The 61,822-nt window shown below is 54.3% G+C and overlaps 2 protein-coding genes across 2 annotated transcripts; both read left to right on the top strand.

Annotated features, from left to right (window-relative positions):
• The first annotated feature begins 2,186 nt into the window (after nucleotides 1-2,186).
• On the top strand, nucleotides 2,187-22,173 carry GGA1 (golgi associated, gamma adaptin ear containing, ARF binding protein 1). The gene is made up of 17 exons (XM_044985784.1): nucleotides 2,187-2,445; nucleotides 7,182-7,266; nucleotides 9,451-9,526; nucleotides 10,214-10,312; nucleotides 10,871-10,994; nucleotides 11,586-11,686; nucleotides 13,345-13,425; nucleotides 13,993-14,130; nucleotides 14,303-14,384; nucleotides 14,868-14,975; nucleotides 15,331-15,486; nucleotides 16,573-16,628; nucleotides 18,100-18,272; nucleotides 18,395-18,684; nucleotides 18,886-19,055; nucleotides 19,699-19,809; nucleotides 20,029-22,173. The coding sequence occupies exons 1-17, from the start codon at nucleotides 2,415-2,417 to the stop codon at nucleotides 20,137-20,139; spliced, it is 1,992 nt and encodes a 663-aa protein (XP_044841719.1). The 5' UTR covers nucleotides 2,187-2,414; the 3' UTR covers nucleotides 20,140-22,173.
• A 4,197-nt stretch (nucleotides 22,174-26,370) lies between these two features.
• Nucleotides 26,371-55,008, top strand: SH3BP1 (SH3 domain binding protein 1). Its single transcript, XM_044979697.1, has 20 exons — nucleotides 26,371-26,840; nucleotides 28,880-28,922; nucleotides 30,662-30,766; nucleotides 31,585-31,661; nucleotides 31,988-32,099; nucleotides 32,327-32,403; nucleotides 33,024-33,159; nucleotides 34,171-34,239; nucleotides 34,530-34,620; nucleotides 35,193-35,335; nucleotides 35,422-35,533; nucleotides 35,943-36,024; nucleotides 42,761-42,841; nucleotides 43,301-43,417; nucleotides 44,421-44,518; nucleotides 46,071-46,200; nucleotides 47,134-47,234; nucleotides 48,430-48,856; nucleotides 52,260-53,020; nucleotides 53,884-55,008. The coding sequence occupies exons 1-20, from the start codon at nucleotides 26,779-26,781 to the stop codon at nucleotides 54,207-54,209; spliced, it is 3,150 nt and encodes a 1,049-aa protein (XP_044835632.1). The 5' UTR covers nucleotides 26,371-26,778; the 3' UTR covers nucleotides 54,210-55,008.
• The last annotated feature ends 6,814 nt before the right edge of the window (nucleotides 55,009-61,822 follow it).

The raw sequence follows: 61,822 nt of genomic DNA, 5'->3' as shown, positions 1-61,822 counted from the left end.
TAATATACAGGCTCGGTGTGGCCAAGCTGGCATTGCTGCTGAAGCGTGTACTTTAAATAAGCCAGAGGAAGCAAATGCTAAAGTTGCACCTGCATCATTTCAGATCTGTGCAATAAGTAACACAGAATGTTACTGAGCCCAAGAGAGAGGAGGGGGTGCATTAGCTATAAGTGGTTCAACTAGCGGCCTGTGGTCCAAATCCAGCCCATGGGATGATTCTGTCCAGCCCCACACGATTTTGCCCTACAAGATGGGATCCTCCATGCAGCATGACCTCACACACACACTGTACTGCATGATCATGCTGTATGGGGGACACCATTTTGTAAATCAAAATGGCATCCTCTGCAATGCATGACCTCACACCCTAAGTGTGAGGTCAAGCCATCTGGAGAATGCCATTTTGCTTCTGTATGTTGCCTGTGGAAGTGCCACACAACTACACCTGCGGCACACACCACTTAAAAGATTAGCTCATCAGCAACCAGAGATATTGAGAACAAATGTTGGAATTACCCTACAGGATCAAACATGATGTCAAACCACACCAATACCTTGTCTCTAAAATTTCTACCAGAATTCTTCTTAATAAGGCAGTGAAAAAAGGAGAACCAGTTGTCATTTTATTTAGATTTCAGCAAGAGGCCATTGAAGAAGCAAAGCAGTCATAGTGTAAGGGGTAAAATATAGTCCTGGTTAAAAAACTGGCTAAAAGCCAGAAAGCAAGGATTAGGATTAAATGATCAGTTTTCATCATGGCAGAAGGTTAACTATGGGGGCTCCTCAAGATTCTGTACTAGGTCCTTTATTGTTTAACATATTTATTGATGGTCTAGAACGGGGGTGAGTAGCGAGGTTGCAACACTGGTAGATGACAGTTATTTCAGTTAGTCAGGATCAGAGAGCCCTAACCAAACTAGATGAATGAGCAAACAAACTCTGGTGTTAAAAGGCGTACGTTGCAGGGGAAATACCTGCACATTGCAGGGAAAATATACCTCACAAGGTTCTAAATTCACTTATCAACCCAAGAAAGGGACTGGGCATTATCACAGACAACTCAATTAAAACTTCTACCCAATGCATAACTGTGGTCAAAAACAGCTAAGAGGGTTAATAAGGAATGGGATGGAAAGTACTACCAAAAATCATTATGATGGCTTTATATAAGTCAACCTCACCTTGAATAGTGCATGCAGTGCTGGTCACCTTATGTCACAAAGGATAGTGCAAAGCTGGAAAGGTTTCAGAGAAGAGCAATGAGAATGATCAAACGCCTGGACAAATTCCATATAAAGAGAATGAAAAGCTTGAGGATGTTCTCCTTAGAAAGGAGATGTGACAGAAGTATATCAAATAATGAATGGTATGGCAAAGGTGGATTGGATTGAAAGCTTCTATCATCCCTGTCTTATAACACAACAAGGGGCCACTCACTGAAATTAAAACGTGGGACATTCAAATGGAAAAGACAAATACTGATTTTCTTTTTAAAATCCAGAGAACCATGGCCTGTGGAACTCGCTGCCACATGGCATCACTGAGCTCCAAGAACATCATAAGAGTCAAGGAGGGGGAGGATATTTATACGGAGACCAGGGCCATCCTGGTGAAGATGTGAGGCCCTTCCCTGCAGGCAGTAATGGGGGCCCTACCCCCCCAACAGCCACACACCAGCTAGACCCCCAAAGCACAAAGATGTGCAGCCCCATCAGCCCCTTGTTTCAGTGTTAGCACCGGCCAACCCCAGCGCTGGACTCGGACCCGCCTTGTGGCGGGTCGTTCCGCAGGCTGGCGCGGGGGGAGTCGCCTTTCACCAGCTCGGAATTCCCCACGAGCCGCCGCCCCCACGCCCGGCCCAGCCAGCGGGGAGGTTCCATTCCCCGACGGGGTTGGGGCGGACGGTACCAAGGACACCCACGGCCCTACAGCGCCACCAAACGCCCTTTCAAAGGACACGCGCCCCGAGGCGGAAGCTCCCCTTCCTCGCCACCGGAAATGCCCTTCCCGTCCCAATCACAGGCAGCCACCCACCCCCCGAGACAGGCTCTATGGCACCGCCCTGTTCCCGACGCTCTAGCGCTGCCACATGGTCTCTATGGCACATACGCAACGGCTTCTAGGCAGTTCTTCCGCTTCGTCTCGTCGGTTGGCCCGTGCGCGGCGGGCTTGTCCCGTCCTGAACTCTATGGTTTCCGGCGCTGACGCGCTAGGGGAGGTGGCGCTCTAGCGGCAGGCTGAGCGGCTTTGTGATTCCCGAGACGCTCTATGCGGACGTGGGGAGCTCTATGGTCTCCGTAGCGGCGCTCTAGACCGTTCTCCCCGATCTCGATGGCTCCGCGCCGCCGGGCCGGGAGGGCGGAAGGGACGTTGCCCTTTTAAGCCAAGGGGCGGCGGGGTCCGCATGAGCCGCCATGGAGCCGGACACGCTGGAGTTGTGGATCAGTGAGTGGGGCTGGGGGGTAACGGGGCCCTACGCGCGGATACCCGCGGCCCTGCCGCCCGGGGATCCGGATCAACCCCCCTCACCATCCCTCTGTCAGCGCCACAGTGTGATCCGGATCAACCCCGCTCACCATCCGTCCGTCAGCGCCACAGTGTGATCCGGATCAACCCCGCTCACCATCCGTCCGTCAGCGCCACAGTGTGATCCGGATCAACCCCCCTCACCATCCGTCCGTCAGCGCCACAGTGTGATCCGGATCAACCCCCCTCACCATCCGTCCGTCAGCGCCACAGTGTGATCCGGATCAACCCCGCTCACCATCCCTCTGTCAGCGCCACAGTGTGATCCGGATCAACCCCCCTCACCATCCCTCTGTCAGCGCCACAGTGTGATCCGGATCAACCCCGCTCACCATCCCCCCGTCAGCGCCACAGTGTGATCCGGATCAACCCCGCTCACCATCCGTCCGTCAGCGCCACAATGTGATCCGGATCAACCCCCCTCACCATCCGTCCGTCAGCGCCACAGTGTGATCCGGATCAACCCCCCTCACCATCCGTCCGTCAGCGCCACAGTGTGATCCGGATCAACCCCCCCTCACCATCCCTCTGTCAGCGCCACAGTGTGATCCGGATCAACCCCCCTCACCATCCCTCTGTCAGCGCCACAGTGTGATCCGGATCAACCCCCCTCACCATCCGTCCGTCAGCGCCACAGTGTGATCCGGATCAACCCCCCTCACCATCCGTCCGTCAGCGCCACAGTGTGATCCGGATCAACCCCGCTCACCATCCCTCTGTCAGCGCCACAGTGTGATCCGGATCAACCCCGCTCACCATCCGTCCGTCAGCGCCACAATGTGATCCGGATCAACCCCCCCCACCATCCGTCCGTCAGCGCCACAGTGTGATCCGGATCAACCCCGCTCACCATTCGTCCGTCAGCGCCACAGTGTGATCCGGATCAACCCCGCTCACCATCCGGCCGTCAGCGCCACAGTGTGATCCGGATCAACCCCCCTCCTCCCCCCGTCAGCGCCACAGTGTGATCCGGATCAACCCCCCTCACCATCCGTCCGTCAGCGCCACAGTGTGATCCGGATCAACCCCCCTCACCATCCCCCCATCAGCGCCACAGGTTGATCCGTATCAACCCCCCTCACCATCCCTCTGTCAGTGCCACAGTGTGATCCGTATCAACCCCCCTCACCATCCCCCCATCAACGCCACAGTGTGATCCGTATCAACCCCCCTCATCATCCCTCTGTCAGCGCCACAATGTGATCCGGATCAACTCCCCTCAGCACTCCCTCGTCAGCGCCAGTGTGATCCGGATCTACCCCCTCCCCCTCCCCGATTGTTCCAGATCAGCTGGGCTGTCCACCCCTGGCAGACCAGAGAGCCCCTGGCAGACCAGAGAGCCCACCTCACTGCCTGGCCCCCAGCCGCCTGGCCCCTACCCCCCCAAATGCACCTACTCCTGCCATGATCAGTTCCACCCCCAACTCTGATCTGTGGGGTGTCAGTGTCCCTCTCTTTTAGGCTTGTTCTCAAGCCACTGCACCCTCATACACAGTTTGTTATCCTGTTGATGTTAACTTGTGCTCCTCCGTCTCTTTGTTGTGTGCACCTGTTGTCTCTCAATCATATGTTTTAGATTATAAACTCTTTGGGCAGGGATTCCCCTTTCATATGTGTGTGCAGTGCCTAGTGCAGTGGAGCCTTGATGTCTGGTTGGGGCCTCGGTACTGCCACAATACAGATCCACCTGCCACCCACACTCTGATCCAGGTCCAGTCCCATCATTCATTTATGCTCTCATTAATGAAGGATAATGGAGTGGACAGTATGCTTATAAAATTTGTGGATTATGCCAAATTGGGAGGGGTTCCAAGCAGGTTGCAGGACAGGATTAGAATTCAAAAGTACCATGGCAAAGTAGAGAATTGGTCTGAAATCAACAAGATGAAATTCCATAAAGACAAAGGCAAAGTACCTCAGGAAGGAAAAAATCAAATGTACAGCTACAAAATAGGGAGAAACTGACTGAAGAGGATCTAGCGGGCTTTAGTGGATCACAAATTGAATATGACTCAACAGTGTGATGCAGTTGTGAAAAGAGCTAATGTCATTTGGGGTGTATGAATAGGAGTGTTGTATATAAGGCCTTGTCTACACTACCGGGGGGAGATAGATCTAAGTTACATGAATAACGTAGCTGAAGTTGACTTATTTGATCTACTTACTGCGGGGTCCATGCTACGCTATGTTGACGGGAGACGACGCCCCTTGCGCTTCTCGTTCACTAGACCTGCTAAATCGACCGCCAATGCATCAATTGCCACACATCAGTTAGTGTAGACGAGCCCTTAGACACAGGAAGTAATTGTACTGCTGTACTCTGCGCAGGGGAGGCCCCAGCTGGAGTACTGGGTCCAATTTTGGGTGCCATACTTTAGGAAGGCTATAGACCAATTGGATAGCCCCCAGAGGACAGCAACAAAAATTATAAAAGGTTTTGAAAACCTGACCTGTGAGGAAAGGTTAAAGAAACTGGGCATGTTTATACTTGAGAAAAGAAGACTGAGGGGGGACCTGGTAACAGTCTTCCAGTATATTAAGGGCTGTTGTAAAGCGGATGGTGGTCAATTGTTCTCCATGTCCACTGAAGGTAGGACAAGAAGTAATGGGCTTAATCTGCAGCAAGGGAGATTTAGGTTAGATATTAGGAAAAACTTTCTAACTGGAAAGGTAGTTAAGCTCTGGAACAGGTTTCCAAGGGAGGTTGTGAAATCCCCACCATTGGAGGTTTAAGAACAGGCTGGACAAACACCTGTCAGGGATGGTCTAGGTCAGGGGTCGGCAACCTTTCAGAAGTGCTGTGCCAAGTCTTTATTTATTCACTCTAATTTAAGGTTTCACATGCCAGTCACACAGTTTAACGTTTTTAGAAGGTCTCTTTCTATAAGTCTATATTATATAACTAAACTATTCTTGTATGTAAAGTAAACAAGGTTTTCAAAATGTTTAAGAAGCTTCATTTAAAATTAAATTAAAATATTGATCTTACGCCGCCAGCCTGCTCAGCTCGCTGCCAGCCTGGTGTTCTGTTCACCTAGGCCGACAGCCGGCTTAGTGGGGCCTGTGGCCGGGACGCCAGCTGGCAAGGGGCTGGCAGCGGGACCCCAGACCAGGGAGGGGGGGTTCAGGGCAGAGGGCTGGGGGTGTGTGGGAGTGCAGGGCAGAAGGCTGGGTGTGGGGCAGGGTTCAGGGCAGTGGGGGTGTGGGGGGGTTCAGAGCAGAGGGCAATAAGGGTGTGGGAGGTGTAGGGCAGAGGGCAGTGGGGGTGGGGGGGGTTCAGGGGTCAGGGCTGGGGGGTGTGGGGTATAGGGCAGAGGGCTGGGGGGTGTGGGGCGTGCAGAACAAAAGGCTGGGTGTGGGGGGCGGTTCAAGGGTCAGGGCAGAGGGCTGGGGGGTGTAGGGGTGTAGGGAAGAAGGCTGGGTGTGGGGGGGTTCAGGGGTCAGGGCTGGGGGGTGTGGGGGGTGCAGGGCAGAAGGCTGGGAGTGGGGGGGTTCAGGGGTCAGGGCAGAGGGCTGGGGGTGTAGGGCAGAGGGCTGGGGGTGGGGGGGTTCAGGGGCCAGGGCAGAGGGCTGGGGGAGGTGTGGGGGTGCAGTGCAAAAGGCTGGGTGTGGGGGGGGGTTCAGGGGTCAGGCAAGAGGGCTGGGGTGCTTGGCTCTTGGGGGTGTTCCCAGCCCCCTGCCCTGAGCAGCTTATGGCAGGGGGATGGAAGGGATATGCCCTGCTCCACCCCGTTCCCCCAGGGCCTGTCCCTACCTCTTCTCTGCCTCCTCTATGGAGCAGCGAGCACGCTGCCACTTTTCCCCCTCCCCCTTGCAAGGGCCATCAGCTGATTGGCACCAGGAAGGAGAGGAGGAGGGGCAGGAAAGCAGCACGCTGGGGGAAGAAGCCGGGGAGGGGGAAGCTTGGCTGCCGCAGGACCAAACTTCTACCTCCCGCCCCCCCACAGGGGAGAGCGGTGGGGGGGCCTGAGTGGGGCTGGGGGCCGGGGCCGGGACCACGGCAGGCAGCAGCGTGCCACTCAAAATCGGCTTGCGTGCCGTGTTTGACACGCGTGCTGTAGGTTGCCGACCCCTGGTCTAGGTTTACTTGGGCCTGCCTCAGTGCAGGGGGCTGAAGTTGATGACTTCTCAAGGTTCTTTCTAGTGCTACATTTCTAGGGCTGATTCTCTGTGCGGTGGCTCTGATCCCCTCCCCAACTTCTCCTGCAAGTAATGTTTGCAAACTTCCTGCCATGGTAGTTCATTAACTTCCATCTCAGTTCCAGTTTTGACTCCTTTCGGGGAGGCATGTGGAAGGTCTGCTCTCCCCTCAGTGTGAACCTCTGTTAATGCAGCTTGTGAAAGGCCAGACTCCTGAGTTAGTGGGTGGCATTGGTATTACACCCCACCCTTACAATACCATTAACTGTGGTCTAAATAAAGACTGGGAATGGTTGGGTCATTACACCAAAGTTTTTTTTTCCTCCTGCTAACGATAGCTCATTTGATTAGACTCTGCCTGTTGGTATGCATACTTCTCTATGCATCCGAAGAAGTGAGCTTTAGCTCACGAAAGCTCATGCTACAATAAATTTGTTAGTCTTTAAGGTGCCACAAGTACTCCTGTTTTTTTTCTTTCTGACAGGATACTCTCTTTTCTTCTCTCTCACATTCAGACAGGGCTACGAATCCTCTCAACAAGGAACTGGACTGGGACAGCATCAATGCTTTCTGTGAGCAGCTGAATAAGGAGCTAGAAGGGTGAGTACACTCCTTCTCCTTCCTCCCGCTAATACAGCGGCTCTCAACCTTTCCAGACCACTGTACCCCTTTCAGGAGTCTGATTTGTCTTGGGTACCCACGAGTTACACCTCACTTACAAACTACTTGCTTACAAAATCAGACATAAAAATACAAAAGTGTCACAGCCACTATTACTGAAAAATTGCTGACTTTCTCATGTTTACCATGTAATTATAAAATAACTCAATTGGAATATAAATGTTGTACTTACATTTCAGTGTATAGCACAGGGGTCGGCAACCTTTCAGAAGTGCTGTGCCGAGTCTTTATTTATTCACTCTAATTTAAGGTTTCGCGTGCCAGTAATACATTGTAACGTTTTTAGAAGGTCTCTTTCTATAAGTCTATAATACATAACTAAACTATTGTTGTATGTATAGTAAATAAGGTTTTAAAATGTTTAAGAAGCTTAATTTAAAAATAAATTAAAATGCAGAGCCCCTCCGGACCGGTGGCCAGGACCTGGGCAGTGTGAGTGCCACTGAAAATCAGCTTGCGTGCCGCCTTCGGCACCCATGCCATAGGTTGCCTACTCCTGGTATAGCATATAGAGCAGTATAAACAAGTCATTGTCTGTATGAAATTTTAGTTTGTACTGACTTTGCTAGTGCTCTCTACAGAGCCGTCCCTTGGGTATGGTGAATCAGGGCGACCACTCTTTGGCGACCTGCGCTTTGGGGGACCCCATGGGCCGGTGTGATTGGCCAGAGCGGTTGGTCCCGGAAGTGACGGATTCATCACTTCCACCCCGGGCCCCGCCCTGCCCTAGGGAAGTACCTAGCTCTCTCTATAGCCTGTTGTAAACTTAGACAAATATCTAGATGAGTTGATGTACCCCTGAAAGATCTCGGCGAACCTCCAGGGGTACACATACCCCTGGTTGAGAACCACTGCTCTAACAGCTCCAGGTTACACACCTGGATTCCAAATGCACAATCTTGTAAGCTAAGCAAGGTCATTCTGAGTCTGTGCTTGGATCGGGGAGAACCTCTCAGGGAAAAGTCCTTCTGCTTCAGGAAATGGCATAAAAGCCCAGTGAGTGGCATTCTTTCTTCTCCTAAGGCAGTACTGTGCCCTGCTCCTCTTCGGCTATCCCTCAGTGCCAAGGGGGTTCATTGGTGGGTTTTAGGTGGCTGTGGAGCCCAAGTGGTGCCCTGCAGATTTTCCCACAGAAGTGACAGGTGTAATTTTGGAGGAGACATAGTTCTTCTTTCCTCCTTTTGTCCCTTCTCTGTCTCATGAGAACGTCTGTTCTCCTCAAAGTGAGCCGTGGCTTGGAGTATGGCATGGCGCCGCTGTGTTCTTTTCTGTGCCGAGTCCTCCCAGTTTGTTGGGTTGATGCCTCCCTTTTTAAGGTGTACTTTCAGTATGTCTTTCAGGCGCTTCCGCTGCCCTCACGTGTTGTTTGGGGGAGGAGAGGGAGGATGTTGCTACTCAAGGAGATGTAAAACTGAGGTCCTGGTTGCTTCTGACCTACGGCTCTTTTTGCAAGAACAGGAGTCCTGGCCAAATTCCTACAAGGATAGTAACATTCTGCCAACCTGAAAAGTTTCACACTGGGAGATCACTCTTCTCTTCCGCCCCCTTATGACTTTGCTGTGGAGCTTTGCTTGTGCAGAATCACAGCTACATTCCACCCCAGAGGCAGCTGCATTAGTGGGGCAGTGAAGGATTCCTACAGAGATTTGTACAGGACTTTGAGATCCTTTGGGATTAGAGATGCTCTAAGGCCCCATCAGTTAATTAATGAAGTTGCCGTGTGCTATTGAAACTAGCCCCTTTGCCCCAAGCACATTGAGGGGCCCCGTAAGGACTTTGTGCATACCCAGAGGTATGAGCAAGAGCTGTGTCCCCTGGAGAGATGCAGGTCCATTTCTCGTTAATAATATTACCTAGTCCTTATATAGAGGTTTTTCATCAAAAAAGATCTCAAAGTGCTTTACAATGGAAATCAGTATTATTGTCCCCATTTTATAGATGGGGAAACTGAGGCACTGACTGGGGAAGTGACTTTCCCCAAGGTCACCTAGCAGGCCAGTGGCACAGCCAGGAAATTAACCCAATCTCCTGAGTCCCGGTCCAGTGCTGTATCCTTTAGGTCACACTGTCTCCCTACAACCACTGTGCTTTTTCCCCTTCCAGTCCTCCGCTTGCCACCCGACTTTTAGCTCACAAGATCCAGTCTCCGCAGGAATGGGAAGCCATCCAGGCCTTAACGGTAAGGGAGAGGCTCTCCAGACGGGTTAGACAGATTAAAGGCCAGGGCGGGGACTCTCCCGTATTGCTCAGCTAAAGCCCTGGTGCACCCAGGCTGTCGGGAAGGGCTGATAGAGCACTGCCCACGGGCTGAAGGTTGTTCCATCTCAGTTGAAATGGAGGATCTTACCCCAGAGGGAATCAGTGGGAGTGGCTTGAATGGGCCTTGGATCAGGCCCCTCATAATCTAGTCCGAGCTAGTGCTATGAATGCCTCTGCTGTGAGCTCCCCTGTTTTCTGTGTCTCTGATGGATTTACCCCCAAACCACCACAACACACACTAACGTGAGCACGGGGGTTCACTGCCTGTCTCTGGGGTGGGGGAGGGAGCCCAGAGGACATTCCCACCAGCTGTTTCTCTCCTCCCATGGTCTTCTGTGTGGTTCAGGCAACCTCGTCTGCCTCTGCGCCCACCCTTTGTAGGGACAGATTGTTCCCTAGTCAGAAGGCTGGCACCTGTGATATGAAATGGAAAGGGGGAACCAGCCTGGCTGCAACAGAGGCGCCCGGGGTCCCTCCCCGGTGACCCTGAGCCCACGAGCCAGGATGTGGGGCCTGCTTTCCCCTTCCCTCGTGCTGCGGGATCAGTCCTGCCAAGGGGAGCCGGCTCCTCCGCCTGCTGCCCCTGACTCGGCCTCTGCTCTCTCAGGTGCTGGAGACCTGCATGAAGAACTGCGGCAAGCGCTTCCACGACGAGGTGGGCAAGTTCCGCTTCCTCAACGAGCTCATCAAGGTGGTGTCGCCCAAGGTGGGTGCCAGCGCCCCGTTGGCAGGGCAGGCTGTCAGGTGCCAGTGAGGGATAGAGAGAGAGGTGGAGCTGGGGTAGGGATTTCCCCCTCCCCTCCCTAACCTGTGCAGATCTACATTACCTGCTCTCGGTGTGCTCCCAAAGGAGGCCGTTGCTGGGAGTGAATGTATTGGGGGAGGAGGATTCGGTTTGCCTCCCTCTGTGTTCCACTGGGACATAGCAAGGCAGCTTCTCGTTGGCCACTATAAACTCCTCTACAGAGGAATCTCCCCATATGCACCTTCCCCCTGCTGGGAAAATGGGACATAAACTGGCCCTTCATCTCATGGTGTCTGAGGGCTGCCCCACACTGGCTGGTACTGCCTGGGATCTCATATAAACTCTGGCCCTCAGGGCCTCACCCAGCCCCCCTATGCTGGAGGCCAACCACAGTATGGGGCATGTTGCAAGGGCCGTTACTCACTTCCTCCTTCCCTTCCATTGTCCGTTGGGAGCCATCTCACTTCTCCCTGAGAGGTTGGCCGTGTATGGATCAGCTCTGCCCACCTCTCCCCTCAGTATCTAGGCAGCCGGACTCCTGAGAAGGTGAAGTTGAAAATCCTGGAGCTGATGTACAGCTGGACGCTGGGGCTGCCTCAGGAAGTGAAGATCACAGAGGCCTATCACATGCTGAAGAAACAAGGTGAGAGCCAGGTATCTCCTTTGGGGCAAGGGCCTTCCTCTGCTGTGGCAGAAGCTGGGTCCAGACTGGATTCTGGCCTTCTCCATGCTCAGGTCTGGTCTAGCCTCTGTATGGGCTGCGCAGTTCAGAGGCCGGAGGGAGCAAATGGGAACTTTAGCGATCCAGGCAAGAGGGGGAGAGTCACTGGTGGTCTGACCTGTGTGTGGGGTGAAGGGGTGATATCTGTCTTCCTCACCAGCCCCCTAGCAGATGTGGCTTCATAAGAGGTGGGGCCATAGGAATAATAGGGTTATGGCAGACCAGGACATGTAATTCATGGAATGACTGGGATGATTTCCTGCTAGTGGGGATTTGAAGACGCTGCAGACGATGCACGGCTGGAGCAGGGGGTGGGTGGATCATGCCCCCCACCCCCAACCCTGACGCAGAGCTGAATTGGACTGGCCAGAGGGAAAGAAGATGTCCATTCTGTGAAGCCTAGATCAGGGCTTCCTGGAGCGGGGTTAGCAGAAGAGCCATCTGGTAACCCCAGCACCGCTGCAGTGAGGTGAGGGCTGGGCCCGGTGATGTCTCTGCTCCTCTCCCCTGCAGGAATCGTGAAGAGCGACCCGAAGCTGCCGGATGAGGCTCCCTTGCCCCTGCCTCCCCCCCGGCCCAAGAACATCATCTTTGATGATGAGGAGAAGTCCAAGGTGAGGGCTCTGTGGGAGGAGGAGCAGAAGGCCTGGCCTTCCTGCGTCTGTGCTCACTCATCTCCGTCCGTGGGGCTGGCTGGCGCAGCAACAAAACCAGGAGCTCGTTCGCCTGCTGTGTGCTGTGCTGAGGAAGGGGACGTGCTTAGGGCGTGATCCAAAGCAAACCAGTAGAGAGATTCACACTGATTTCAGTGGGCTCTGAATCGGGCCCTTAGAAAGAAAGAGACTTGATGTTTGACCTGCTGACCTTGATGCTGCTGGGTACTGATTAGGGCGATAGCATGGGGACTAGTATGACCTAGCATTGACACTCGTATGAATGAATAGCAGCTGCCAGAATATTACTGGGGCGATGGCTCCTCTTGCCACGTGGCATAAACTGATTGCAGCTCAGAGCGCAGACGCTGTTCCTCTCCCTCCCCCCAGGACATGTATGGCCCAATTGTTTAACTCTTCCTTGAACCATCCAGCATCAGCCTCCCTCACAGCTGGGATACCAGATGGATAAGCCACCACTCTCTTCCGCTCTGGCAGTGCTGATGCTCTTACAATGGGGAAAGCTGGAATGAGGCTCCTGTGGCAGCAGCTCCATAGTCAAGGCTGTCCAGCCGTTTCCAGCTCTGCACAGGAGACTTGGCGAGAGGGTCCAGTGTTGATTGGACAAAGTGTTTGTAGAGAAGCGTCTGGAAAAGTCACCTCTTGTTGGAACAACTCCTTGGTGATGACTCCAAAGGGTGGGTGTGGCTGTGAGGGTGAGTGGATGAGTGTGAGAGGAGCTTTCAGAGTCCCTGTAGGAAGGGCACTGGGTCTGTAGCTAACAGAGAGAGCTTTACTCCCAGGGGGTTATTCATTGGCATTAACAAAGGCAACGCTTTAACGAGTCTGGGCCATGGCTAAACACATGAGTTGTGGCACTTGGACGATACTGGTAGAATTGAAGCTGAATCCCACCCTCCAGCGTGGACATAGTTATACCAGTGTAACTGTGGTGTGTGCTGACCTGTATAGCTATTCTCGTATGGGATGGGGAATAAGGTAGGCCGGTGTAAGTGCCTCTATCAGGGTATAAATGCAGCCACTCTAGGGGGTTGTGCTGCCATTCCTGGTAGTAGGGAAAAGCCACACCCCCAGCCAACATAGCTGTAGTAGGACCAAAAACTGTGTGTAGACTGGGCCTGAGGGAAAATCCCTTCTGTCAGGTGTCGCTTTTCTCTGTTAATCAGGTTTCACTTCCCCTGTGCTGGGGAAGTCGGTCTCCAGCTCCCCATACCGTCAGACAAGGCTGGAATTTCTAATGTAATAAAACAAGCCGGAAAAAACGTGTCTGTGTGGCGTGTTGGGGGGGCCTTTGAGGTTCTTTAGTATGTATCAGAAAGAAGCACACAAACAAAGGCACAAGCCCAGTTATGTTTCCCTTTGCCGCTCGCCTTTGAGGTCATTTGTGGCCCTTTAACTGGACTCTCAAACGTTCAGGGTCTTCCCTGTGCTGAGGGCGTGGGTGTTCCGTTCATCAGCGATGCCCCAGCCTTAGTTCTGTGTTAACAGAACAGTCTGTCTGGGAACCATCTGCTTTAGAGTGACCCCTGCTGCCAGCCACCCAGGCTTGGAATTGCCTCCTCTGCCCCAGTCCACGTGCCTCCCTGTCTCTCTTGCAGATGCTGGCTCGCCTGCTGAAAAGCTCCCATTCTGAGGACCTCCGGGCTGCCAACAAGCTCATCAAGGAAATGGTTCAGGAGGTGAATTTCCTCATACAGGTTGTCACCAGGGAAGGGGCGCTGAGGATTTATCCGCCGCCACCCCCCGGGGAGGAGAAGCCTGGCACAGGATACAGAGAGGCCCTGGGATGGGGTGGAGCATATGGGCAGTGTGCTTGCATCCCCGTATTGACCTGGCAAGCAAGGGAGCCCACTTCCCGTGACATCACGGGAGAGGCCGATAGTGGGGTGAGGAGAGAGATCCCTGGGATTTGGAAGCAAATTCTGCTTTCCCCAGTCAGGTGGAGGGGGACATGGGATATGGGCACAGAGGGTGTTCTTGGAGCACATACCCTGCTGTGGCACCCTCTGCTGGTGCAATCCCAGCCCCTGTGCCATGCAGTGGGTGCAGGATGGTCACCAGTGTAAACTGAATCTCTCCACCCAAGCTGAAACCATTCCAGGAGGAGCCCCTCCCTGCCCTGCTCTCTCCAGATGTCATTCGAAGGGGGAGGCTGCTCTGTGCCCGCTGTCGTAGCCGTCCCAGTCCCAGCTTGTGGGGAGGGAGGACATCAGACCCCCCTCACCCATCTGCTCCTCCCGCTCCAGGACCAGAAGCGAATGGAGAAGATCTCCAAGCGTACGAACGCCATCGAGGAGGTGAACAACAACGTGAAGCTGCTGACGGAGATGGTAACCAACTACAGCGAGGGGGAGACAACGGAGAGCAGCGAGGACCTCATGAAGGTGAGGGCGGGGACTGCCCCAGAGTCACTTCCCTCTGTCTCCCACACCAGGGTGAGGTAGAGGGGCCCTGGGGTGAAGTGGGTTTTTACGCTGCAGCTCCTGCCATCTCCCTTTCCCCGTCCCCTCCTGAGCGCTTCCCCGCCGCCCACCTCGCCCCCTTTCTCTCCCCCAGGAGCTGTACCAGCGCTGCGAGCGCATGAGGCCCATGCTCTTCCGGCTCGCCAGCGACACAGAGGACAACGACGAGGCGCTAGGTAAGCTGAGCCGCCCGCCACCGCAGCACAGCCCCCTTGCTAACTCCTCCGCCTCCCCTTCAGCTGTGTCCGACATTGCATTGCTATGCACCTCGTCCCCACCCTGCCCGCTGTGCCATCCCCCTGGGATGAGGGGGGCTGATCTGCAAGCGGGTGCTGGGGGAAGCCCAGCTGCGCGTCGGGCGTTGCCAGACAGTGAATCGGGGGAACCTATGGTCACCCCTTAGGAACATGCCATTGAAAGTGCAATGGGGGAGGGGTGTGTGGCAGATTGGAGGATAACCCGGGCAATGAGCGATTGCTCTGGGGCATGGGGCTGCCATAACAAAGATGTCTTTGCCAAAGCAAAGCGTCAGTTCCCTGGCTCTCCTCTGCCCCAATCTGTAGGGGGACAGGGAACGCCAGGGCCTGCACATGGCCGGGCTGCCACTTGACACCCCACCTCCTCTTCTGCCTTCAAATCCCCTGCCCCTTCTATCGCAGCGGAAATCCTGCAGGCCAATGACAACCTGACCCAGGTGATCAACCTGTACAAGCAGCTCGTGAGAGGAGAGGAGATCAATGGAGAGACTGTGGCTGGCCCCCTCCGAGGTGTGGAGCCCTCAAGGGGGGAGGGGAGTCAAGGGGGAGATCCAGCCAGGGGAGGTGGCTGTCAGGCGGCCCCAGGGGAGGTGGAAAGGTGCAGTTGAGGGCCTGGAGCAGGGTAACTGGGAGGCTGAGATGAGGAAGACACTTGATGACCCAGGTGACATGCCAAAGGTGCTTTGGGAGGGGGAGATCAGAGACTGTGGGTGAGGCTGAAGCCAGAAGGGGGAGCAGAGAGGGGCATGGGGGTAAGAAGGCGGATTGGTGACCAAGCCAGCTCCCAGCAGAGTGAGAAGATTAGGGGAGGGACTTCTCTCTTTACAGCTGCTCAGTGATCAAAGCCTCTGTGTCTTCCCTACAGGCAGCACCTCAGCCCTCCTGGACCTGTCGGGACTGGACATGCCAGCGCCGGGCCCCTCCTACCCAGCCTTACCCACCCTGTTGGGTGGCTCCATGCTCCCTGTGCCTGACCCAGCCAGCTCCGTCTCCCTGCTGGATGACGAGCTCATGTCTCTCGGTGAGGAGGGAGAAAACGCTCGGCTGTTACTGCGTGGTTTGCAGGCGAGCGGCGCCTTGAGGGGGGATAGCTGCTGCTGGGAAAGGCTGACGGTGTCTTGAGGGGGGTATGTCTGCACTGCAGCTGGCAGCGAGCTCCCCGCCTGGGCAGGGCAGTCAGACTGGCCCTAGGGGGGCTCAAGCTATCGTGCTGCAAATAGCAGTGGGGACGTTGTGGCTCTGGCGGAGACTCAGGCTGGTGCCCCGAGCTCAGAGCCAGGGGTCACGTGGGCATAAGAGCCTGAGCGGCAACATCCACACTGCTACTGTTAGCTCTCGGCCCCGCTAGCGCCAGTCTGTCTACCCAGGCTGGAGTGTAGACACGTCCTGGCAGGCCGAGAGGTTACTGCTCCGCACTGCCCCGTGGGAAACCCCCGTTCGCTTCTGAGTCTTCGTGCCGTGCGAGCACCTGGGCCCTTCGCAAGCAGCTCTCGTTCCCTAGAGTGCAGTAAACCTCTTGTGCGCAGACACAAGGTAGCACAGGAGCTAATGGTTACGAACACAGAGGGGTGGGGATCTCCGCCCGGGGCCCCCACTCCGTTGCTGGGGCTGCTGATGTCCCGGGGAGCTGCCTTGTACAGATATGTTGCCAACAGACACTGCGGGCTGCCGATGCAGAGTAGATCCCAGGGAATGCAGCTCCCAAGGAGGCTGCTATGGGACATAGGCTCCTAAATCACTTAGAGGCTTTGGAAGATGTTCCCTTTAGTGATTGTCCTCTGTCTGCCTCGGGAGGTAGGATCACTAAGTGACGTTAGCGCTCTCCTTTTGAGGGGCCACCTTGTGCCATTGACTCTCTTGGGTCCCTGCCTGTCCCCTGTGTGCTGAAGGGCAACTGAGTAGCCTGCAACCAGCGAAAGAAGCTGATGGAGAGTGGGGAGTGACCAGACCTGATGGGGTGGAAACTAGGGGCACTTTGCTTTCTTCCCGGCCCTCCATCCCTGCATGTCTTCCCCACCCCACCCAGCTGCCCACCTCGCAGGCTGTCAGTCCCCGCTTCAGTTAACTGCAGGGCTCTTTTCTCATGTCGGCTCTTTTCTTCTCACAGGACTGAATGACCCGGCCCCCCAGGCTGGGGACAGCAGCGGCTGGAACAGTTTCCAGGTAACGGCCTCAGAGCAGAGGGGCAGTAGTTTGTGAGCGGGAGGAAGAGACTGTGAAGATGAGGCATCATGGTTACATGGGGCGGTGGTGTATACGCACTGGGCATGGTGGGGCAGCGCGTGGGATAGAGGGGGTGGTGCTGCATATGTGATGGGGACAGGAGGAGTGTATGTGAGAGGGAGTGCGGTGTGTGGGGCACGGGGGTTGTGGCATGTGACGGATGGCAGTGCGCATGGAGCAGAGGGGGGAGCTGCGTGTGAGATGGGGATGGAAGTATATGGGGCATGGCGGTGTGGCATGTGTGACAGATGGCGGCGCATGTGACATGGATGGCAGTGTGTGGGGCACGGGGAGTGCAGAGTGCGTGACAGGGATGGTGGCGTTGAGAGGGGAGCGGTGCGTGACACAGACGGCGGCGTGTGGCGCAGAGCGGAGCGGCGTGTGCGACGTGGACTGTGGTGTGTGGGGCAGAGGGGTGTGCGGTGTCTGACAGTGACTGCGCTGTGGGGCAGAGGGGGGAGCGGCATGTGTGACATGGATGGCCTTGTGTGGGGCATGGGTGTGGCATGTGTGACGTGGACGGTTGGGTGTGTGGGGGGTAGAAGGGGATACCATGTGTGACTGGAACGGTGGTGTGTGGGGCACAGGGAGTGCGGCGTGTGTGATGGGGATGGCAGCATGTGGGGCAGAGTGGGGAGTGGCATGTGAGACCCGGACAGCGGTGTGTGGGGCATGGGGAGTGTGGCATGTGTGACGGGGACGGCGGTGTGTGGGGCAGAGGGGAGTGCGGCGTGTGTGACGGGGACGGGGGTGTGTGGGGCAGAGGGGAGTGCGGCGTGTGTGACGGAGACGGCGGTGTGTGGAGCAGAGGGGAGTGCGGCGTGTGTGACGGGGACGGCGGTGTGTGGGGCATGGGGAGTGTGGCGTGTGGGACGGTGGTGTGTGGGGCAGAGGGGAGTGCGGCGTGTGTGACGGGGACGGCTGTGTGTGGGGCGAGGGGAGTGCGGCGTGTGTGACGGGGACGGCGGTGTGTGGGGCAGAGGGGAGTGCGGTGTGTGTGACGGGGACGGCGGTGTGTGGGGCATGGGGAGTGTGGCGTGTGGGACGGCGGTGTGTGGGGCAGAGGGGAGTGCGGCGTGTGTGACGGGGACGGCGGTGTGTGGGGCAGAGGGGAGTGCGGCGTGTGTGACGGGGACGGCGGTGTGTGGGGCAGAGGGGAGTGCGGCGTGTGTGACGGGGACGGCGGTGTGTGGGGCGAGGGGAGTGCGGCGTGTGTGACGGGGACGGCGGTGTGTGGGGCGAGGGGAGTGCGGCGTGTGTGACGGGGACGGCGGTGTGTGGGGCAGAGGACTTGTGCAGGTAGCAGCGGCACCCAGAGTGCTGGGGAGCAGTGTTGTACAAACCCCAGGCACAGGCTGGCTGTTGAGCCAGGTCTGTCCCTTGCTGTAGTGCCCTCTGGCTCTCATTGCAGGATAGTAGTGAGCCCAGCCTGCCCTCCGTCCCAGCTGCTCCGGCACTTAAAGCAGAAGCAGGAACACCCGCCCCGGGCCCTTCCCCTGTCACCAGTGGCCTGGATGACCTGGATCTGCTGGGGAAGACTCTGTTACAACAGTCCCTGCCTCCAGAGTCACAGCAAGTCCGATGGTAAGAGCCAGGGCCAGGATCGGGGGTGAGGAACAGACGGGATCAGCCGGCCTTTCCTTTGCCCTCTTCCAAGCACCATGCCTTGTTCCGATGGCCTGCTCCCTTATCTCTTCCACCCCCAGGGAGAAGCAGCCTCCCCCCCGGCTCACATTACGGGACCTCCAGAACAAGACAAGCTCTGGCACCTCAGTGACTGCCACCAGTAGCACCCCCACCCTGCTCCGGAGCATCTCCTCGAGCCCTGCGGCCCCCCTACCACCTCCTTTGGAGCAGCCTGCCCCTGCCACGCTTCCGAGAACCACCCCCACGCCAGCCGGAGCTATGCCGCCCCCGCTGGGGCTCGCCACTCCCACATCCCCCCAGGAGATCTCGCTGGCGAACATCACAGTGCCTCTGGAGTCTATCAAACCGAGTGAGTGAGGGGCACCGCTGGCTGGGGGCAGCAGGGTTATAAGGAATCCTCACCTAACTGGGTCTAGGAGAGGGCCCACGGGGTTGGTTGTCCCGTCTGGGGGTTTCCATCAGTCCCATGTCTGTGTAGCATGATAGGCTCCACCCAGTGCCCATCTCTCTGCTCCTACTGATGCTGTTCCCTGGTCTCCTCTCCCTGCAGGCAGCATCCTCCCAGTGACAGTCTACGACCAGCACGGCTTCCGGGTCCTCTTCCACTTCGCCCGAGACTCTCTGCCCGAGCGGCCTGACATACTGGTGGTGGTGATCTCCATGCTCAGCACAGCCCCGCTGCCCATCCGCAACATCGTTTTTCAGTCTGCCGTCCCCAAGGTAGTGTCCCCAGGACCGGGGGAGGAGAAGGCTGGATCCTCTTGGGGGGTGGGATTGGGGAGGTTTTTACTGCTCCTGACCCAATCTTGGGAGCTTGCAAAGGTTGTATTTCTGTTTCCCCCCCACACAAACCCCAGATCCTCAGTCTATTTATGCACACTGCAGTGAAGGCAGATTTGGGGTGGGGAGGGCTCCAAGCTGGGGGCTGAGTTCATTCCTTCTCTTCTCCCCACCCCACTGCTAATAGCTGTGTTCCTCCGCACCCGCTGGATGGAAATCTCTGGTCCAGGGGCCAAGCATGATCCAGTGGAGAGGGCCAGGAGGTCCGGGCTCTAGTCCCAGCTCTGCCGCTGACCTGCTGGGTGACCTTGGCAAGTCACTTCCCCTCAGCGTCTCTCTCTGTAAAGCAGGGCGACGATGTGTCACTGGCCTCTGGGAAGTGCTGTGAGAGGGCTGCGGGAGAGCTAGGTTAGTAGCGAGGGCTGGGAGTGACTGAGCGCCCTCTGGGGAGTTTCTGACTCGGGTGGCTGGGTGGGGGTGTCTGCCCTCATGGGGCAGAGTCTATGCTCAGATTTAGACAGCTGGGCCCTATCACCCTCCTCTGGGGGTATCGGACGGTGACGCCCCCGGCCTCTCACCACAGGTGATGAAGGTCAAGCTACAGCCACCCTCGGGGACAGAGCTCCCGGCGTTTAACCCCATCGTCCACCCGACTGCCATCACCCAAGTCCTGCTGCTTGCCAACCCGCAGAAGGTAAGGGCACCTTCCCTGCTTGCACAGAGCCCCTGGGGCGAGCGTCTCCCTGCGCTGCTCTGGGATGGGGCTGGCGCCTCTCTCCCTGACCTGCAGCTCCCTCTCTCGTTCCCATGCTCACTCCAGCTCTCCCGAGCCCCTTCCGCCCTCCTGTGTGTGGGTCTCTCAAACCACATCCCCCAGCCCCACCTCCTGACCGCGTTTCCCTTCTCTTGCCAGGAGAAAGTGAGACTACGATACAAGCTGACCTTCACCATGGGGGAGCAAACCTACAATGAAATGGGGGACGTGGACCAGTTCCCCCCTCCAGAGTCCTGGGGCAGCCTCTAGGGCCACGGGAAGGCTGCTTTTCCCGAATCCCAAGGACTCCGCATGCCTGCAGGACTGGAGTCCCCTGGGGCCGGCGCGTGGACTCTGAAACTAGCCACTGGGGCCAGGGGGCAGCAGCCGTGTGTGTGAAGGCCTGCGGATGAGAGCCGAGCCAAGAGAAGGAGGGTGTCGGCTCAGTACAGGGTGGGGGACCGGCATGGAGCAAGAAGCTGCTCTGACCGTCTTCCCTGCTCTTGTAATCCAGCCTCCCCTCCTGCTTCTCTTCTAACCCCGCTTCCCCTTCAGCATTAGGCGTAATGATCAGCTGAGAGCAACACTAACAAACCCTGGCCTGGGGGCAGAATCCGGGGATCCTCCTTCCTCTTCTGATGTAGGGCCTTTGCTGCTCCTGACCCCGATCTGCTTCAGACTCCCCATCCCTACTCCTCGCAAACTCCACTCTGGGACCTCTGGGGGTAACTCTTTGGGGGCTCCCCCTTTGCAGCCGGGCCTCAAGTTGTCTCTCCCCACCCCGTCATGATTCCCTACCCACGGTGGGATCACCTCGAGAAACCGTGTGGAGCAAGGCTGAACGGGCTGGGCGAGGGGCCCTGACCTCCCTTCACTGCAGAGCAGGCATCCGTCCCTGCTGGGGGCAGGTTTCCCAGAGTCCTTGGCTCCCGCCCAGGGACAGAGCAATGCTGGGGAGGCTGGCTGCTCTGTGACACTGAGCCTGTGTAATGCCAGCAGGGAGCTCTTCAGTTCCATGGCACCCAGGCTGCATCCCGGCTCCCAGCCGCTGACTCTAGCCCGGGGAGGGGGTTCTGGAACTGGCCATGCCCCGTCAGACCGTGTCCCATTGCAGCAAGCGGTCAGGGTCATGGTGGGGGCGGGGGGCAACATGCCGTATGCGAGAAGGACTAGCAAGAAAGCAGCCTGGCCTTCTTGGGCAGCAGTGAGGGAGAGGAGCAGGTATGAAGCATGTCTCCACCCCTGGGCTTGGCTGAGGCTGTTCCGACCCGCAGGCTCCTCCCCTCCCCTCCCCACCTGTTGCAAGAGCCTGGGGTGAGAAGCAGCTAAAAGCCCTTCTTCCATCTCGCCGTTTGAACTCCTTGGTTTGGGGGGTTTATGTCCTTCCTCTTGTGAGGATGGGCCAGCAGGGGAGTCCCCCCCCACCCCACCCCACTCGCCACCCGGGAGAGCGCAGGCAGCTGCCTGAGGACTTCAAAGGGGAACCCCACTGGTAGAGCCCCACATGTTGGTACGGGGGAAGGGGGCATTTCTCGGCACTGTTCCCGGAGGAGCTGACATAGTGCAGGTTAGTGATGAGGGAGCCCAGATTCCAGAGGGCTCTTTGGAGGGAGATGGGAAACTCCTGATGCTCCATCTGACTGACATAAGGGCAGGTCTTTCTCCGTGCATCAGATTCCAGCAGTTCAATCACTGTGACGCAAAACTGGTATCTGCTGGACCATGATGCTGGTAGGGAGGGGAACGGATGGATTAATAGTTGAGCTGCAAGCTGCGTCCTTCCCCACTACACCCTCACCTTGCTGATCAGCTTGCAGGCTGCACTAACCCCTCTTCCCCTGCCAACCCCCAGACAGGTTTCAGGCTCTGTGCTGAGAGGGCTCCATCTATTTGCAATTGACCTGCATGTCATAGGCAAAACCTCTCCCTGGAGATGCCTTGGAGAGGGTGCCGGCATAGGGACCTTGTCCATGAGTGAGGGCTCAATCCATGTGTCAGAGGCCAACCAGTGGGGCTGTGCTCCTGTCTTGGGGGAATCAGAATTGCTCTGGGGATGGGGGGTAGAGCATGGAGTGGGAGGATGGGTTGGAGGGAAGGCCTCTGTGAGGTGGGGCTCTGCTGCATCTATTTTCTTTTCTGGTCTCTTTCAGGGTTTTTGTATGGATTTTCTTTGCAGATCTTGTTGGTTCTCGAACAGACTTGTATATATTTTCGGTGCAAATTCTGTACATGGAAAAGGATTTAAAAAACCGCCCGGCGCGAAATCTGCTGTATTTATGGGAAATAAAGAGTGTTCTTTCCTGATGTCTGTGTTTCCTGAGTCAGACTTGGGCAGAGCGCCCCCTGCTGTCACCAGCGAGCCCCACACCTGTAAGCCATGGAAACTCCGCCCCCTGCATTGTCAGTGTCCCTACACCCTCCCAGCTAAGGTGAGTGCTCCCGGTTGGTGCCAGGGAGACTTCATCCCTGATGTGGGGATTCCTCTCAGTGCAGCCGGACCTGGGGAGAATGCTGTGCTAACGTGCTGGAAGTGTCCCCATTCCCTCTGCCCATGTCAGCACACTGCAGCCTAGACAAATACAGCATGGATCCCCAGTGACGGGGAGGCAGGGGCTGGATGGTGCCCTCCACCCACTTTGAGTTCTGTCTACAGCAGCCAAACCTGGCCTGGATGCTCACCCTAGCTCAGTTAGCCTAGCCATGAAACTCAGGAGCCTCCCTGGTCTTTGTTCACTGCCCTGCCCTGCGGGAACCACGTGCCAGTGCAAACAAGAGCAGCGAATCCACTTGCTGGCTAGCTGGAGCTGCTCTGGATTTCATGGTCTTGGCTCACTGGACTGGGAGCAGCACCTGCTCCTGTTTTGGGCTGGAATGCCCCTCCCCGGTTTCTCAATTCCTTTTTCTGTGCAAGGCTGATGTCAGGAAGAGCTGCCTGTCACCCTTTCTGCTCCCCAGGTTGAAGGAGGATGGAGGGAGGGGACTGCGCTCTGCAGGGCTGAGCATTCCCACCCTGGAGAGGATTGCTAGGAACTCCTGGCACCGGGGTTAACCCTGACTGTCGAGCCCCCTGACTGAACAGTCTTAGTCGAGGTTCAACTGCTGTTTGCAGCCAAGCGGCTTGGCTGGCTGCTAGTAACTGTCCCCACTTCCTCTTCCCCTGGGGTTTTCTGTGGGAGCCTCTGCAGCAGCTGCCGCAGTGCGTCTTGTCACACGCTGTGCTGTGAGGCCCCGCTGGCCTCCCAAGGGGGCTGGGAAGATGGCTGGTTTTGGGAAGTAGCAGTAACGGTCGGCTGCAACTTGAGGGTGGGGTTTTCCCATCCCCATCCCTGCTGTAGCCCTGTGTCTCTGAGATAGTGGGGCTGGTCCGAGGGCTGTGTCCCTACTGCCAACTCCCACCATTAAATGCCAGCTAGGGTGGCTACCAAGGTCCATGGTGCACAGGTGGTTTGGATCCTCATTCCCAGTCCAGGAGTGGCAGGGAGTCCTCGTGAAATGGATCCCATAGCGGGCAGGAGTGCCCCCTGCTGGGGGTTTCCACCCTCTGTGCAACGGCTTCCCCTACTGCCCCTACACCTAGGGTCTCTGAGTGCAGAAGCTCAGCAAGCAGCTTCTTGGGCTTTGGGTTTGATCCCTGTGGAGTCTGGCTAAGGAGTCGGGGAGGGAAGGGGCAGTCACAATGGTCCCCACAGAGTAGCACAGAGACTCCCTCTTGGCTTGCCTTGCCTTGGTGTCTTTGGCCACTGTTGTCCATAAACCTCACTCTTGTTTGCCTAAAGTCTAACCCCTGTGGATCAAGTATGGTGTGGGCTCTAGGGCACTGGATTGCAAGCGAGGAACCCTGGGTTCTGCTCCTAGCTCTGCTCTGGGGTACTGGGTGACCACCCCTCAGTTTTCTCATCTGGGAAATGGGGATGATGACACTACTTCAATGAGATCTCTGGGCGCAGAGTACCATGTAAGGGCTCAGGGGTGCTGTTTATTTTAGTCCTGGGCCATGCATGTGGACGGTGTCAGATGGGCCGCATCTTCCTGCCTCTCTCCCTCCTTGACAGTTACACAGTGTATTTCTTTACACACACACACACTCTCTCTCTCTCTCTGACCACTTCCTGTCCCAGCTTTTGTGCTTTCTTACTGACCATTCAGGCTGGCCACAGCTCCTCCCTAAGTCTCTTTATGGCTGGGCTGCTCCTGGCTTTGGGGGGCTTGGGGATGATCTCGCAGCAGGGAAAGAAATCCCCGGTCTAACAGATTGTCTCCCTCGAGCATGCGAATAAAGTCAGTGGGAGGGTAAGAACTGGGCCCGGTTGCCACATGTCCCAGAGCCCTGCAGCTGCAGGCTGTGGCTAGGGAGGCTGGGCTCTGCAGAGGAAGGCACCAAGGGAGTTTGCAGAGTTGACAGCTTAAGTGCTGAGCTGCCCACTGTGCTTGGAGCAGGGTGTTTGCAACACTGCGGTCCCCTGCCATTGGTTTGCTGCAGACATACGAGTGGGAGGTGCTGCAGTGCACCCTACAGATAAAGCGGTGGTGAGCCCACTGCCACAGCCTCTCTACAGGGTGCACATGCAACACCTAGGAACCCAGCCTAAGCCTGCAGCACCACTATTATCACTCTGGGGGTGCAGAATACAGGCCCCTTGCTGCAATGGCAAGGGGCTTGCAGATCAGGACTGGGGTGGGGATCTCAGGACAGGAATAGCAGCAGGAGCTAGGGTGACCAGATGTCTCAATTTTATAGGAACAGTCCCAATTTTTGGGTCTTTTTCTTATATAGGCTCCTATTACCCCCCACACCCTGTCCTGATTTTTCACACTTGCTGTCTGGTCACCCTCTCAGGAGCTGCAGATCAGGCATGAGGTACACTGACAGCTGTTGGGGGAGATCTCCCAGGACTGCAGTGGGCTATCATGTATTACTACAGCCGCACCTAGCTGGTGCCTCATTGTGCAAGGTGCTGTACATAGAAAATGACCATCCTTGCCTTGTTAGAGGGGCCATACAACAGGAGTGAGGAGGGGAGGAGATCATGGCTGTAACAGAAGGGACTGCTTCTGGCCAGGACGGGGGCGTGTTGGCAGAGCGGGGGTGCTGCAAGGGCAGGACAGGAATAGCAGCTAGTTCAGGGCAGGAGGGTGAAAGACCTGTGGGTGTGGTGTGGGGCTGGACTGGACCGGAATAGCAGGAAGTGCAGCAGGTCAGGAGTGGAGCTGGGTGCATAACTGATGTGATGGTTTGCTGATAGTTTCAGGGGAAATGATGGTTTGGCTTGAATCAAATCTGAAAATTGCAATCACAGGAAAAAGTCAGCAAATTGAAAACAAATCCATTTGGGGTGCATGACACACGGTGTTGGACCCAACACGTTTTGGTTCAGGCCTTTAGAAAGCTTCACAAAACAGGAGAAGAAAGTGCACTCCTTATAAATTTCACCCATTTATAACGTTCAGGGGTGAGGGCATTTACCTGGGAGGTGAGAGTGCCAGGTTCAATTCCCCTCTCTTCCTAATGTGGAGAAGGGATTTGAATTTGGGTCTCCCATATCCCGCGGGAAGACCTTAACCACCAGATTACAAAAGTCATCCTCCCTTGGTATGTCTAGTCATTGTCATTATGCATGACCATGAGTTGCCATAATGAATAACAATGGATAGTCATGTGGGAGGGGGAGGAAACAGCATGGGGGTTAGGGCACTCACCTAGGTAATGGAAGAACCAAGTTCAAGTCCATGCTCCAATGGCTAAGTCCATGCTCCAATGGCTAATTATTTATACAAAGTGGAACAGCTTCAATAGGAGAGCAGGAGCAGAGACTACCCCAGATTATCCCATAGCCCTGCAGTGAGGATGTTCACTTGCAGGGTGGGAGCACTAATTTTGAATCCTTTCTTCACCTCAGGCCAAGGAGGGGTTGAACCTCCCATATCCCAGGGGAGCACCTTGACCACAGGGCTAGAAGAGACTGGGGTTCCCCCATTCTATGAATAGCACCTCAGTTTTAAAAAAAAGAAATGGCCAAACCAATTTGGTGAATTTGTGTCAAATTCACAAATGCTTTGGGGTCAACCAAAACTGCATTTTTTGGCAAATAAACTCTTCATCTGACCAAAAGCCAGGAATGAAGGGCATTGGCAGAGCTGGCCAGGGATTCCAGGGCAGGTACAGCAGGGAGGCTGCGGGTCATGACTGAGGTGCGTTGGCAGAGCTGCTGGGAACCTAACATGCCTCCTGCCCACTCTGTGCCTGTCTCTAGCTAGTGGGATCAATTGCTTGAGTCCCCGAGTGCGTTTGACAAGGCGTAAGGAAGGCAAAATAAGCACCGGTAGAGACAGAGTGTGGGAAACAAGAGGGAGAGTGTGTGGGCCCTGCGCTCTGGTTAGGCGGTGGCGGATGCTTGTTCTGCCTTGTTACGTGTTTGCTGTAAAAATATTTCCCCTTTAAGGCTTGGCTGAAGTTATTTATACTTGCGGGGTGGTGACAGGAACAGAGAGCAGCAACAGGAGCACTGACTGCTCGTACCTGCTCAGCAATGACAGGGGTGTGTGAGGGTGGGAGCCAGACCAGAGAGGAAACCGAGGAGAGAATGAGAAGGAAGGAGAAGTGAGAGAAGGAGCTAGAGGAGAAAAGGGAGGCAGGACACCAATGAGCAAGAAGGAGTGAGAGAACCGGAGGAGGGAGGAGAGAAAAGGGCGGGAGTCTGAAGCGAAGTCAGAACAGAGAGAAAGGGGGAGAGAAAACAGCAAGTGGGGAGGGAGGAGAGGAGAGGAGAGAGGGAAGTAACGAGAAGCGCAGCGGGGAGGAAGAGGCAGCGGGCTTTGGCTCCTCCGATGACAAGTGCAGCTGGCTGGTGCTGAGCAGGGGAAGCCACTCGTGGGGGCGGTCGGTGCTGCGCTCTCTGCTCCGCTCCCAAGATGATGAAGCGGCAGTTTAATCGGATGCGGCAGCAGCTGTCCTATCCCGGCATCACAGGACGGTAAGGACCCAGCCTCGAGCCCTTCAGCTTTCCACTGGCAGGGCTGCCGGGGAGGGCAGGAAGCCGCACCGGAGCGCATTGCACCACCACCACCCAGCCTTCCAGCAGGTCGAAGGCCGGACGCGCTCCTGGCCCGGAGCCGGGGAAGAAGCTGTGATGACCACCGAGGCCCTGCGGTTGAGTGACCATGGAAGGGGGCCAGGGTTGCTCAGAGCAGCCCCAGCTGTGGGGAAGCTTTAGCTAACCCCCAGGGAGACTTGGTTAACTCGGCCCTCTTGGCTGGGAGAGCCGGAGGGACGCAGTGATGTTGCTCAGTAGCGACTCCCTCTGGTCATTTATAAAGCCAGGTTAACAAAGAGCTGCTGCCTGGCTCCACTTGTCCTGCTGGACCAAGCAGCGGGGCCCCTCCATCCAGTCAGACCCCAAATTGCCCTGTAAGCTCAGCTTCAATGGTGTGGTTCAGCCCCATGATTATCAGGCCAGGTGGTGACCCTAAGCCTGACAGGCTAGGCAGGGAGAGCCTGTCGCATTGTGCCCCTCTGTGCAGCAGGATGGCAGCCACGGGGTGGGGCCAGGGAAGTGTAGAAGTCGGCAGCAGAGGGAATCCACCAGTCCCCATTGGGGCAGAGAGGAACAGGGATGCAGGAAAAGGAGTAACAAGAGAAAGGAACATTCCCTACCAAGGCTTCTCTCCCTCCTGGGCTGGAGGCCCCCTTTGGAGCTGAATCCTCCACACGGTGCTATGGGAGCTTCCTCTTGTATCCCCCAGTGTCTCAGAAAAGCCTGGGGAACGGGGAATGTCTCAGTAGGTTGATGAGAAGGGAGGGGGCTCCGGGCATATGCCCTGCTCTCCTTTCCTCTCTGGGTCTCTAACTGTATTTCCATTCCTGCCATTCCCCAGCCCAGTGCCACCTCTGCTTGATTGTTTTTCTCTCTGTCCAATTGTTCCTCTTGCAAAACCTTGAAAAGCCCTGGCAGGGCTGGGCTCTCTCGTCTCGGTTCTCACTCCCACACACACACATTGGTGTTTTTTTTAATGTCAAGAGGCTGAGAATGGCTTAAACTCATTTCACTGTTTGCCTGAGCCCCCAGGCCAGGCGAGTGGGTCTTTCACTGGGAGCAGTAGGTTATGCTGCTGCAAGCTCTTCCCTCCTCCCCCTCCCCTTACCCCAAAGCAGTCCCCTCCCTCAATTCCCCCTCCCCCTGTGTAAGGACATGGGCACTTGCAGTGCCTCTCTTCTCCCCACATCCTCTGCATTAAAGGGGTCCCCAGCTGTGTCCAGCCAGGAGATTTCATTAGGGCCTGACAGAGCATCAGCTTGTTCAACCCAGCTACAAGGCCCCCTCACAGGCTACGGATCTACCTCAGCGCCTCCCTTCCTCAACCTGACGTGGGATCCCACTGCCAGCCCTCTTTAATCACTGCCACCCCACCGTCCCGCTGCTGCTTCTCCTCTTCACCTGCCCTTCACTCTGGGCACAGTCCCTGAAAGAAGAAGACCTTGGATTGGATGGACTCTGGGGGCAGCCCCTGGGAGGAGGAGGAGGAGAAGAACCAGAACTGGGGCCAAGAGTTGCCCAAGTGCCTAGTGCTTTTGGGTATCCAACCCCGACACGTCTTGTAGGGCCCTGATCACTAGGGGCGGGAGCTCAGCACCCCCGGACAATCAAGTGTCTCTGGTGGGGAGCCCCAAATCACCAGACTCTTCTGAAAATCTTGGCCTAGATCCCCTGTTCAGCTGAGAGGGAGCCAGCGTGGACCTCCAGTGCTATCACTCCACCCCGTGCCTGAGTCCCAGCCCCCTCTGCTCTCAGGGTGGGAGCCATTCCCATGCCTCACACTCGCTTCCCGTGGGCCCACCTGAAAGCTCCTCTTAGTCAAGCCCAGCCTTAGATGGGGTGACCCAGGACCCACCATCTCCCATCCCCCTGGACCAACCCAGAGCAGCTGTGGTTCAGTGCCCTCCCTCCTGAGGAGGCTGGCTGGAGGTCACCAAGTGTAATAAACCTCTCTCTCTCTCCCACGCCCTCTTCCCCAGAGCCCAAGAAACAACCGAGTTCCTGACTGAAGACTTGCTGCAGGTAAGGCCTGGGTTCGGTCCGTGGGCATGTGTGGGCCTGTGCCTGCATGTCGGGCGAACATCTGGTGTGTCTGCGTGAGAGTTCCTCTCTCTCTGTGTTTATATCAAAGTCACAGGGCAGCCTCAACCTGGATTTTTCTGCATCCTGGAATGCAGCAGTGGGTGATAGGCCTCTGTCATAACTAGAAAGGGAAGGGTAACACCTCCTGTATACAATACTATAAAATCCCTCCTGGCCAGAGGCACCAAAATCCTTTTACCTCTAAAGGGTTAAGAAGCTCAGGTAACCTGGCTGACGCTTGACCCAAAGGACCAATAAGGGGACAAGATACTTTCAAATCTTGAGGGGGGGTGGGGGGGTGGGAAGGCTTTTGTTTGTGCTCTTTATTTTTGGGGGTGTTCACTTTTGGGACTAAGAGGGACCGGACATCAATCCATGTTCTCCAAATCTTTCTGAACAAGTCTCTCCTATTTCAAACTTGTAAATAACAGCCAGGCAAGGCATATTAGTATATCTTTGTTTTCTCAACTTGTGAATGTTCCCTTTGCTAGAGGGAGGTTTATCCCTGTTTTGTTGTAACTTTGAAACTAAGGCTAGAGAGGGTTCCTCTGGGCTCTTTGAATCTGATTACCCTGTAAAGTTATTTTCCATCCTGATTTTACAGAGATGATTTTTACCTTTTCTTTTTAATAAAATCCTTCTTTTAAGAACCTGACAGATTTTTCCATTATCCAAAGACCCCGGGGTTTGGTTCTTTGATCACTTTGTAACCAATTGGTTAGGATATTATTCTCAAGCCTCCCCAGGAAAGGGGGTATAAGGGCTTGGGAGGATATTTTGGGGGAAGAAGAACTCCAAGTGGTCCTTTCCCTGTTTCTTGATAAGTCACTTGGTGGTGGCAGCGTACCATGTTTTAACCTAAGCTGGTACAAATAAGCTTAGGGGGCTTTCATGCGGGTCCCCACATCTGTAGCCTAGAGTTCAGAGTGGGGAAGGAACCCTGACATGGTGGCAGAGTGGTGGGATCATTTTTGAACTAAAAGCACAGCAGAATTTTAAAAGGACAAATGTTTCTTGTTAGAGTTTTTTCTTTCTTTGCCTGAAGGCAGAGGGGTCAAGTTACAGTAGCAAAGCAATTCACATCTAACAAGCCTCCCTGATTACATCAGTGGGGGACAGAGCTGACCTCAAGCCCGAGCCCTGCCTCCCATGCTAGCTCTGCTTCTGAGGCCTTATCTCTAGCCACGTTAGGGACCCCAGTTACAACACAGCCTGGCCGCGCTGGAACATGGGTTGGTTTTTTCCTGTGTTGATCAGACAAATCCGTGTTATAACCACATTAAGGAAACTATGTGACATCTACCAAGATCAAGCGGTGGTAGAACAGGGTCACCATGCAAACGGGCTGTACCAGTAGTGTAGGCAAGGCTTCAGAGTCCATCCCTCCATCCCTCTCTGGCAGTGGTGTGGGATGGGGACACAACACCTCACCAGATCCCGCACACACAGGGGAGGCACCAGAGTGACATGGATAGATGTCAAGAGGCAGAGGAGGTCACCCTGTGCCCCCCGGAAGAAGGGAAGTTCTCTTCCCTCAATTCACAGCTGCCTTCTCATCTAGGAAACCCCAGCAGAGAGATCCCAAGGCGACCCTGGAACCTGATACATTGAGGGGTGGCTGGGGAAGGGAATCCCCCAGCCCAGCCCCACCCGCTTCCCAGTCTCTTCCCTCTCTCCAGATTGAGCAGAGAATCGAGCCAGCCAAACGGGCAGCGCACAATGTGTCCAAGAGGCTCCAGGCGTGCCTGCAGGGGCAGTGCGGTGCAGACATGGAAAAACGAGTGGTAAGTGCCTCTGCTCCGCTCCTTGGCAAGCTGCCTCTTCAGCCTACGCATGAAGAGGATGTCAGCCCCTCCCCCAGCAACCCTGCCCAGCCGCTCCATGTGAGACTCTGCTGGGTGGAAGATGCTTCAAGGGTGCAAAGTGCCTGAAACCTGAGTGTTACAGCGTCACATTTATTCCCCTCCACCGTGGAAGGTCTGGTCTGTGCTCTGGAGAGATCAGGAGGTGGTGGCAATGGGGAAGTGGATGCTGAACTTTCACAGCTAGATCACTGCTTCTGCTAGAGCCTTGGGGTGAGACTGGCTGTTACCGAGGGCTGGGAAGGGAATGGAGAACGTTTCTCCTCTAAGTCACTGGTCCTGATCTGCTCCCAGATTGGAACTACAGCGCTTAGGGGGCTGGGGAATGGATAAAAGACCTTTTCTCCTCTAAATTGCCATGGGTTCTGAGCTGGTTTGGGAGACTGTATGCACAGAGGAATAAGATGCAGAACCTTTCACCTCAGATGTGACAGTACTTTGACCTCCCATGTATTATGCCTGTCCTAGAGCGAAGGGGTCCTGACCCTGAATAATCACACCCCACTCAGGGTAATCTCCTCCTCCATGGTACAGCTCCCTAGGATTCTGAGGAGGGACTGTGAGGTGGGGACAGATGTGAAATGTGTCCTGTGTGAGGTGGCACTTCCTTGGCTGGCCCTGCCATCAGCAGGTTGTGGTGCTGAAGGTGTCACTCCCACACTGGAAGTGGGAGGGAGGATCTGACCTGTCTGCTCATTGTTTCCTCCCCCCCCACCCCCTCTCTCCTTGGCTCTGTGCAGAAGAAGCTGCCCTTGATGGCTCTTTCCATCACTATGGCTGAGAGCTTCAAAGAACTGGACACCGATTCCAGCCTCGGGTAAGTGCCCACAGGGAAGAGCCCTGAAAAGTATCAGTGCATCTGGTACAATCAGTGCACACTCCCCAGGGCACTGGTTCAGGGGTTCATGCTCCCAGACTGAGCCTCTGAGCACTTGCGTCAAGGTTAACACTGCCAGCCACAGGGCGGCACCCCGCCTCTGAGCACGTGCGCTGGGGGATTTGTGCTCTCGACCTCCGAGTGCAGCAGGATCTGGGAACTAGTGCTGGGATTGGCACTGCCTGCCTCCCTGGTGCACTACCCCTGGGGGGGAGAGGGGTAGGGTGTTTGGGGCCTGCTGTGATTCTCCCCTTCCATTCCTGCAGGAGAGCTCTAGAGATGAGCTGCTTCATACAAAGCATGCTGGCCAAAGTCCTGTCTGAGTTTGAAATCACCTTAGAGAGAGACGTCCTACAGCCTCTGAATAAACTGAGTGAGGTAGCCCTGATCTCTCTCTCTCTCTTACCTTTGCTTTCCCCATCCCTTCTTTGCTCACTCTCCCTCCATCTCTCCTGCCTGCTTGTGCTCTCTGCCCCACCTCTGCTCTCCCCTGCACCTTCTCGCCTCTCTCTCTTTGTGATTGTACAAATGCAGCACAAATGCAGCCATTCCTGGCAGCACAGGAGTAGGATCTGTAACTAACTCCTTCATCCAATCTCGGCTAGGAGGAGCTGCCTGTCATCCTGAAACAGAAGAAGAATCTTCAGAAGCTGATCTCGGACTGGAATTCCATCAAGAGCAGGTACTGAGCGAAGGGGAGAGTGGTGGGTTGCAGCTGTGATCCAGATGATTGCCCCCTCAGAGTGGGGATTGAGGGGGTGGAGCTGACAGCTGCACCCTCAGAGAGGGTCTAAGTCCCTGACACGCAAGGATGAGTCCAGGTGCATGCAGTGTGCACTTGTGAAGTCCCTTCCTGTTAAAGACACTGTGGATTCTGCTATACAATCAGAACAGGCAGTCACCTGGGGCAGCAAAATGTTCAGCCTTTCTTTGTATGGGTGACTCCAGCTGGTGCAGGGGTTATTTGCCTGCATGTCCATGCCCCTAGGAGGACAGGTCCTGGTTCCAGGAGTGGTGGTGGGGGTGTGTGTGTTTCTCTGTGTTCACACGTTCTGAATGAGCAAATTCTGTGCCAGGGGCAGAAATGGAGGGTTTAACCCTCAAGAAAATGCTCTGCCAAGAGGAAAGAGAGGGGCAACCCTGCTGCTTCTAGGCATATTTACATATCGGCCAGAGTTCTGATGTGGATGGAGGAGAGGGCTGGAAGGTCTGTGCCTCTCCATTTGAAGTGTCCGCATCCCTGGTATTAAATGCCATCAGGCTTCCAGGGTGTGGGCCTGATTCTTCTTTTGCAACCCAAAGGCTGAACCAAGCTGTCAAGAACTCCAGTAACAGTGCTGGTGCTGGCCCCGGCCCTGGGGGGTCGTCCGCTGCCATCAAACTGGAGAACCTGAAGGAAGAGGAAGAGGAGGTGAAGCGAAGGGTGGAGCAGTGTAAGGCGAGTGGAAAACGAGTCTGCCCTCTTTGGGGAGGGGAAGCTGATGATACCAAGTGGGGGAAAGGAGGCCAGGTCTGGGTTCATTCTGAGAGCTGGGCAACGACCCACTCACCTCCAGCGGTTGTGTCCCGGGAGGCCCCAGGAGCCAGTCACTAGTTACAGGCTAGAGCTCTGTCTAGAGTGAGAGGGTTGGTCCAGATGCAGCCAGCACCAGTGGTGTGCTGGCCTTGGTAAGATGGCTGTGTCCCAGACTCCAGAGGGGCTAGACAGCCGGCAGACCCTAGTGCCAGCCCCACGCCCCAGTGTAATAGAGTAGTAAAGGCTTTAGAGCAGCAGTGTGGTGATCAGAGAGTAAAGCTGCTGCAGGAGAGCTTGGTGGGGTGCTCACCATAGAACAGAGAAACCTGCAGCAAAGAGGAACATACTGTAGAATGGAAGGTCCGTCTTGTGGCTCAGGGACAGGCCTGGCACTCTGCAGATCAGAATTCAGCACCCAGCTCTGCCACAGACTCCTTGTGGGACTTTGGATAAGTCGCCTCAGTTCTCTGTCCCTCTGGTCCCTGGGGGTGACAACCCTGCCTTCCTCTCTGCCTACGTCTGTCTTGTCAACCCAGATGGTGAGCTCCTCCACGCGAGGACTGTCTCTCATGGAGCACCCAGCACAACGGGACCCTGATAGTCGCTGAGGCCTCAACTGCAATCATAATAACAAAGAGAAGCATAGAGACTTATTTCCTGGGGTGGCTGAAGGGAGAATGTGAACACTGACCCATGTAACCCCAAATCTAACAAGCCAGCTCCTCTGGGGCGCTGTCTTCATATGCTTCTGCTCCAAACACCAGTAAGACCCCCTGCATCTCTTGATGTAGCCTGCCGTGTGTTCATGGCCCAGATCTGGCTATGGGAGCACTGTCTGGGGGACTGGCGGGGTTAATGATGAGGGCTGATGGGGGCCCCTTCATTGTGGTGGTGCTGAGGAGAAGATTAATGTTCGCTCTGTCTCCTCTCCAGGATGAGTACATGGCTGACCTCTATCACTTCTCCACCAAGGAGGACAGCTATGCTAACTACTTCATCAAAGTAAGTCCCGCCCCTCTGTGCTGTTCCTTCACCCCCAGCTCGTTCCCATTGTGTACAAGTCCCCTAGGGTCTCCATGTTGCTCTGGCTTCTTCTCGGTCCCATCCCACCACCCTGCCACTGCTGGCAAAAGAGGCTTCTCCCCTGCTGCTCCCGCTCCGTCTTCGCCACTTTCTTTTGCATCACACGTCCCATCTGAAAGTGCCCATCCCTGTCAAATGCCCTGGGACCCAGTGTCTCTGAGAGATGCTGTGCCGAGTAAAGCTGTGTTTGCCTGTGATCTGTCTGGCAGCTGATGGAAATCCAAGCTCAGTACCACCGGAAGTCTCTTGAATCTCTGGACACAGTCTTGGCGGAGCTGAAGGAGACCCACAGCCAGGCAGGTGGGTAGGACAAGCCGGGCCGGGGCAGGGTTTTGTGGATGGCAGTGCGAGTAGCTACACAAGGCATGTAGGCAGAGGGGGTCGATTCTCTCTACTGCTTCCTCAGGGTCTCTCCAAGCTCCCACTGACCCTGCTTGCTGGGCAGCTCTCTTCCTCGCCCCGTTACACTGGGATTGTACGAACACAGCAGGGCGAGCTTTGCGCACCAAACTGACCCCTGCCGACGTACCTCAGCCCTCACTGAAGAGACCAAAGCTAGGAGTGAGAGGAGAGTTAGTCTCCCACGGCTCATTTGGTCTTCGGCCTCCCTGCTGAGACTGCCAATCAGAGGGCAATTTACAGCCAGGCGTGGTGATGGCGGTTTGGTGATATGGAGCCTCTGTCCTGCTAGGAAATAGGCTGACACCTCTCAGCTCATTTACCACAGAGCTGATTGCTGGACTGTGATGAGCACTGATCCTTCCCCAGCCTGAACCTGGCCTAGAACCAGAGGACTAGGAGAGAGACTCCAAGTGCCCTCTCCACTTGGGGTTTGTCCTCCACCCCCTCCTGATCTCTCTCCTCTTTTCCAGAGTCCCCTTTCCCCGTGGATACCCCGGTGTCAGGGTATTATGGGGTGCCTTTGGAGACACACCTGAGGACTTTGGGTCGGGAGATTGCCCTCCCCATTGAAGCCTGTGTCATGATGCTGCTGGCGTCGGGCATGAGGGAGGAGGTAGGTTCTGATTGCTGCCCAACTCCTTCCCCCCACCACAGCCAGTCCATCCTGCTGTCATTCTGTCTCTCACCTCCCTCCTCTAGGGGCTCTTCAGGTTGGCAGCAGGAGCCTCGGTGCTGAGGAAGCTGAAGTGCAGCTTGGCCAGCGGCTCCAATGCGCTAGAGGAATTCTACTCCGACCCACATGCTGTTGCAGGTACGTGCTGGAGGCCCTAGGTAAGGGACCCGGAGATGCTGACTGGACAAGTAGCAGCCTCAGAAGCATGGTGTTACCTTTAAAGCGGCAGTTCTCAAACTGGGAGTGGGGTCATGAGGTTATTATGGGGAGGTGGCAAGCTTTCAGCCCCCGTGCATGCCGGGGCTCTGGCTGTCAGCCATGGACAGGGCTGACAGCCAGAGCCCTTCAGAGCTGGGCGGCCGGAGAGCAGCGGTTGCTGGCCAGGTGCCCAGCTCTGAAGGCAGCACAGCCCCCAGCAGCAGTGCAGAAGTAAGGGCAGCGTGGTATGGGGGGGTCAGCAAAGCCTGAAATAATTTCAAAGGGGTTCTGAGCAAAAAAAAGTTTGAGAACCCCTTCTCTAAAGCATGACCCTTTGCCTCCATCTCAGGTGCACTGAAATCCTACCTGCGAGAGCTGCCCCAACCCTTGATGACCTTTGAACTCTACGATGACTGGTTTAAAGTAGCCTGGTAAGAAAGAACCAGAGAGAGGGACATTCTTAGGCAGGCTAAATTATCAGAAGGACCCCTCTGATTATGGACTCTTCAGCAGTGGTGTCAAACATAGGGGTCCCCAGGCTAGATCTGGCCCGCATGATGTATTGATAGCGTTCTGCCGAGAGGTACTGGTGACTGCATCAGTCACAAGCCTCTCTGAGACTGGGCAGAACGCACTCTTCTATTAACATGACTGCCAGGAGGAGTTAATCTGAAGCCCCCCACCAACACAAACGGGCATTGTGAATCAGCCCCAGGAGTTTGGACTGAGTGGGCAGAGGGCTTTTGCTGAGTACTATTGTGTTTTGTGCATGTCCGTGAGGAAAGGAGCAACTGAAAGCACAGTGTCTAGACAGTCTGACCCTGGAAGAAGCCTGGGGAGAGGTTTTTTGGGTCAGGCGGCAGGCTGAAAAGGGTGTTCTTAGTACGGTGAGCAAAAGGTGCTGTTTCCTGCTATTTGATTCCTTCTGCTTTCAGAGGCACAGGATTTTGTACATTCTTTGTTGTAACTAAACAAAACTACCTCAGAGAAATACTTGACAACCACCAACTTCTGCTCTCAACTAGACCATGCCCAGGGCCTCACATTTTGGGTTGAAAAGGGGCAACACTCACGTCAGGAGTGGGATCTGGTTTCCAAGGAGAGAGATGGTGAGCTTGGAACCACGATGGAACAAATCCCGGAAGGGCTTGCAGAAATCAAAAATGGCCAGCAGGATGTAAAACAAGCCCTCAAACAGGAGCTGGAGACGTCGCAAAAGGCATTAAAACAAGAGGGAAGGTTTCCCAGAAAGGGCTCAGAGACGACTTGGAGGCCGAGATGCGATCCTTGTTGGAACACCAGTGATGAAGTGCCCGGGCAGGTTAGCAAAACCGGCTGCAACACACCCGGCTGGAATAAAACAGATTGATGAGGTGACCAACAATTGGACTGGCATAAGCCAGAAGTTTTCCCACAAAACAGTGGAGCCAAGCAAGCTTTAGCCAACTGGGAATGGGCTAGCTGAGATGAGCTGCAGCAAGGACTTAAGGAGCTGAAAATTCAGGTCCAGAGGAATTCAAAGGGTTGCTGACCACAGAGGAAGTCCGCCGCCTGAATGAGGAATTGAGCCAGCCAAAGGATGTGGGGAAGGCTGGACATTTACAAGTTTTCTACCCGGTTTGCAATCCACAGCGGCCCAGAGGGGCAGGGCCGGCTCTAGAGTTTTTGCCGCCCCAAGCAGCGCACTGAATTGCCGCCCTGGGCTGCGGGGGGCAGTCCGTGCGCCCTTAGGGCGGCAGGCGTGTCTAAAGGGCTCTGGGCTCCCCCTGCGGGGAGCCCAGAGCCTTTTAACTCCCAGCCGCGGCTGGGAATCAGAGGGCTCCGGGCTGCCCGCCTCGGCGGGGAGCCCAGAGCCTTTTAACTCCCAGCCGCGGCTGGGAATCAGAGGGCTCCGGGCTGCCCGCCTCGGCGGGGAGCCCAGAGCCTTTTAAATCCCAGCCGCGGCCGGGAATCAGAGGGCTCCGGGTTCCCCGCCGCGGCGGGCAGCCCAGAGCCTTTTAACTCCCAGCCGCGGCTGGGAATCGGAGGGCTCCGGGCTGCCCGCCTCGGCAGGGAGCCCAGAGCCTTTTAAATCCCAGCCGCGGCCGGGAATCAGAAGGCTCCGGGCTGCCTGCGGCGGCGGGGAGCCCAGAACCTTTTAACTCCCAGCCGCGGCCGGGAATCAGAGGGCTCCGGGCTGCCCGCCGCGGCGGGGAGCCCAGAGCCTTTTAACTCCCAGCCGCGGCTGGGAATCAGAGGGCTCCGGGCTCCCCGCCGCGGCGGGCAGCCCAGAGCCTTTTAACTCCCAGCCGCGGCTAGGATTTGCTGGGGCGGGGCGGCGCTCTGGCGGTTGCGGGTCAGCGGCTCCGGTGGAGGGCCCTCTGCCGCCCTCCCCAGGATGCCGCCCCAAGCGGGTGCTTGGCCCGCTGGTGCCTAGAGCCGGCCCTGCAGAGGGGAGAGGTTGGTCTGTCTCAGCTCAAATGAGGCAAAAAAAAACCCCTATAGATGAGGGGAAAACTCTCTGGGAAGCTTATGTGGTTCAACTCAACATTATAGCGCCAATGAATGGCTGGGAGGAAGGACAGGAAGGGGCGTTACTCATAACATGGGTGGCCCAGCTCTGATTGTGCTGCAGATCTTACTCCTAGAAAACAGACTGTGTAATCCAGACCTGGTACAAGCCTTTGACATGTGGTTTGGAGCTAGCCATCAATCTGAGCTGGCCAGGGCACAGCTAAGAGCTAGAAAGAGAGGGAAAGAAGAAACCCCATCTGAACTGGCAGAGGGCCTGCAGAGCTTTGTGTTCATGGCATATCCAGATAACACCACGGCTTTTAGGATGGGCCGGCAATGGACCAGTTTATAGATCTTCAGCAGGACTTGGACTTGCAGATCAAGATCAGCGAAAGGAGGCCAAAGACACACCGAGAGTTTGGGGGAATTGGCCGCAGAATTTGAATATTTTCTTGCAGCAGTTCACCAGACAAGGAAGGAAGCATCTGCGACTGCTAGTGAGGAAGAGGCAAACTGCTTGCCATGAGCCCTGTAAGTACAGCTCTGCATCTGCTGTGTATGATGAAAGAGAGGATTTCAGTCTGATTTGTGACCATACTGAATGATGATAAAAAACTGATACATTTGGTTTGTAAATGAAGAGAAATTGACATGTATGCAAAAATTAAAGGAAATGGTTCAGTTAAACGCTGGTAGTGTGACAAAACTGGCCACAAAAAGAATTGCTATAAATGCCAGGCAGACCAACACAGACGGCCACAAATGGCTAGTGAAAGTCTCTCTCTCGCCCAGTTTGGAGAATGGAGGTACCCCAAGCTGGAGGTACCAGGATCAGCCCCACCATTTTTGTTTGGATGTGAGCATTTGAACAACATGGGAGTTTGACTACAGTAGGATCTGCAAAATGCACAGCGGTGATTGACACTGGCTCAGACACAGCCGTTTATTAAACCAGATACATCAAAACGTCTTGGGAATCAGGATTCCAAAACCGAACCAGCTAACTGGTTTCAAGTGGAGACAGTGACTGGGGCAAGAGCACCTTTCCCAAACTGGGTTTGAAGAACAGACCTCTGGAATTCGAGCAAGAAGTCTGGGTGGCTGACATAGTGCATGAGCTCATAATTGGCTTGGATTTCATTATGGCTAATGCCTGTGGAATCCAGTGCCAGGAAAGGTGACTTACAGAGTCAGTCTGTGGAAATTGCCCTTTAAAGATATGGGCCAGGCAGGTGAAACAATCGGTGTGTAGGCAGTTGGTTTGCAGTGAGTGAACTATCCTGCCCCCAGGGGCAGAAACCATTATAACAGGTACATGCTGTAGTAGCTCTCCAGCATGGGAGTGGTTGAAACCTGTTTTGAGAGTCAGGGAATTCTTAGCTGCTCAAGCTCTTGTGAATCTGAAACACCCAGGAACTGATTTCTGTTCATTTGCTGAATGTTTCTGACAAGCAGTAAATAGTGAAGAAGGGAAACTGTTTAACTGGCCCTCAGGGTGTGATTTAGCATGTTCAGAGCTGAGAAAGGCTCTGGTGATGACTGCTCCTGTCCTGGCCTATCCATGTTTCAAAACCCCTTTTATGCTGGACACAGGTGCTAGTGCTTATGGTCTGGGGGACAGAGCTTCAGTTTGGCTCTTCCCGCCTTCCCCTCCTCCCCCACCCCTGGATCTGAGAATGTAGCTGTGGAAGTTGAGGCTGGAAAAGTTTTTACAGAGGTGAATCCCCCATTCAAACAGAATAAGCAGGGGCTGGTTCAGCCAGAAAATTCCACAGAAACAACAGGCATCCCTCCAGGGCTGACTGAAAGGGGTCCTCTCCCTGGTTGTTTAAAGAAAGACCATGGTGGGGGGAGGGAGGGGGAAAAATCTGAGTGGGATACTGGATGGGAATGAAAAGCAATTTGGACTGGTGATGTGAAAACATCTGGACAGAAGTCCACTATACCTATATAAATCATTTAACCTTGTATCATTTTTAATTTGCTAAACTGTTTATTTGCTTTCTGTTTGGGATGGGTCATACAGGGTGTCACCATTTTGGGGCATCATCAGGATGATGGGCAGAGCTAAAATGGGGGGAGTGTTATGCTGAGAGGTACTGGTGGCTTCCCTCACAAACCTCTTTGAGTGTGAAAACACCCTTCAGTTAACATAACTGTCAGGATGAGTTAATCAGAAGCTCCCCCACCTAACACAAAAAGGGGTTTGTGAATCCACCTGGGAGTTGGACTAAGTGGGTGGAGGACTTTGGGGGGGAGGAGGGGCAGTCTGAAAAGAATGTTCTTGGTGCAGTGAGCAAAAGAAGCTGTGTCCTGCTATCTGATTCCTTCTGCGTTCAAAGACACAGAACTTTGTACATTCTTTGTAAATAAGTAAAACTGCACCAAAGAAATCCCTGACTGTCACCGATTTCTACGTGGATGATATTTTCATCCTCTGGACACACAATTTAAACTCTCTCACAGATTTCCACCACAACTACAACTACCATCACCCATGCATTAAACTCTCTCTGTGATGCTCCCACACTAGCATCAACATGCTAGACACCATGATTGGCTTCAACAATGGAACTGTACAGACAGCTATATACAAGAAATGCACAGATCGCCACACCTACCTTCATAGATCCAGTAACCACCCCAAACATACCAAGAATGTTATCTACAGCCAGGCACTCACATACCGCAGAATATGCTCCGGGATATGCACTTTAATACACTCAAAACCGCCTTCACCAAACAAGGACACTGCACCGGAGAAGTAAATCACATCATGGAACAAGCCACCTAAATACCTTGAGAGAACCTGCTTCAATACAGAAATAAAATCTCTTCCCACCACACACCCCTAACTGTCACCTATCACCCCACACTGGAGGAAACCATACAGGGTATCATCAAACAACTATAACCATACTCAATGGAGACCCCATTCTGAAAGAAATCTTTCCTGAACCCCCTCTTCTGGCCTTCAAACAATCCCCCACTACCTCTCCAAGCTCATCATCAGAAGCAAGCGCCCCTCAGACCAGGACGCACCAACTCAAAGTGGTATCAGACCCTGCCAGAACCACAGATGCAAAACCTGCAGACATATATCCACTGCTATAATGATCAACACCCCTCATAACACACCTATCAAGATCCATGGGTCCTACATATGCGTATCTGTGCTGTACCTCACCCAGTGCACTAACTACCCCAATAACAATTATGTGGGTGATACCAGACAATCACTCCGCTCTGTAATGAACTCACAGCGGAAAATGATAAAGGATAAAAACACACATCACCGGTGAGTGAACGCTTTTCTCAGAGCGGTCACTCAATATCTGACCTATCAGTCCTCACTCTCAAAGGAAACCTGCCCAACACCGTCAAGAGACAAGCCTGGGAGCTTAAATTCACTACTCTGCTAGACACAAAAAATCATGGACTGAACAGAGACACTGGATTACTGCAACTATCTGGAACCCACTAACAACACACACCCCTGCTGCTTTTTTCTCCTCCCACCCCACCTTCCTTTCCTCCCTGTGACTCGGAGGGCTGCAGTTATGTTGTAGCCATGTCAGTCCCAGGATATTAGAGAGACAAGGTGGGAGAGGTAATAGCTTTTATTGGACCAACTTTTGTTGGTGAGAGAGACCAGCTCTCCAGCTTACACAGAGCGCTTCTTCCGGGCTGGGAAACTTACTGACAGGACAGATCCACACTACAGACTTGCACCAGCACGGTTCTGCCATTGGCTTAATAAGTCCACCTCCGTGAGGTGTCTTCACCAGAAGCACTACAGCTCCTCACCCACCTCGTCCCTCTAATACCCTGGGACTGACAAGGCTGCAACATCACTGCACATGCCTGTTTCTGCTCTCAGCTGGAACGTCCCCGGGGCCCCAAACTTGACTAGCTGCTCAGGTTGAAAGGGGGCAGCACTATATTCCCATTGCCCAAAATCTAAGCTTTCCTTTTAAGAAAGAAAAATATGTTTCTAGCCCCCTTGATTGTGGAGAGAATGTTCCACATGTGAACTGAGTTGAAGGCATGCAGTGCTGTCTGCCTGAGTGTGCAGAGATCCTGAAACAAAGACTCGGGAGTGAAATCTTCTGGCCCCTATTCATCTGATTGGAGTATCAATTTTAAAGTCCAGTGATGATGATGTTTTTGTCAAAGTTAGCTATTTAATGGCTGGTCATTTTAGGGGATGGAATGGGGGTAGGGCGGTAGGAGTGAAGCCAGTTGGGTTGGCATTTGGGAATTGCTGCAGGAAAGGAAATGCAGAGGAAGGAACAGAGGAGACTCACAAAGACAGGAAAGGAAGAGAGAGAGAAAGGCGATCGGGAAGGACGAGAGACAAAGGGTGGGAATAGCAGTGATCTAAATAGAAGCAGATTTTCTCCATAGTGACTGCAACAAGAAGGCGCTGAAGAAATAATAAACAGCTGGATTCTTCCCTTGATCCCTTTGCAAGCCCCTGCTAACACCAGAGGGCTTTGTGGGGAGCACATAGGAATAAGTTCGGCCCTCTCCCCAAATGAGTCTGATCCCCTGTTCTTCAGCCTGTACTGGAATGGAGAGGGAAAGGGGGTTCTCGCCTCTCCCTCTGACACTGCTCCGTCCTTCCTTTTCTCAGGCCACATTAAATCTCTTCTTTTCCCTCTCCTCTCTCAGTTTCAAGGATCTAGAGGGCCGTCTACAGAGCCTCCAAGACACCTGCAGCCAGCTCCCCCAAGACAACTACAACAACCTGAGGTAGGGATCCGTCAGTCTCTAGGCTTTGCGCTCTGCCCATCTCCGTGGTATCACAGTGCCTCAGCTGGTGAGTGATCCCCTGTCTTCTGAGACTAGGGGCTACAGTTCCCAAAGCACCCTGGCCTCAGCTTCTGCATGGCTCCCAGAGACCATGATGGGGGCGGGGGGGAAGTTTGGTGTGTTACAGTGCACAATGCCAACTCCTCAGACTATGGGCGCAGCCTTTGCCATGCCCCCTGCCAGCCCCGGGAGTAGAACCCTGGTCTCCTGCATGGCACTCACACGGAGACCAGGCCCTGGTCTCCACGCTTTTGGCAGCCCCACTTGTTCTGAGGGAGAGAGAGAGAGACCCAGTTGGGAATCCCAGTCTCCCCATGTGGCTATGCAGAGCACTGACTCCTGTGGCCAGGAGGGGCCGCATTCCCCTGATATTTACTAACCCCCTGCCTTTTTCAACAGGTATTTGATCAGGTTTTTAGCTAAGCTGGCTGAACATCAGGAAGTGAATAAAATGACCCCTACCAACATCGCCATCGTCCTGGGCCCCAACCTGCTGTGGTCACAGCAGAGCAAAGGGTAATGTACGGGACTCCTCAGCGGGTCAGCAGCTGTGGGTGATCCAGGGCATGAACTTCTCCTCCACCACCTCTGAATGTTTCCTCTACCAGCCTCCCCACAAAACAAGTGCTGTGGCTGGGAAGCAGCACCAGCCCTGGCTGGGATTTAGTAACCATCAAGGGCAGTTTGAGAACTTTTAAAGGGATTTTTTTTTTAATACCAATGGTCCATAGAGCTCAGTACTGACCAGCAGCACCTGCTGCTATTCCCATCCAAAACTCCACTAATGTACCACACTCCTGATCTCGCCCACACCCCACTGTTCCAGTCCTAGGCCCCTGCCCCAGCTCTGCAAATGCGCCCCAATCCTCACTGGATGCACCTCTTTCTGTTCCAGTCCTGCCCCACCAGCCAGCTGTACTAATGTACCTCACTCCTGGCCTTTCATTGTCCTGCCCCCAACACACACCTCAGCCTCTTCACCGGTTCTGACCTGCAAACACCCCCTGCCGTTCCAGTGAAAGGATCGGCCCTCTCTCCCTCAGCTCTGCTGATTCAACTCCCTGCTGACCTGTGTCCCTCTGCCAAGCCTCGTCCCCCAGCACATCGCTCTGCCAATCCACAGCGGGTTTGTGCAAGGGGGGCAAATGTCTATTGGGCAGTGGCTGAGACCCAGCACGCTCATGGCACATGTGACCTACGACAGGGCTTGAATCCAGGTTTTTCAAGGTGAAAGGGGCAGTGTGCTCATTGCACACAGTGCCACATAGCCCCCACCTCAGAGCTGTACCCCTCAGCTGTGCTTTCTGCTGCGAACCCCTGGTGCTAATAGCACCCCACGAGTTTTTGACTATCTAGAAAATGGGTTCATCCTGCTGCCTTCCATGATTCCCCTCCAAATAGGCCCTGTGTTCAGCAGAGAGATAGTCGCAAGCGCTGTTGCCAGAGGAGAAGCAACAGCTTCATTAACTGTCCATTTCTAGCTCCATTCTAACAGCTCCTCTCTCTCTCTGTCCCTCAGAGACCCGTTACAGCTAGACCTCGCCTCCGTGTCCTCCATCCAGGTGGTGGGCATCGTGGAGGCCCTGATACAGAATGCCGACACTCTCTTCCCTGGAGGTAAGGCAATGCTGGTCTAGATCCTGGCTTCTCTTAGGGCAAGTCCAGTGGGGCCAATGCTGTGATGCCAGTGTCGAACAGGTGGGAGTGAGTGCTGTTCAGAATCAGGCCCTGCGTGCTCAGAGTCCAAGATGAGAAGGGTACAAAGCCAAAGGAATGAACCACACTGACATGAAGGGGTGTCCTGTCCAGGGCAGTTCCCTTCTCCTCCCCTGCCCTCGTTGGTAGGCTTGTGGCTGCAATGCCGAACATGAAGAACGGAGATCTCCGAGGCGGTATAGCTGGGCTCCCCACCCAGCCCTCCCCTCAGGCTCACTGTGAAATTTGGGGGCCTGGTTTTAGAATTGGACAGGTGAGAAGAACCAGGAGAAACCTTGGGAGCCTCATATAGTGACAAAAGGCTGCCCAGGGGCTCCAAGCCGAGCTAACGTAGTGACATTGGTAGTGACCTGTCTTCTGGATGGTGGCGTCCTTTTCTCACCCACTTCACACTCAAGGCACCAGCCCCCGGGACTGCTGTGCGTGCTCTTGGGGGGCTCTTGGGGAATGATGTTGTGCAGGGTCTGGAGAGTCTATACTGATGGGCACTGTCTGTCTCCAGGCTGCAGGAGGATAAGGGGGTAGCTGTTCTCTGGAAGCTCAGTGTATTGTGATGGGGGCACTGCCCACTCCCAGACTTGAGGCCAATACACTCGATACTCCTGGGGGAATTCTGCACCAAAAAATTAAGAATTCTACTCACAATATTTTAAAAATCCGCATATCTTATTTGTCACAATAACACAATGTAATCACACCAGTTTCAATTATTTTCGTAATTTGTTTCAAAACACCTGTCAGCCACCCCTCCTTCCCCCAACCCCATGTGGCCCTGCACCCCTCTACCAGCTGACCCCATCTGTCCCAGCACCCCCAATCCCATTCCAGCTCAATGCTGTCACCCTACTAGCTCCTGTGCCCCAGTCCCATTCTGTCTCCACACTAGCCCTTCTGAACCCCAATCTATGCGACCCTCCCAGCAGCTCCATGTATCCTGCACTTCCCCTCCCCTCCCCCCATATCCCATGCTTCCTCACCTGGTCCCCGCGGGCAGGGCACTGTGAGGAAGGCAGCCACTGCCCACTCCCTCTCCACAGCTGGCTGCTCTAGCTCTGAGCCAGCTGCCCTCTCTTCTGGTGTCACAGCAGCCACTGGTGGGCAAAAGGTGTAATTGCAGTGCCTCCCTGGCAAAATGTATTTTCTGCGGGGGACATGCATTCTGCATGTGCGCAGTGTCGCAGAATTCTCCCATGAGTAACTTGAGAAGAAGAGAGTGAGGGGTCCCTGTGGGTAGGTGAGTGGGCTCTGCAGGATAGCCTGTGTTGGCTGCACTCTCCCGGGACACAATCCAAAGCCCATTGGAGTCAATAGGATTCTCCCAGTGACCTTTGGATCAGGCCCCTAGCGCTCTGCATGGGGTGGCTTTGCTTTGGGTGTGGGGAGTGTCTGTGCAGACACCGAGGAGGGTGCTTCTGTGCTGCATTAATTCACTTTATTTCTTTATTTTTTAAAGAGATAGACTTCAATGTTTCGGGCATGTTCACTCCCCCTCCAGAGATCAAACCCAGCGAAGCCCCTTCAGTGGAAGAGCCCTCGCCTCAGCCCCTTCCTGCCAGCGTTCCCTCTCTAACACCTGGAGAAGCGTAAGTGTCTGGCCGTGAGTGAGGCTGTGCTGTTCTGTCTGTCCTGGGCCTGCTGCAGAAAGATGGGGTCCCCACATCATAGCCAGTGGCATCTTCTGTAGGCGACTCTAGATATGAACTGAATCTTCCTCCCTTACCTGGAGGTTTGGAACACACAGCCCCCCACCAGAAGAGAGAATGCTTCACAGTGCCCCGATATGTGCTTCCTCTTGAGGCAGGGCAAGAGGAAGGATGGTCCAGCGTTAGTGTTCTAGCCTGGGATTCAGGAAACGTGGATTCAATTCTTGGTTCTGCCATAGACTCCCTGTATGACCGTGGGCACCTCACTTAGTCTGTCTGCAAAATGGGGATAATGGTAGTGCCCTATCTCATAGGGGTGCAGTGAGGCTCAGTACATTGATGATTACAAAGGCGCTCAAATGCTATGGTAAAGGAGGCCATATAAATAGGTCCTACGATAATGATGTTCAGTATCTTCTCCTTTTCTCTCTGTCCCCCTCCCTCAGCATCCTGGATAAGCTGCATTGCTGACCTATGTCAGTTGTATAGCTGTCTCTGCATCCCACACCGTTGTCTCCTAGCAATATCCCACCTGGGTATCTGAGAGGAGAACCCCTTGCCACCAGTGTCACAAGAGGAGAGCTCCATCTGCTTCCCCAGTGACACGTGTCTTTCGCACGGTTACCCTGTACCAGTAACTGCTTACCCCATCCCACCTCCCACTCTGTACGACTCATCATGCGCATTTACAACCCCATGCAGCTAACAGCATGATCAGATGCTAGGTGTGTCACCCCATGTGCCGGCCGCATTCACATGATGTCTCTCTGGCAGACACACAATGTCTCTCTGGCAGACACACGTATTTGAGGCCCATAGTTCAGGTCTCCAGCAGATGTGATTACAGAGACCTGACTTGCCCTTTCCCCACAGCAGAAGAGACCCTGAAACGTCCTCTGGACCAGTCTCCCCCAAGGTGACCAGAACTTCTCCTGTGGCTGTGGGCCCCTCGGCTGATGACACCACACGCAAAAGTAAGTCTGTCAGGCTGATACACCTCAATGCATACAGTCTGTATCGCTTCTGGTGCATGGCCCAGGCACCGACATGCTGCCGATGGAGCTGCCGCTCAGTGGGCTCACCAATCTGCTGAGGAATATGCCTCAGCTGGGCGAGGCCCACACTGGGGTACGTTGGTATCAGGGTCCTGCCTGAGTAGCACCACAAGTGCTGGCCCCCATCTCGCCCTGTTCCAAGGTTGGCTTCCCCTCACCAGCCCTGCTTGTTCTGGGAGTGAAGGGGATGCTGGCAAGTGATCAGGGCCGGCTCCAGGCACCAGCGAAGGAAGCAGGTGCCTGGGGCGGCCAATAGAAAAGGGCGGCACTCCGTCCGTTATTGGGGTGGCACGTCCCGGTCTTTGGCGGCAATTCGGCAGCGGTTCCTTCAGTCCCCCTCTTCCTCTTTGGCGGCACTTCGTCTGCAGCTCAATTGGATTTTTCTTTTTTTTCTTCTTTCTTTTTTTTCACCGCTTGGGGCAGCAAAAAGGCTGGAGCCAGCCCTGCAGGTGATTATATCGGGGACTGTCTCTAAGCAAGGCTATGACCCAGAGATGTGGGGAAAGGGGCACTGGCTGGGGACTGGAGCTGGTCCTGACTGGGCATATTGGGATATAACAGGCAATATGGAACTGGGAGCATTTATCGAGCTGGGGCAGGCGAGCTCTGGCCTCTCTGGCTGTTGGGCTTCTCCCTTGCCATAGGACCAGCCTCCGTCATGCCTCAGACGTCCCTAATGCAGTTTGACTTGTGGCCCAACTAGTGCAAACAGAACACCATTGTGGGGCATTAATGACTATAAGCCTCTCAATTTACCCATCCTGCCCTTCTGTGGAGGCAGCAAGCTCCTCCCCTGGCCGTGGGGAAGGTCTTGGCATTCTGCACTGGTGCCTCTGGCCAAAGCTGCTACGGGCAGTCCCCTAATTATTTGTGGGGTCCCTGTCAGGGATTAGGGCCCCATTGGGCTGGGCACTGTACGAATACATCATGGAGAGCTGGACCCTGCCTTGTCCAGTTCAGTCTGGCTGGAAGGGGAGGAGCTGCACCATGGGACTTGGGCATGGGAGTACAGGATGGGAGACCCAGGAGGCAGACTGCAGGCCTGCCATGTAGGTGCCATGTGGATGGAAAACAAGCTGGTAAAAGGAGTTTTATTTCCCTGTTTGCTTTGCAGTGAAGCGAGCTGCCCCAGTCCGACCCATGGTGCCCCCACCACAGGTGCAGCCTCGAACCCAAACTCCCACACCTCAAAACCCACCTGTGCCTGAGAGCACTGCCATCCCCAAAGTCATCCCTCGCCGAACGGTGAGTGGGTCCGTGCGAGCTCCCGCTGTCCCACCTCCACTTCCACCCCAGCCTGCCAGACGCCAGAGTCGAGGTGCTCCGCTGTCCCCCAAGCCCCCACTGACCCCCAAGTTGCCTCCAGACACCATGAGGGATGAGGCCTCTGCAGGTGACCAACCTCCTGCACATAGTGACAGTACAGAAACCACTGCAGACTGCACCCCAGAGGTAGCAGGGCCGGAGGAGCCATCATATACAGGAGGGCCAGGCTCTTCAGCCATACCCCAGCCAACGGTCCAGTCCCCAGAAAATGACTGAGACCCACTGGAAGCTTTGAAGGCATCAGTTCTGCCTGCCTGCCAAGGATCCAGGGAGGAGGAGGGAAGAGGGACTGGTGCTCCTCCAGAATCCAGCAGACCACATACGTCAAAAATCTATCTAGCAGCTCAGCTGAGAGGACCTTGTGAAGATGGACCAGGATGATCCATGGGACTATGTTTCCTGGGAAGGTAGTTCACACATCTCCAGCCTTGAAAGTGTTCCCCTCTCCTCCATGTGCTTCCCTTCTCTCTCTTCCCAACACTCCCTGCATGTGCGTCTCTGTGCTTTCCAATCTCTCCCTTGAAATTGGGAACCCCACTCTTCCCACTGCTTCCCTCGTCTCTCCTTATTGGCACCTCATTGCCTATGTCTTCCCAAAAGTACCAGTGAACTTGCTCTTTCCTATCCAACTACCAGAAACTTTCCATAGGAAGACACAAACTCCAGCTCCTGGAGTTCTAGGATTCTGCCACAATCTAAGGAGATGGGGGATCATTAGATGCTTATCCAGCATTCCCCCCTGAGCCTTCCCAAATGATTCTGCTTCATTCAACTAATCTCAGGTTTCATAAATCCCCTCTCGCACTTTCAAAGGACCCTGCAGACTCTAGACAGCTCTTCCTTCTTTTTAAAGACTGGATTTCAGTTAGAGGAAACTCGTCTGTATCCAGAATGGTTTGGAGCCATTCAAAGCATATTCAGAGAAACGGAGCGTATGCACTGAATTGCAATTGATTCACACAGTAGAGGTCATGACTGAGATGAGTTTCCAATGAATGAGATTTGGATACACAGGGTTGTTCTGAAGTTTTCTACATATGCAATGCAATAATTCTCTACCTTTGGGACCAACTTTGCCTTCAAATGAGTTCTGATAAACTCCTCCCACTAAGAATCTCTGACATTGACATGGTGAGGTTTGGGGTAGGACTATTTTTTTAACGTGTTGCTGATAAGTTATTTAAAGACTTGGGGCCAAATTTATAGTTGGTGTAAGCAAGCACGACTTAACTAACTTCAGTGGGTTGATCAAGTCTGCATCATCAAGTCTGAATTTGGTCCTGGGATTGTACGTGAGAAAACCCGGTAAAATAAATGCTGTTTTCTGTCTGTTGTGTTTTGCGGTATCTCACGGTTTCCTCTGGTAATGTACTTTTACAAATATATATGTACATATATTTTAAAGAAAAAGTCTCAACTTTGTCACACTGAATGCTTGCAGGGCTGATCCCTTCCTTCCCTTTGCTTCTCCACTTCTCTTCACAGAGAATACTAGGAGGTAGGGGACCATCCCAGCACTGAGTTAACAATGGGTTTCCCCATCCCCACCTGCAGTTTTCCCCTAGCCTCTGGGAATACAACAGCATTTAGTTCTCTACAATGCATGAAAATCACATAAGCTCAGGGTTTTCTCTTCTCTCAGGCAAGCCAGAAATTATTACAACTCTTGGGGTAGACGGGGTGGTGGTGGAAAATCCTGTTTAAAGTGCAGGATACATGACTCACCCATAAGAATTGGGATGGGCAGTGCACCCTAAATATGGACCTGGAAGGTACGAGCTGGGCAGCTTGGGTACTATTACAGTCACCATGGGCTAGAACTGTTAGATGACTAATGGGGGCAGGTCCCAGCCTCCTATGACCTCCCATTCCCCACTTATAACACATTTCTTCCTGCCTTTTTGTATATGGGCCAGCAGCCATCACCTCTGAGAGGGCCTATGGTTCTAGGGGGTGGAAAATCACATTATGTGTGGGTACTTGGTCCATGGAGGGAGGGGAACAAAATGGTGAGAGGTGACTGTTTAGTGGGTCCATAAGGATGGTTAACTGCATCCCTTCTGCGGGGCTGCCCGGACTCCCTGGTTTGAGCTCTCTGGCAACACTCTCTCAGCCCCCAAAGAGCACTTGTTTCCTTCTGGCTGCTATTGCTATGTGCCTGGCCAAGGGAACTGGCCAATTTAGTCTATGGATTTTGCCACTTGTGGTTGCCCCATTGTGGCCAAGCAGCCGCCCCTGCAGGAGCATATCTGTCCACCTCTGCGTCTAGCTACTTCCACAGCCCTCCTTGTAGTAGCTTTGAGCACCCTGTGGCCCACTAGGGGCTGTAATGAGCTGGGATGGGATGGAGGTCACAGCTGCTAGTGTGTAGGACACCCACCCAGGGGCAGCTCCAGGCACCAGCATGCCAAGCACGTGCCTGGGGCGGCAAGCCATGGGGGGGCGCTCTGCTGGTTGCCGCGAGGGCGGCAGGCAGGTTGCCTTTGGCGGCTTGCCTGCAGAGGGTCCGCTGGTCTCGTGGCTTCGGCAGACCTCCCGCAGGCGCAGGGGCGGCTCTAGCCATTTCGCTGCCCCAAGCACAGCGGCACGCCACGGGGGGCACTCTGCCGGTCACCGGTCCTGCGGCTCCGGTGGACCTCCCGCAGACGTGCCGCATGCTGCCCTCCCGGCGACCAGCAGAGCGCCCCCCGCGGCGTGCTGCCCCAAGCACGCGCTTGGCGTGCTGGGGCCTGGAGCCACCCCTGCGCAGGCGTGCCACCAGATCCGCGGGACCGAGGACCTCTTGCAGTTAAGTCACCGAAGGCAGCCTGCCTGCCGTGCTTGGGGCAGCAAACTACCTAGAGCCGCCCCTGCACCCACCCCCTGGCTCTGCTGACTTGGCTATTCCAGGTGCAAGCGTGCGGGGGCAGGGGCTGCCCCCATGGTGTTTGTACAGCGCCTAGCACAGGGGTCCCCTCTCCCGGCCGCCCTGCTGCCGCTGAGCGCAAGGAAACGGAGCGCGTGGCCCCGCCCCCCGAGCCCAGCCCTATTGGCTGCCGCGGGCCTCTAGCCTCGACTCCCGCTTCGGCCGCGCTATCCGCCTGCCAATCATCTTCCTTTGCCCCGCCTCTCTATTTTCTCACTCTCTTAGCCCCACCCCATTCAATTTTACGAGCATCTCATTGGCCACTCTGCCACTAAAGCCCCACCGGTAGCTGTCGTTTCACCCATTCGCCACCTGCTGAGCATTTTACAATATTTGATAGGCTAATGCGTCTGTCAATCTTTACTGCCCGCGCCTTCGCGTTTATTTCCTGATATTTGAGACGCTAATACAGCCGCCATTTTTGTTTTGCCCGCCTCCCTACAGCTTTCTCCCCCTGTAATAGGCTATAGCGGCTGGGTTCTTTCCGGCTTCTCGGGCGGAGCGGCGTGTGGACGGACGCTGATTGGCTCTGAACACTTATCAATTCTTCCCTATCTTTCCTCTCATTGGTCCTCGAGGAAACTCAAACACAATCCCGCCTTGCTGTCCCCGAGTCGCTTTTCCCCTGGCATGGGCGTGGCTAATTCTCCCTGCCCATCAAACCTGTCCGCAGTAGTGATTGGACGCTGAAGCCTCGCCCCCGATTGCGGTAGGGCTGTCGCATGTATCCGTCACGCTTCCCCCACCTCCCGCGGTGATTGGACGGCACTGGCCAGCCCCTTACAGGTGGGCGGGCCGCGGGCCTGCCCATCAGGCCGAGGGCGCGCGCTGATAGGCGGCGGCGCTCCGCCCAGCGGCGACGTCATTCCCGCGGGAGAAAGCGGCATGGCGGCCTGCAGGCGGCTGAGCGGGGCGAGCGCGCGGGAGGTGCTGGGCCCGGCGCGGGGGCTGCTGTTCGATTGCGACGGGGTGCTGTGGACCGGCGAGCGGGCGGTGCCCGGCGCGCCCGAGCTGCTGGAGCGGCTGAGCCGCAGCGGGAAGGCCACGTTCTTCGTCAGCAACAACAGCCGGCGCTCGGTCTCCGAGCTGGAGCAGCGCTTCAGCCGCCTGGGCTTCCGCGGCGTGCGGGCCGAGCAGGTCTTCAGCTCCGCGCTCTGCTCCGCGCTCTACCTGCGCCAGCGGCTGCTGGGCGCCGGCGACGGCGCCGGCCCCGGGCCCGGCCGGGTCTTCGTGCTGGGCGGGGAGGGGCTGCGCGGGGAGCTGCGGGAGGCCGGGCTGCGCCTGGCCGGGGAGGGCGACCCGGCCGGCGGGAAGGACGAGCCGCCGGTGCGCGCCGTGCTGGTCGGTTACGATGTTCAGTTCACCTTCGCTAAGCTGTCCGAGGCCTGCGGCTACCTGCGCGACCCACAGTGCCTGCTGGTGGCCACCGACCCTGACCCCTGGCACCTGCTCAGCGACGGGCAGTGCACCCCGGGTGAGAGGCCCGGGAGCTGCGATCTCCAGTTGGGGTGGGGGGGTCTGTGGGTCCCACCGCTGCGGCCTCCGGGCGCCTAGAGACTCAGGCCTGCCCCCTGCTGGGTCTGCCCCCCCCCCCCCCCCGCTTGGGTGCTGCTGCTGCTTCGCTTGCCACACTGAAGCTGCTGGGCTGAGCCCCAGGGTGTTCCCTGGGCAGATGCAGCTCTGACAGTTGCCCAGATCTCTGGGACTAGCCCTGTGGGCCAGAAGGGAGTCGGATGGCTCAGTCCCTTCCTGAGAGTGACCACCAAGGAGGCTTGGCATCTATGGTGATGGGGCAGTGTTACCAAAAAACACCTCTCCCACTAGAAACTGCACCAAAAGCTTTAATTCACTTCCCACAGCCAGTAGCCGGACTGGGCCAGGGACCTATATGTGAGAGGTGCCATGCCCCATCCCTAGTAGCCCCTTCAGATGGTGATGACTGATGGTGGTTCTCTCTCTCTCTCTCTTTATCTAGAAAAGACACATTTAATCCTTAAACTTTACTGAACCACCAGTAGTTATTATTTGTAATAGAGGCAGTGCCTAGAAGTGCCATTCATGAGCCAAGACCCCACGGTGCTCGGTGGTGCCTGCCCCTGACGACAAGGGCCCATCTCAAATAAGAGGGACAGTGCTACCCCGCAAACTCTGGGTATAAAGTGCACTGAACCTCAAAGAGGCAGGCAGACCTTTGAATTCCACTGACTGGCAGGGATGCTAACTCCCTGTCTGTCCTTGGATAACAAGCGTTTGTTCTGAGTTTCTCCCTCATGGCTGCGTCCCATAGTAGCTAAAATCTCATATTGATTTGTGAATGCCTGTTTCTCTCCTTCCCAGGGACAGGGAGTCTCATGGCTGCAGTGGAAACAGCCTCAGGGCGCAAGGCGGTGGTGGTGGGGAAGCCGAACACGTATATGTTCGACTGCATTGTAGAGCGCTTTGGTGTGGACCCTTCCAGCACCCTCATGGTGGGCGATCGGCTGGAGACAGATATCCTGTTCGGCAAGAACTGTGGGCTTGCCACAATCCTGACCCTGACTGGTGTGTCCCGCCTGGAGGAGGCACAGGCCTACATGGCCAGCGAGAGCCCTGCTGCAAAGGACCTGGTGCCCAACTACTATGTGGACAGCATTGCAGATTTGATAGCAGGCCTGGATGAGTAGGGGGTGGGGTGGAGTGTCGGGGGGTTCCCAATCCCAGTCCAGATTTCCACCCATTCCCATTCTTCTCTCCCTTCTTTCTCAGTTCCTGGCTCTACCCAGTCCAGTATTTATGCATTTATTTTGCAGGGGGGCAGGATGTGAGTAGTTGTCTTTCCTCCTTTATCCTGCCAAGAGCAAAACTTGCCTGATAGAACCCTTCCCCTTCAGTTAAACCTGCTACCACTGACTCTAAAGGAGAACTGGAAGCCTTGTGTTAAAAGCAGAGTGGGGGCATGTGCAAGCCAAACCAGTGTCTGTTTGCTCCCCGGTGGGGTGAGGGCAGGCTGTCTTATTTTTCTTTTGTATATAACCAGTGGCGGCCTTTTACTGCTATGCCCTCCACTCTCTGTGGAAGAAAGTGTAGGGAAAAGGCTCTTCTGGCCAGACCAGTGAAGTGTATCAGTACTGAACTGTGTAGCTTTTGCCTGTGTCTGATGGGTTGTGATCCCACTACTACAGTGGGAAAGGGATCTGTGTCCATACCTCACTGCCGTTGTGTGGCTGTGCACGAGATAGCGTTGGTATTGTCAGTGCTGTGAACGTGCCACAGCCCCGGAAATCATTCCTTGCTGCTTTTGTCTTTTTACAATTTTATTTATGAATTAACTTATTTATGGAAGTGTTTGTATAAATTATTGCTGATTGGCTGTGCTGGGGGTGGGGATGGTGCCTTTGGGCCCCACTCACTGCTTCTGTCCCATATTGTTGTGGTTCTTTGACACTCGCCATTTTTCAGTATATAATAAAGTGCGAGCGTGAGCTGGAATTGGCCTCCTTCATTCCCCGATCTCTGGTGGGCGGAGGGGTGGGAGGGAGAGAAACAAGACAAATGTAGGACTGAAATTAGGAGGTCTTAGTCAAGTTTTTAGGGGGCAGGAGTTGTTGGTCCTTCCCCCTTTAAGGACTGAGTGGATTATGCAGTGGGAACCCTTTCTTGCTCTAAGACATGGGCGGGGGGCCATATTGGAAGCTTATGCTACTGCTGCCTGGGATGATGAAGGCCTCTGGTTGGTGGGGCTATCTGGCACCTTTAATAGCACTGCACCCACGCATGCTAGGTGTCTGAATTAGCCTTGGTTGGCTTGCATCTGAGGATGGCTACAAGAATACAACCCAAGCTCAGTGCATTGGCCATGTGATTACACTGCCTGTTTCCTTCCCACTCTGGAGAAAGAGTGATGTCTTGGCCACAGATCTTCAGAGCTCTGGCTGAGGAAGCGTGACTCTGCCTCACATGCGTGGATGCTGTGCCAGCTGCTAGTCAAATGGTTTTGTATCTGTCAGGCATCTGTAGCAACTCATCACAGTCTCCCAAATTGCTCCCGGCTCTTGTGCGCTGAGAGCTAAGATGAATGGAGCAGGACTCTGAAGCAGTGCTTCTCAATCTATTTACCATTGTGGGCCGCTTGTGCAGCGCTCTCTGTTATGTGGGCTGCATCCACACTATACATACTACCTGTATGGCCCTGAGAATATTACATGGACTGCAGCTGTATGCTGATTGGGCTGCAAGCGGCCTGTGGGTTGAGAACCACTGCTATGAAGCACTGATCTCTCTCAAGGAAAGACTTAAAGCACCTTTTGAATAAAGTGTCACGGACTCACAGATCGTGCCCACTCTTGGCCCCGTGCGGTCCGTGGGGGGTGCCCCTTCCAGTGTGACAGCCCTTCTCGGGGGTCCACTCTCAGGGTTAGTCCCCTCCACCTCCTGGAGCCGCACCTCTCTGAGCCTTAGCATGTCTGTCTCTTGCTGTGGGCCCCCTCAGGGAGTCCACACGCTCTGGACCCCTGGGGCCTCCTCACCCCCGAAGGGGTTGATGCTACCCTGTTCTCTAGACCAGAGTGACTCTCAGCCAGCATAAAACAGGAGGGTTTATTGAGAGTTGAACACAGCACAGGAAACTCGCAGGGCCTCAGGCCTGGCCTCTCCCAGCACAGCACATCCCAGTCTCCCCTGCAGCCAGGTGGGCTCTGCCTACTTCCCCTCGCCAGCCCCCTGCTTCCCGCTGGGCATCTGATATCCCAAGCCCCGCCTCTGTCCATTGTCTTCTCTCCAGGTAAACAGGAAGGCCTGGGTCTCCTCTCCTTTCAGCTCTCCTCTGGCTGGTCAGGTCACCGGGGTCCTCTCTCTGCAGCCCATTGTCGTCCCAGTGGCCAGAACCGTCTCTGTCTCCTGAGCCGGGTCTGCGGGCCACCAGTGGCTGGGGTATCCATCCTCCAGGCCATCGCTGTCCTCTGTAACAACAAACTCCCTCTCCCCTCACCTTGTTAAACCAGTAACACCCAGGGAAACTGAGTCCCACCCTCTGTGCATGCAAACCACTGGAAAACACAGAACACCCCAAGAAAACCTCCCACTTCGTCACATAAAACTTTTAACATTTTATGCTTCTCTACTCTAAATCTCAAGCACTGGAGAGGACATGAAGTGTGAACCTCCATCTCTCCCTTCGAGGGGAGGGGGCCTCTTCAGCATTGTCATAGGATGTCCTGTGTGCTGCACCTCTTCAGTGGATAAACAGGTATCTGGCAGTTAGCCTGCGCTCTGCGTTCTTGTAAGTGAGAAGGGCAAGGTTGTTGCTAGCAGCAAAGGGAAGGAGGAAACGCAAGAAGTGCAAAGGGAGTGGCTGAAACCCCCTGGAGCTACTGACATCTCCCTCCCCTGCAGTGACGGGTGCCTTGCTCCCAGGTGTGAATATGTCCATTGCCTGTGGCCGCTGGGCCACCAGCACATCCCATGGCTTTACAGCTACTTTTGCTTCACTAAGCAGCCTCTTGCTGTGGCGCTTTTACTCTAAGGATTCTGGATCAGTGCTTGGGCTGCTGAGGTGATGGGCTAGAGCCAGGCAGGCGGGTGATGCCTTGCACCACTCTCCCAGGGCTCATCACATCTGCTGCACAGTCAGCTACAGTAGGAGGGCTTTCCAGTTACCCATCCCCAGGCATTAGCAGCAGCACTGTTCATGAAGCCTTCAGGGGCCTGCATTCAGCTTCCAGGGCAGGGATGTGTATGGTGGGGAAGGAAGAGATGAGGAATAAAGTAAAGGTTCTCCCAGCTGCATTCAAACCTCCGTTTTGGTGCTTGTTTCTCTGACACCATCTTTCTGTACACAATAAGGGTGACTGTGTCAGACCTTGGTCTCCTATTCTGCCATCGCAGGGCTTTCCGCAGGGACAGTTTATGTGGGCACATGGAGGATTTACATTTCAGAAGTGACATGAGCTGACAGCTTTGGTGTAGTTCAGAGGTGGGTAAACTATGGCCCGTGGGCCACATCTGGCCTTTGGGACCGTCCTGCCAGGCCCCTAAGCTCCTGGCCTGGGAGGCTAGCCCCTCCCCCTCCCCTGCTGTTCCCCTTCCTCCACAGCCTGAGCTCACTCGCTCCGCCGCAGGCGCAATGCTCGGCGGTGGGGCTGTGAGCTCCTGGGGCAGCGCCTGACCCAGTCTTTGTGCTGTGGGGTGGCGGCGGCGTGGCCTGGCTCCAGCACCGCCAGCCACCAGTGCTCCAGGCAGTGCGGTAAAGGGGCAGGGAGCAGGGGGGTTGGATGGAGGGCAGGGGAGTTTGGGGTGGTGGTCAGGGGGTGAGGGTGTGCAGTGATTTCCCTACACCCCCCTTAAATTTCCCCAACACCCCTCCCAGTTTTTTGAACTAGTGACACGCCAAACCTGGTGGCTGAACTTTGCGACTTTGTCCTCACCCACAACTATTTCACATTTGGGGACAATATATACCTTCAAGTCAGTGGCACTGCTCTGGGTACCCTTGTGGCCCCATAGTATGCCAACATTTTTATGGCTGACTTAGAACAACGCTTCTTTAGCTCTCATCTCCTAATGCCCCTACTCTACTTGCGCTCCATTGATGACATCTTCATCATCTGGACCCATGGAAAAGAAACCCGTTAGGAATTCCACCATGATTTCAACAATTTCCATCCCACTATCAACCTCAGCCTAGACCAACCCACACAAGCGGTCCATTTCCTAGACACTACTGTGCTAATAAGTGACGGTCACATAAACACGACCCTATATCGGAAACCTACTGACCGCTATACTTACCTACATGCCTCCAGCTTCCATCCAGGACACACCACATGATCCATTGTCTACAGCCAAGCTCTAAGATACAACCTCATTTGCTCCAATCCCTCAGACAGAGACAAGCAACTACAAGATCTCTATCAAGCGTTCTTACAACTACAATACCCACCTCGGGAAGTGAGGAAACAGACTGACAGAACCAGAAGAGTACTCAGAAGTCACCTACTACAGGATGGGCCCAACAAATAAAGTAACAGAACATCACTAGCCATCACCTTCAGCCCCCAACTAAAACCTCTCCAGCGCATCATCAAAGATCTACAACCTATCCTGAAAGATGATCCCTCACTCTCCCAGATCTTGGGAGACAGGCCTGTCCTCGCTTACAGACAGCCCCCCAACCTGAAGCACATACTCACCAGCAACCACACACCACAGAACAAAAACACTAACCCAGGAACCTATCCTTGCAACAAAGCCCGATGCCAACTCTGTCCACATATCTATTCAAGTGACACCATAATAGGAACCCAATCACATCAGCCCCGCCATCAGGGGCTTGTTCACCTGCACATCTACCAATGTGATATATGCCATCATGTGCCAGCAATGCCCCTCTGCCATGTACATTGGCCAAACTGGACAGTCTCTACACAAAAGAATAAATGGACACAAATCTGACATCAGGAATCATAACATTCAAAAACCAGTAGGAGAATACTTCAACCTCTGGCTATTCAGTAATAGATTTAAAGGTGGCAATTTTGCAACAGAAAAGCTTCAAAAACGACTCCAACTAGAAACCGCTGAACTTGAATTAATATGCAAACTAGATACAATCAATTTAGACTTAAATAGAGACTGGGAATGGCTGAGCCATTACACACATTGAATCTATTTCCCCATGTTAAGTATCCTCACACCTTCTTGTCAAACTGAAATGGGCTATCTTGATTATCACTACAAAAGTTTTTTTTCTCCCGCTGACAATAGCACATCTTAATTAATTAGCCTCTTAGAGTTGGTTGGGCAACTCCCACCTTTTCATGTTCTCTGTATGTATATGTATCTCCTCACTATAAGTTCCATTCTATGCATCCGATGAAGTGGGCCCACAAAAGCTTAGGCTCAAATACATTTGTTAGTCTCTAGGGTGCCACAAGTACTCCTGTTCTTTTTGCGGATACAGACTAACACGGCTGCTACTCTGAAACATGCCAATTTAGTGACTGTTTGGAAATTTGAATTGAAATTGAAATATTAATACACACTTTAAAAGCATATACAGTGCATGATAAAATACGTGTATCTGAAAAAGTATAATAGAGTTGAAAAGTATGAACATAGACTAGCTTCCTTATACAGCTGTTGTTTTTTTATGACAATGTCAGTGCATTCATTTCGGTGATGTTGGCCAACCTAATAATTTCCAATGATGATTTGTAAGCAAAGTCTAAATGAGCTCTCCCTGACAGCTAATGATGAGGTGGAGGGAAAGGCTTCAGGACCAGATTGTATTTACATTCACACCTAATCTACCTAGGTATCCAGCAAACAGAACTGTGTTGCCCAATTGATAGATTTTGGCTGGGGTTGGGTTACAAATCACTTGAATGCGGCGGGGGGGGGGGATGAAATGTTGTTGTTCTTATTGTATGAGTAAAGGGCAGTAGAACTGTACTTAGCCTGTGCTGATTGAGGGCATCAAGAGAGAGGGTAGGGACATGTCCCTCTCCACTGTTTAAAGACAAAGCTGATTAGGCTCCATAGATAGTCTTTTGTTCTGTTAAGTGACCACTGCAGCTGAAATCACTGATAATCAGGTCTAAGTGCTTAGTCCTGGTGTGGGGACAGTGTTCCTGTGGGTACAGTGATTTTGTGTAAAATACAGCCCAGACTGCACTAGCAGCGAGGTTCCCCCACTGAGAGCTCAGCTGAAATCACTGAGAACAGGGTGGAACCTCAAGAGACCAACTCGCAGAGGTCCCAGTGGTAGGTGGCAGCAGAAGGTGACTGCACAGGGCCATTGGCAACAGAGTGGTGGAGTGAACGGTGGCACAACGAACAGCCATGGCCAGAGTGAACAGTGAGCAGCTGGAGGAACCAGCAAGGTGCCTTCTTGCCCCCAACCTGGGAGGTGTACTCACGTGAAAGCACCTCTGAACTCTGAGTCTCCACTGACCAAGGACAACACCGGTGAGTGGAGTGCGGTGGAGGGAAAAGTGAGGGGCATGTTAAACAAACATTTGTTTGTTGGACTATATTTTAGTGACTTTGCTCCAGAATGCTAGATTTGTGGAATGGAAACTTACATAAATATGTTTCCTAGTAGGCCAGGATTTTTAAAATGCAGTATTTGCCAAGGTTGTTATCTCACATTGTTGCTATCTTGAGAGGTCATTATGTTGGGGAGTTTCTGTACTAAACATTTTTATTATTATAATTAATTTTTACATAAGAATGGTCATACTGGGTCAGACCAATGGTGCATATAGTCCAGTATCCTGTCTTCCAACAGTGGTCAAGGCCAGGTGCCCCAGAGGCAGTGAACAGAACAGGTAATCATCAAGTGATCCATCCCCTGTTGCCCATTCCCAGCTTTAGGCAACAGGCTAGGGACACTCAGAGCATGGCGTTGCATCCCTCCCCATCCTGGCTAATAGCCACTGATGGACGTATTCTCCAGGAATTTATCTAGTTCTTTTTTTAATCCTGTTATAGTTTTGGTCTTCACAGCATCCCTGGCAAAGAGGTCCCTGGGTTGACTTTATGTCGTGTGAAGAAGTACTTCCTTTAAAAAAAAACAAACAAAAAAAAACCCTGCTGCCTATTAATTTCATAGGGTGACTGCTAGTTCTTGTGTTATGTGAAGGATTAAATAACATTTCCTTATTCACTTTCTTCACATCAGTCAAGATTGTATAGACCTCTATCGTATCCCCCCGTAGTCATCTCTTTTCTAAGCTGAAAATTCCCAGTCATTTTAATTTCTCCTCCTGTTTCATACCCCTAATCATTTTAGTTGCCCATCTCTGTACCTTTTCCATTTCCAATATATCTTTTTTGGGATGGGGTGACCAGATCTGCACATAGTATTCAAGGTGTGCACGTACCATGGATTTATATAGAGGCAATATGATATTTCCTGTCTTATTATCTATCCCTTTCTTAAAAAAGCAAAGGTTTCAGAGTAGCAGCCGTGTTAGTCTGTATCCGCAAAAAGAACAGGAGTACTTGTAGCACCTTAGAGACTAACAGATTTATCTGAGCATAAGCTTTCGTGGGCTACATGCGATGAAGTGGACTGTAGCCCACGAAAGCTTATGCTCAAATAAATTTGTTAGTCTCTAAGGTGCCACAAGTACTCCTGTGCTTTTTTAAAAAAGCAAACAGAATGTTGGGAATCATTGACTGCTGCTGCACATTGAGTGGATGTTTTCAGAGAACTATCCACAATGACTCCACGATCTCTTTCTTGAGTGTTAACAGCTAATTCAGACTCCTTCATTTTGTATGTATTGTTGAGATT

This window comes from Mauremys mutica, chromosome 1 (genome assembly GCF_020497125.1).
Source record: "Mauremys mutica isolate MM-2020 ecotype Southern chromosome 1, ASM2049712v1, whole genome shotgun sequence".
NCBI classification, from domain to species: Eukaryota; Metazoa; Chordata; order Testudines; family Geoemydidae; genus Mauremys; species Mauremys mutica.
The sequence above is the reverse complement of the archived record's forward strand: the minus strand, read 5'-3'. Positions and strand labels throughout refer to the sequence as shown.

Bases quoted from the DNA above. Each gene is read 5' to 3' on its own strand.
- GGA1 (XM_044985784.1), top strand. From the start codon at position 2,415: ATGGAGCCGGACACGCTGGAGTTGTGGATCA. The intron at 7,267-9,450 runs GTGAGTACACTC...TTCCCCTTCCAG, and splicing joins CTGAATAAGGAGCTAGAAGG to TCCTCCGCTTGCCACCCGAC. The intron at 16,629-18,099 runs GTAACGGCCTCA...CTCTCATTGCAG, and splicing joins GCGGCTGGAACAGTTTCCAG to GATAGTAGTGAGCCCAGCCT.
- SH3BP1 (XM_044979697.1), top strand. From the start codon at position 26,779: ATGATGAAGCGGCAGTTTAATCGGATGCGGCAGCAGCTGTCCTATCCC. The intron at 35,534-35,942 runs GTACGTGCTGGA...CCTCCATCTCAG, and splicing joins CGACCCACATGCTGTTGCAG to GTGCACTGAAATCCTACCTG. The intron at 42,842-43,300 runs GTAGGGATCCGT...CTTTTTCAACAG, and splicing joins GACAACTACAACAACCTGAG to GTATTTGATCAGGTTTTTAG.